The following is a 72,089-nucleotide window of genomic DNA, read 5'->3' on the forward strand; positions in this document are numbered from 1 at the left end:
AGCGCATGTGCGCAGTAGAGAGAGCCAGTTCATGCCACATGTCCAACTTGAATAGTCAATATTTATAAGGCACAGAGGAATGACAAAGGACATTGGTACGGTCAGCAAGGTACTCCCTCAGCACCTTCCAAAACATTGCATTCCTTGTGACAGTACCCTGCACCTCTGTGTCAAGGTGATGAGAGGGTCTGTTAAAACTCTACAATACTGCCTGGTGCCTGGTGGTCCAATTAGTTGTACTAGTAAAAACAATCAATAGTAATGCTGTCATCAACAGAAGCAGAATATGTTGCAGCATCACATGCAAATCAAGAAGTTCTATGGTTAAGACAATTGATAACAGACCTAGGACAACCACAGTTGGAACCAACAAAAATAAATGAGGACAATCAAGGATGTCTTGTTCTTGCTCAGATGGAAAGAGTTAACCCAAGAACCAAACACATAGATGTGAAGTATCATTTCTTTAGGGATCATCAGGAACAAGGAATTCTGAAATTAAAATATTGTCCAACTGAAGATATGACAGTAGACATTTTCACAAAGGCATTGAATGCTGAAACACATTAGAGACTAATGAAGAAATTAGGTTTGACTGAATAAGTCCTTACTGTTGAGAAAGGGTGTTGGCTTAGGCAACAGCTGTGGAGTTCATCGTTTGTGTAAAGGAGGACTTTATGCTGATCTGACAGTAGATGGCGATGTTGTGTAAAGTTTCCTTCCTTAATGTATTGTAAGAGAAAAGGTCTCTCTTGTTTAGGTTCAGCTTTGATTTCCTACTTCCAGATGATGCAGCTTTGTATGACTGTGCATTTTTCCTTTACCTCATGCTCTGAGAAGTAAAAGCTTGTTATCCCATGCAATCTTCTCTGTGAAGTTTTCTATTGCAACTGTGGGTATTCAAGGAGCTGTTGAACAAGCTGTGCTACACCATTGCACAGAATGAGGGACTGTGTTTAGACAGGGAACAAACCCAGAGGCTGAGGGAAAAAAAAGAGAAGAAATAGTGAGTCCCCAGCTGTGACCATGTGAGCAGCAAGGGGGACAGTGCAATATGCACCCGAAGCGCCGACGCTGCATCAAAATGCAGCAGACAGACCTGGTGACCTAGAGGCAGGGGGCCAGCTTACGAGAAAGCAGGAAAGACAGCAATGATTTTTGGCATGGACAAGCAGCGCTTAGGAGGCTGAGTAGCGTGCTCCATCCTTAGAGCAGTGGCACTGCAAAGGACTGTTCCCGTAGTCTCCCGCCATTAAAGGCGGTACTGCCATTTAGCAAGGCACCATTTGCCCAGTAACTGCCAGAGAGCGAGGCGCCGTGCGCTCAATGACCATGAGTACAGCGCATGTGCGCAGTAAAGAGAGCCAGTTCATGCCACATGTCCAACTTGAATAGTCAATATTTATAAGGCACAGAGGAATGAAAAAGGACATTGGTACGGTCAGCAAGATACTCCCTCAGCACCTTCCAAAACATTGCATTCCTTGTGACAGTACCCTGCACCTCTGTGTCAGGGTGATGAGAGGGTCTGTTAAAACTCTACAATACTGCCTCTGCTGTATTGGAGTTGTGTCTCTATCACCTGTACTCCTTGGTTGGCCAACAAACTGTGTCCTCAGCCGCCAGTGTTTGAGATAGTAATTTTATTAATAATTCTGCTATAAGGGCCCTCTGGTACTGCAATATTTTATTACACCTCTCTGCCTCAGGACTCAGAAATATAAAGTTCTCCAATTACCGTGGGTCTAGAAATGTCCCAAATCAGTATTGCCTGTCTCTCATCCAAAATTTTGAGAGCGCAAGGGTCACGGGAAAGGCAGTGTAACATAAAGTCAGCCCAATGCATCCCAGACTGCTAACAGGCAACACTTCTGTGTCATCATCAAGGGGATGACTGACCATGCTGTCCTCCTCCTCCTTGTCCTTAGGGATACAACACTTACAACGAACCTCAGTAAGATAATGTAGTACAAACATCATTGTAAATACCTTCTTGTAAATACACCCCTGTATTTTTAAGATCTCCCACCTCATTTTAGATTGTAAGTTGTCACGAGCAGGATTGTTTCGTTTGGGTTAAATTATTGTTATCATTGTTATTTCGTGTAGATTGTAAGCTGTCATGAGCAGGGTAGTTTTATTTTGGTTTAATAATTGGATTATTGTCATCGTTGTTACTCAGGACTGTTGTGTCTGAAACTGTTAAACTGTAAATATGTTTTCGCTCTATAATAATTCTCAATCTTCAAATTAGAACACAGATAAGCAGGATGGAGACATTAATTATGGTGTCATTGACGCTGACCATCTTGATTTGTCAAAGTTTTGGAGGATGTTACATATGTCAGACATCCATGTCTACTCCTCAGATGTTATGTGTGAAGACAGAACTGAACACTGACAAACTTATTGATGATGGTAGACTATTCACCAACTGCCCTACTCTGCTCACAAATCCTTTCCAACATCTGCAGTGTAGAGTTCCAATGGCTGGGGGCATCACACACCAGTCGGTGAGCCATAAGCTGTAAGCACTGCTGAATCATGGCAAGGGCAGATGAAGCTGTAGCTGACTTTCTGAAATGGGTATTTAGAGTGTTGCACTTTTCCAAGCAGATCTGCCAGCTGTGTTGTTTTTCCAAAAATGTTGACCAATTTGGTTAAGCGCATGAGCCAGACATGACACGTGTGTAATCACGCTTCACCATAGAGCAGCCACCAGGTTCCAGCCATTGTCACACACAAACATGCCTGGCTGTGGATTCAGGCATCTCAGCCACTGATCTGCCTGGTCTTTCAGAGCTGTCCAAAAGTCTTCAGCATTTTGGGGTTTGTCACAGAAGCATATTAGCTTCAGCACAGCCTGTTCCCACTTTCATTTGGCAGTGCTGGAATGCTTCCAGGTTGTGACTGATGTTCTACCTTATGTAGCTGGAGGCTAAAGAGGAGGCGAAGGAGGAGGAGGAGGTGAAGGAGCTGAAGACTGTGGGGACAACCCAGATTGACATAGGGCCTGCAATACTCAGAGTTTGTGAGGACATGCCCCATGCCAAGGTTGGAGTGGGTCCCGGCTTCCACTATGTTAACCCACTGTGCCCTCAGTGAGATGTACCATCCCTGACCACAAGCACTTGTCCATGAGTTTGTGGTTAGGTGGACTTTCCAAGTAACAGCATTGTGGAGGGCATGGGTAATGTTGTGGGACATGTGCCTTTGTAATGCCGAGATGGCACGCCGGGACAAATATTTCCGCATGTTCGTGCCCTCACGGTGATACTTGACTCTGCCCTCTCTTTCAAGCTAAGATCCTAGCCCTTGCCTCCTCCTGCTCATTACAACTCAAAAACATTTCCTGGATCCGTACACTCCAAGAAAATTCAAAAATGTTTGTGCACTCCCTCATGATCTACCTCCTCGACTATTGCAACCTTATACACTCTAGCCTCCCCTCTAGCACAAAACTCTGCTGCCAGTGTAATCCAACTGTCCCTCCATTATTCCCCAGCCTTTCCTCTCTACCATGCCCTTCACTGCCTTCCTATTGCCCATATGCTACAGTTCAAAACCCTAAATATGACATACAAAGCCTTCCACAACCTGTCTCCTCCATACATCTTTGACATGATCTCCCAATGTACGACTGGCTCATGACTCCTTCTATGCAAACCCAGTGTGCCGTCAGCAAGAAGTACCATCCCTGCCCACAAGGTGCACTTTCCCTGTCCCAGCATTGCTGATGGCCCAGGTAATGTTGTGGGACACGTGCCTGCTTGTCTAATGTCTTGTTGGCAGACAGTGAGAAATAGTGTCGGCTGGGGAATGAGTACCTTGTTACGGTCACCGCCATCAGGTTGCGGAATGCATCTGTTTCCCACGAGCCTAAAATGTAACATTTCGAGCACAAGCAGACAAGAAATTTGTTAATTTAGTACTGTGACCTATGGGGCGCTGGCTGCATCTTTCCGCTTATGGTCCAATGACTTGGGGTATGGACACTGAAGGCTATGTTGGGACAAGGATGTGGACGTGCTTGATGATGGCGCTATTTGACTGTGGTCAATGGCAGGTGCAGGTAAGGAGGGATCTTCGCATGCACTGTGGACAGGGGATTGGCTTGCATGCACAACAGTGGAAGAAGCAGTGGTATCACCCACAGACACTGTTCATGGAGCCTGGTGTTCAAACAACAAAGTCTGTTGCTTTGCTGCCATGTGCCTGATCATGCTGGTGGTTGTAAGGCTGGTAGTTTTACTACCCATGCTGATGTGGCCATGGCCGGTAGTGCAAATGTCCTTTTTGAGGTTATCGGCAGAGTCTTTAAAAAGCAAGAAGACTGGTAGGGGGACATTCATTATCTCCCTCTACCACACCACCTCCTCACCTCGACACCTGTCTTTCGGTGTTCTCCAAGGCTCTGTTCTAGGACCCCGACTCTTCTCCATCTACACCTTCAGCCTGGGCCAGATGATGTAATGGCATGGTTTGCAATATCATCACTACGCCGATGACACGAAGATCTACCTATCTGTACCTGACATCACCTCCATACTGACCAAAATCACACATCTTCCCGCCTAATCATCCTTCTTTTCTGTTTGCTTTCTAAAAAGTGAACATGGACAAATCAGAATACATCATCTTTCAAGCATCTCACACTGAGTACACCTGAGAGCTGTGTATACCTCATTCGGTACCACTTTAGTAGCAGGTAAACTTTGACCTAGAGAAAATGATTTTCCAGACATTCACTGCCTTTTTTGAACATTTTTTGCAGCAGTGACCTTCATCTTCTTGATGTGGATGTGTAAATTTTCTAAGTTGTCATCAATACCATCACTGACCATAATGTCAGGATCCTGTCAGCATCGGCAAACTGCCACGGCTGAGCAGGGTGACTTACCCACACTACGGGAGGGCCCGGGGTCCGATACTGCAGTGAAAGTTCAAGCAGACAGGACCTGCGACACTGAAAGTAGTAAGGAGTACAAGGACCTATGATCATGTAACTGCAGGGGGCGGGGCTTAGCGTCCTACTGCTGCAGATGATGAAATATACTTACTGCAGGGATACTGTAGTAGAGGAGAGGAAAACGCAGGTCAGACAAGCAGAGGTCATACACGGAGAGGGTAGCGCGGTACCAGAGGAACGAGCAGAGAATAGTCATGTCACAGGCAGAGAGTCATACACAGAGAGGGTAGCGCAGTACAAGAGGGACAGGCAGAACTCGTAACAGGGACAGAACCGGATCAAAACCAAACAAGCAACAAGTTATTAGGCACAAGGCACACGTACGCAAGAGGTCAACTAACTCAGCCGAGGGCAGGAGTATAACTGACACCGGACCTAGGTCGAGTGGCCACTAAATAGCCACCCTCTGCCAGAGAAAGGCAGAAACAATTAACCCCTGTCTGACCAGGACGGGCCATAGACAAAACCCCATCCTGGGTCATGAAAGCACCCCCCTCTCAACGGGGGGCCACCGGACCCCGAGTCTCTCAGGATACTTGGCATGAAAGGCCCGGACCAACTGATCCGCATGAACCGATCAGGCAGGAACCCACGACCAGTCCTCAGGACCGTAGCCTTTCCAAGGCACAAGATATTGAAGAGCACGACGGACCAACCTTGAGTCAACAATTCGTTCCATCTCGTACTCAGACTGCCCATCTACCAAAACTGGTGGTGGGGAAGACAATGGTCCCTCCCCAAATGACCCCACAGGTTTCAAAAGGGCCCTATGGAACACATTGGGGATCCGTAGGAGACGGCGGGAGACGCAACCGAAAAGCCACCGGGCTAACCACTTTAGTAATTTCATAGGGACCAATACATTTAGATCCAAGCTTCGCAGAGGCGACCTTGAGCCTTATATTCTTGGTAGACAACCATACCTTATCCCCAACCTGGAACACCGGCTCCATGGACATTTTTTGTCTGCAAAAAACTTATATTTAGCCTGAGCCTTCGTAATGTTACTCTGGACCTCCCGCCATACCTCCCCTAACCGCTGGATAGTCTCATCCGCCCCAGGACACCCAGAGTCCAAACGGGAGAACTCTCCAAAATGTGGATGAAACCCATAGTTGCAGAAAAAGGGAGATGTACCCGTAGACTGGTTAATGCGGTTGCTAATGCAAACTCGGCCAAAGGTAACGCAATACACCAATCATCCTGTCGGGCTGAGGTCAGGCAATGCAGAATTTTCTCCAGAGACTGATTGGTCCGCTCAGTCTGCCCATTAGTCTCTGAATGATAAGCAGATGAAAAAGACAGACTAATACCCACCCTCTTACAAAATGCCCTCCAAAATCTGGAAACAAATTGTACCCCCCTATCAGACACCACATTCAAGGGTACCCCATGCAACCACACCACATGCTTAACAAACAATCTGGACAACGTTTCCGCATTAGGTAGAGCCGCCAAGGGTACAAAATGTGCCTGCTTACTAAACCTGTCCACCACTACCCAAATGATGGTATTACCCTTGGAAGGGGGAAGATTGGTGATGAAATCCATGGACAAATGGGTCCATGGTCTATCAGGAATTGGCAGTGGCACCAATTCCCCGGCTGGCCGGTTATGGGGTGTTTTCGCACGGGCACATACACCACAAGCAGACACAAATTCCCCAATATCAGAGGCTAAAGAAGACCACCAGAATATCCTAGCGATGGCCTTCTGGGTAGCCGAGATCCCTGGATGTCCACCCAGAACTGAATCGTGGATCTCCCGAAGGACATTGAGACGAAATTGAGCTGGTACAAAAAGTTTATCCACCGGCTTAGCCGGAGGGGCAACAGACTGAGCTTCCTGCCAAATACCTGCCACCACCACCCCAGGCTGAAGAATGGAGGTTCGGGGGGGACACCAGATCCAGACTGCTTGACAAGGCATCAGCTCTGACATTTTTGGATCCTGGCTGAAAAGTGATGGAGAACTGGAATCGGGAAAAAAAAGGGACCATCTAGCCTGTCTAGGAGTCAACCTTTTAGCTGACTCAATGTAAGCTAGGTTCTTGTGGTCTGTGATTACGGTTATAAGGTGGACAGCCCCCTCCAAAAAATCCCTCCATTCTTCAAAGGCCAACTTCACGGCCAGAAGTTCTCGATTCCCAACATCATAGTTTCTCTCCGCAGGGGAGAATTTCTTAGAGAAAAAGGCACAGGGTCTCAAATTAGTAAAAGTGGTGGGTCCTTGGGACAACACCGCCCCCACCCCCACCTCTGAGGTGTCCACCTCCACAATTAATGGTTCAGACGGGTCCGGTTGAATAAGAACCGGAGCAGACATAAAACATTTTTTTTAAAACTGAAACGCCGCTAACGCTGCGGCTGACCAATTCTTGATATCGGCCCCCTTTTGAGTCATATCTGTGAGAGGTTTAACTACCTGTGAGAACCCCCTTATAAATTTGCGATAATAATTAGCGAATCCTAGGAAACGCTGCAGAGCCTTCAAATCACAAGGTTGAACCCAATCGACAATGGCATGCACCTTATTAGGATCCATGCGATACCCCTCAGCAGACACAATGAATCCCAGAAAAGACAGTTCCTGAACAAAAGATAAACATTTCTCTAGCTTAGCAAAGAGATAGTTCTCCCGGAGCCTTTGGAGAACTGCCTGAATATGACCAATGTGAGCCTGTTTATCAGGTGAGTAGATAAGTATGTCATGCAAATACACAACCATAAAACGTCCAATAAAATCAGAGAACACATGATTGATGAAATTTTGGAAGACTGCTGGAGCATTGGTCAGACCGAAAGGCATGACCAAATTCTCAAACAACCCTTCAGTAGTGAGAAAAGCAGTCTTCCACTCATCTCCCTCCCGGACCCGGATAAGGTTATATGCTCCCCGAAGATCTAATTTCAAAAACCACTTAGCCCCAGACAACTGGTTGTACAAATCAGGAATAAGTGGGAGGGGGTAAGTATTTCTCACAGTTATCTTGTTTAACTCTCGAAAATCGAGGCATGGGCGCAAACCACCGTCTTTTTTCTTTACGAAAAAAACCCCGCCACCACGGGAGAGACAGAAGGACAAATGTGTCCCTTATGAAGACTCTCGGAAATGTATTCTTTCATAGCAGCCCGCTCGGGACCCGAAAGGTTATACAAGCGGGCCTTGGGCAATTTAGCACCTGGATCCAGGTCAATGGCACAATCAAATGGGCGGTGTGGTGGTAAAACTTCAGCCTCTATTTCAGAGAAAATGTCAGTATAGTCCTTCAGGTACTCCGGAATACCTTCCAGACCAACGGACAACACAGACACAGTAGCAAGACATCTTTCAGAACAATTAGGTCCCCATTTAACAATATCCCGGGAACCCCAGTCAATAATTGGGTTATGCTGTTGCAACCAGGGAAACCCTAACACCAGGCCAGCAGAGAGGTTAACCAAAACAAAACATGGCAAACGCTCCAGGCGAAGGGCACCCACCCTGAGGGTGAATTCCTCAGAAACAAAATGGAGACTGTCCTTGGTGAGAGGTGTAGAATCAATGGCCATTATTTTTATAGGAGTCTCCAACCTAACTGTCCCTAATCTACAGCTGGCCACCAGCTTGGAGTCAATCAGGTTCAAGGATGACCCACAGTCCACAAAAGCAAAAGTAGGGAAAAAGCAGTTCTTAACACCAAGTTTCACCTTTAACAGTATCTTAGAAAATGAAGAAAGGGGTACCTGAGAGTCTGAGTGACCTCCGAGATGATCAGAAGGGGCAGTCCTTTTCCCAATGTCCAGAATCACCGCAGTAAAAACACAGTTTTCCAAAGCGCCATCATCTCCTTTCTTTCTCTTTGAGGTCGATGATTCCCATCTCCATGGTCTCCAATATAGGACTGGCTCCCCTTCCTTGGGAGAATAACGGGGTCTCAATCTGCATCACTCCTCTCACCCGTAGCCTGCGATCCATTCGGACGGCCTGTGTCATAGCATCCTCCAGAGAATCAGGCGGAGGGTGGAGTGCCAAGGCACCTTTTAGATGTTCAGATAGGCCTCTACGGAACAAGCCCCGGAGGGCGGCATCATCCCAGAAGAGCTCAGCAGCCCAGCGTCTGAACACTGAGCGAAACCACTCAGCTGAGTGTTTCCCCTGACATACACTCATCACCATGTCCTGAGCCATACGCACCCGATCAAGCTCATCACAAATATGCCCCAGGGCCTCAAAAGATGCATCCACAGTCATAGGCTCAGGGGCAGTGGTCGGAAGGGAGAAAGCCCAAGCCTGGGGGGTTCCCCTTAACAGAGACATAATGATCCTCAATCTCTTACTTTCATCCCCAGAAGAGTGCGGTCTTAATGAGAAAAAAAGCTTACAGCCCTCCTTGAAAACTTTAAATTCCTTTTTATCTCCAGAAAAGGTATCCGGTAATTTAACCAGGGACTCAGGGGAAACCAATGTAACATCTTGAGCCCTCAATGATAAAACCCCCTGCACACTGTCAGCGATCAGCTGCTGAGACTGAGCCAGGACTTGTTCCCCAATGAGTTTCTGAGACATCTGAGTCAGGTGCTTTACCTGCTCAGAAAGAGCGTGCATAGGATCCATCACACACACAGGAGAAGGAAAAAAAAAATTTAACGGTCAGTTATAATGTCAGGATCCCGTCAGCGTCGGCAAACTGCCAGAAACAATTAACTCCTGTCTGACCAGGACAGGACAAAGACAAAACCCCGTCCTGGATCATGACACATATGTTGTAAAGAGGAAATCAGGTTTTTCAAAGGGTCAGGTATATGTAGGTTTTGTGGCTTTCCTTTAACAATATTGGTTACACTCGGACAATTAATTTTAGACTGTGACTTTTGTATATTATTGGTAATATGTATGGGTGAAGATGAAGATGCTTGTGCCACGGGTGCGTTTATAGTTATGGATGGTGCACTCCTCTTTTTTATTATTATTATTATTATTATGTATTTATATAGCACCATTAATTCCATGGTACTGTACATGAGAAGGGGGGGTTACATACAAAGTTATAGATATCGTTAACAGTAAACAAGTTTCCACAACAAATTTACAATGAAAGACTGGTACAGAGGGGAGAGGACCCTGTACTTGCGAACTTACATTCTACGGGATAGCAGGGAAAAACAGAAGGTCGGGGGTGCAGCAGCTCTGTTGGTGATGAGGCGGCAGCTCAGGCGGTGGTGAGGCGGCAGAATGGTTATTGCAGTCTGTAATCTTTCCTGAAAAGATGGGTTTTCAGGTTCCGTTTGAAGGATCCGAGGGTGGTGGATAATCGGTCGTGTTGAGACATGGCATTACAGAGGATAAGGGATATTTGGGAGAAATCTTGGAGGCGGTTGTGTGAGGAACGAATAAGTGTGGAGGAGAGTAGGAGGTCTTGGGAGGATCGAAGAGTACGTGAGGGAAGATATTGGGAGATTAGTTCAGAGATATAGGGAGGGGAAAGGTTGTGGATGGCTTTGTAGGTCAGTGTTAGTAATTTGAACTGGATTCCTTGGGGAATTGGGAGCCAACGGAGGGATTTGCAGAGGGGAGAGACAGGGGAGTAGCGAGGAGAGAGGTGGATTAGTCGGGCAGCAGAATTGAGGACAGACTGGAGTGGTGCAAGAGAGTTAGCAGGGAGGCCACAGAGGAGGGTGTTGCAGTAGTCAAGGTGGGAGATGATGAGGGCATGTACAAGAGTTTTAGTAGATTGAGGACTGAGGAAATATTTTTGAATTGGAGGAAACAGGAGGTGGTAAGAGATTGGACGTGTGGTTTGAAGGACAGGCAGAGTCGAGAGTTACTCCAAGGCAGCGGATTTCAGGTGCGGGAGAGAGCGTGATACCGTTTTCATAATAGATAGTTCGGGTAGGGAAGATACGTGAGATGGAGGAAAGATAATGAGTTCAGTTTTGTCTACGTTGAGTTTTAGGAAGTGAAAGGTGAAGGAGGATATAGCTGATAGACACTCTGGGATTCTGGACAGCAGAGAGGTGACATCTGGGCCAGAGAGGTAGATCTGAGTGTCATCTGCATACAGGTGGTACTGGAAGCCATGGGACTTTATGAGTTGTCCTAGGCCAAGAGTATAGATGGAAAAAAGTAGGGGCCCCAGGACAGAGCCTTGGGGGACTCCAATAGAGAGGGGGCGGGATGAGGAGGTAGTGTGGGAGTGGGAAACGCTGAATGTGCGGTCAGAAAAGTTTGAGGAAATCCAGGACAGGGCGACGTCTTTTATGCCAAGGGAAGAAAGAATCTGTAGCAGTAGGCAGTGGTCAACTTTGTCAAACTCAGAGGACAGGTCAAGAAGGAGGAGGATGGAGAACTGTCTGTTAGCTTTGGCTGTGAGTAAGTCATTAGTAATTTTGGTCAGGGCAGTTTCAGTGGAGTGGTGGGGGCAGAAGCCAGATTTCAGGATGTCAAGGAGGAAGTTAGATGAGAGGTAAGAGGAAAGTTGAGCATGGACATGTTGTTCAAGGAGTTTGGAAGCAAAAGGGAGCTGTGATATGGGGCGATAGCTGGGCAGAGCAGTTGGGTCAAGGTTTGATTTTTTGAGGATGGGTGTTATGGTGGCATGTTTGAAGGCAGAGGGGAAGGTACCAGAAGTTAGGGATAGGTTGAAAAGATGGGTTATGGCTGGAATGATCATGTTAGTGAGGTTGGGGAGCAGGTGCGAAGGGATGGGGTCAAGTGCACAGGTGGTGAGACGTGATTTGGAAAGGAGATGAGTAAGCTCTCCTTCAGTGATGTCGGAGAGGGAGGTTATTAGGGAAGGGTAGAGGTCTGGTATGTAGAGCGGTTGGGGTGGTGGAACTGTAAAGGTTTGCCTTGTTTGGTCAATCTTGTTTTTGAAGTAGGTGGCAAAGTCCTCAGCAGAGATGAGGGGAGTTGGAGGTGGCAGTGGTGGGCGGAGGAGAGAGTTGAATGTGCTGAACAGTTGTTTTGGGCTGTGGGATAGTGAAGATACAAGGTTTGTGAAATAGGTCTGTTTAGCAGAGGTGAGGGCTGATTTAAGGCAAGTGTAGCTTGTTTGAAAGCAGTGATTTTGTCTGGCAGGTGTGTTTTCTTCCAACGCCACTCTGCGACCCTGGATGCTTGTCGAAGTTTTTTGGTGAGGTTGTTGTGCCTGGGTTGTCTATTGGTATGTCGCACTTTGCCATGCATGAGAGGGGCAATTGAGTCTATGGCTGATGTGAGGGTGGCGTTGTAAAAAGCGGGGGCACTGTCTGTGTTGTGGAGTGAAGATATGGAGGACAGAGGTAGAAGAGAGTTTGAGAGTCTGTGAATGTCTAGGTGTGCGAGGTTTCTGCGAGGATGTGCTGGACATGGGGGGCAGGTGAGAAGGAGAAGGATGAGAAGGTGAGTAGATGGTGGTCAGATGGGGGAAGGGAGAGGTTGTGAGATTAGATAGGGAACAGAGGTGGGTGAAGATGAGGTCTAATGTATGTCCATCTGTGTGGGTGGCTGTGGAGGACCACTGAGTAAGTCCAAAGGATGAGGTAAGTGACAGGAGTTTGGAGGCTGCTGGCTGGTGGGTGTCAATGGGGATGTTGAAGTCCCCCATGATGATGGTGGGGATGTCAGCAGAGAGAAAGTGGAGGAGCCAGGTGGAAAATTGGTCGATGAAGGTAGTGGCTGAGCCCGGTGGTCGGTATATGACAGCCATTTGGAGATTAGAGGGAGAGTAGATACGGACAGAGTGAACCTCAAAAGAAGGGAGGATAAGGGAGGGTGGGAGTTGGATAGGGTTGAAGGAACAGTTTTTAGAAAGGAGGAAACCCACTCCTCCACCATGTCTGTTGCCAGGGCGAGGAGTGTTGGCAATGTGGAGGCCGCCATAACTCAGTGCGGCCGGGGAGGCCGTGTCAGGGGGTGTCAGCCAGGTCTCAGTGAGGGCCAAGAAGGAAAGGTTGCGGGAGGTAAAGAGGTTGTGGATCACGTGGAGCTTGTTGCAGATGGAGTGAGCATTCCAAAGTGCTACAGAAAGAGGGTGCGGGAGGGAGGGGGTCAGTGGAACGGATTTTAAGTGTGAGGGATTGCGGTAGTTTCTCTTAGTGTGAGAAAGATAGGGGTGAGGATTAGTGGGATGTATGAGGCAGGGGGGGTCAGGATTGGGGGATATGTCACCAGCAGTGAGAAGAAGCAGAGAAAGGGAAAGCAGGTGGGTGAAGGAGAGTGATCGTCTTGTATTGTATGTTAGTAAAAAAAAGTCTGAGGTTAAGGAGTATGTCTGCAGATAAAGCGAAGTGGGGGGTAAGAGAGAGGGGGAGATAGTTATTTAGTTTGAGGGTGCAGGGGTTTGGGGATAGCGAAGGAGAGTGAAGATTAGTGGAGCAAAAACAGTGATGGCAAATGTGAGCATGGTTAAAGAGGAGGGTAAAAAAAAAAAAAAAAAAGAAAAGCAAGTACAGGAAGAAAGTAGTGTTTAGTCTTACCGTCTGACCGATTTCTTTAAACTTAATTTTTCACGAGCATCCATCAATTTGTTTGGTTTTCCTCCGACACAGATCTGCTTTATATAATTCAGCATCTCACGAATATGTTGCACTTTGCCCTTTATACAGACACGTGCGTGTTTGGCAACGTATTTGGGACGGGCATTTCTTAGGGCAAGTCTCACACGTGCATCTGGTACACCGATTTTCTGATGGGCATGAAACGGATTCTGGTAATTGATGGTGGCTAAACGACGAATCATTGTTGGCTGTATCCTGGATGTCATACCTCTCATAGCCACTGCTGTTATTAATCATGTACTTTCACATTCCTGTCATCACCATGCCCCTTTTCCAGATCACTTCATCCAACAATTCATCTGCCATATTTTTACTAAAAACCTGCACCTTCCCAGCAGCAACTGTGTATGAAACCACATTACAGTTTTGCAAGGTGTTTATGATGCCCCCCAAAAAAAGGTCACACTATGTTGATATCTACCCCCAGGGGGAAATGTTTGCCAGCCCATACAATTAGTGTATGGGCATTCCAAGTATAGGAGACCAGCTCCTTTAAATTGGGCATAGTTTTAAATCAGGCCTTCTTCCACATCTCATCATCCACCCCCACTAGATCAGCAGGGTTAAAGTGTCCCGTGCTGCTACAGCCAATGTCGAATTCCGAACTGTTATGTCACTCTCACCGCCTACCTCCGCAGCTGGTGGACGCCGCCTGACGTCTTCAATTCTGCTCTCGCGTCCGGCGCTGAGGCCTCATAGGGTGCGTGCACGTCCTGTGCGCTATTGACTCTGCAGCTGCACGCCCGGTATCAGGTCCCATCAGGCGTTCTTGCACACAACCCGCAGCTCTGACTGCGCCTGTACTAACTCTGACGTCTCTATGGTCCTGGAAGACCTAACCGGAAGTCCCGGCACGCATTCCCTATGTCAGGCCGCCTCTTCCTGTATGCGGCACCTGATTATCGCTTTTGCTTCCTTGCTAGGCCTTCTTGGTGCCTGCATGGTGGCTCTCTGTAAACGACCTCCAAAAAACTAAATATACAGGATTATATACTCTATACAGAACCAGAAAAAGAATAATCCCTAAAAATTAACTTTTAATTCAATCACTAAAAAATTATGATATGATAAAATTACCTCAATACATGGCGGGGAAGAAAAATGAGCAAAGGGTCTGGTATCCAAATAATTCAATAATTCACAGACATGAGGGGCCAAAAGCTACTTTGCCCTGATGTGCCCTACCAAGACCCTTCCTGACCGCGGAGGTTGGCACCCTATTTGTTGACGATGTGGCGCCACCGCTCAACGTCGGCATCCCTAGTAACACCCTACACCTCCCTACGTATACAAAAATAGAGGACACAAAAAATATCCACACTCACACCCACAATACCGAGAATAGAAAGAGTGAGGAGACAATTATTGTCTCGTGCAAAAAAAGTGCTAAGGGCTGTAAACTTACCTCATAATGGAAAACTGTAAACTTATCTCGTAGTCTAAAAAGTCTTTTGAAATGCTTAGTTCATAATATGGGTTTCAGCAGGTAGAATAAGACTTATCTCGTAATCAAAAATACTCGCCTGCTGCAATAGATCAATCCCATAAAAAAATCTTATAAAAACCATCTACAGAGAGATCAATATTGCTAGTCCACAGTGTACAAAAATACATATGTTTGTCCAATTTTAAAGACCAGCAAAAAAACACTGTAAGCACTGCACACTTAGATGACAGAAAAAATACATCCATCAAACAGCTGTTGCACATGCAGCTAAATTTAATCAGATGATATATCCTGAGGCTCAATCAACCTCAGCAGACGTGCATATAATATAAATATAAGCAAAATTTCAGCAACCGCGTTAATATAGGGCAATATTTCATGAACTTTAGAATTGCATCACCCCCATAAGCCTCAATTTCCCTGAAGTGCACTAGAAATCTCCGTCTTGAGGGGTTAACACTGTTCATTAGAAAAAATGCCACATGGAATCTGTCACAAAACATAATGTGCAGTGTATACTTATCAGCCATAGATGCAGACAAAAACCCGACGCGTTTCCCCCTCCATATTCATGAGGGTTCATCAGGGGTCAAATGATGAGGGCTCAATCTCCCTGGCCAATGTGACCATGCAGTGTGTGGCTTGCATGGTCACGTTGGCCAGGGAGATTGAGCCCTCATCATTTGACCCCTGATGAACCCTCATGAATATGGAGGGAGAAACGCATCGGGTTTTTGTCTGCATCTATGGCTGATAAGTATACACTGCACATTATGTTTTGTGACAGATTCCATGTGGCATTTTTTCTAATGAACAGTGTTAACCCCTCAAGATGGAGATTTCTCTGCTGAGGATTGCAAGGTTATGTTATATGTGAATCTTCACTGTCCCCCGCATTGTTATGGGGAGTATATCTAGCACAGTTCATCTAATTAATGTGCTTGCATATACGAAGGGTTACTGTATGGTGCTGTATTTTATTTTGCCACAGGGGAAATTGAGGCTTATGGGGGTGATGCAATTCTAAACCTCATGAAGTATTGCCCTATATTAACGCGGTTGCTGAAATTTTGCTTATACTGATATTATATGCACGTCTGCTGAGGTTGATTGAGCCTCAAGATATATCATCTGATTAAATTTAGCTGCATGTGCAACAGCTGTTTGATGGATGTATTTTTTCTGTCATCTAAGTGTGCAGTGTTTACAGTGCTTTTTGCTGGTCTTTAAATTTGGACAAACATATGTATTTTTGTACACTGTGGACTAGCGATATTGATCTCTCCGTAGACGTTTTTTTCAAGATTTTTTTATGGGATTGATCTATTGCAGCAGGCGAGTATTTTTGATTACGAGATAAGTCTTATTCTACCTGCTAAAACCCATATTATGAACTAAGCATTTCATATGACTTTTTAGACTACGAGATAAGTTTACAGTTTTCCATTACGAGATAAGTTTACAGCCCTTAGCACTTTTTTTGCACGAGACAATAATTGTCTCCTCACTTTTTCTATTCTCGGTATTGTGGGTGTGAGTGAGGATATTTTTTCTGTCCCCTATTTTTGTATACGTAGGGAGGTGTAGGGCGTTACTAGGGACGCCGACGTTGAGCGGGGGTGCCACATCGTCAACAACTAGGGTGCCAACCTCCACGGTCAGGAAGGGTCTTGGTAGGGCACTTCAGGGCAAAGCAGCTTTTGGCCCCTCATGTCTGTGAATTATTGAATTATTTGGATACCAGACCCTTTGCTCATTTTTCTTCCCCCTTATGTATTGAGGTAATTTTATCATATCATGCTTTTTAGTGTTTGAATTAAAAGTTAATTTTTAGGGATTATTCTTTTTCTGGTTCGGTATGGTGGCTCTCTGTACTCAGGTCCAATATCTTGTACTCTGGCGTGCTTCCCAGCACTCGCTTTGCTTTGTCTTGTACCCAGACGTGCTTCCCAGCATGCGCTCTTTCTTGTACCCAGGTGTGCTTCCCAGCACGCACTCTGTTCTGTCTTGTACCCAGGCGTGCTTCCCAGTACGCATCCTGCACCATCCTGTACCCTGCAAGCCCCCATGTGCACGCTGTACGCACTTCTGTACCCATCGTGCCCCGAGTACACGCTTTACATATTCCTGTACCCTGCGTGCCCCAGTCTTCACCCTGCTAAACAGGGTCTCTCATGCCTCCTTCGAGCCGGCCACCTGGTTCCAGCAGTCTTGGTAACTTATTCCCCTGGGCATGACCCTGATGCTCCCTGTATAGGGGGGTGGTCCTCACTAGGTCAGTTCGCCCGGGGTGGGTTGGTATCACGGCCCAGAGGGTCCATTCCAGGAGTTGTCACACGAGCAAGGGTGGGTGGCTTTGCTGGGCATAAAATACTTGTTATGGAAAAGGTTGAGGTTTATCCCACAGGGGAACATGTTTGCCATCCAACACACTTAGTGTATGGGCATTACAAGTCTAGGAGACCGGCTCCTTTTTAATGGGACATTTTTTGTTAAGAGGCCCTCCTCCATGTTTCTTCCAAAGGGGTATTGAGGTTATTGGGGTGCATATGACTTGGTAGCAGGGCAGGCCTTGCAGTCAATGCATAAGAAAACAGAATGGGAGTACAAAATGAATAATGTGAAGTGGATTTTCCTGTGCCCATCCAGTACCTGGGTTCAAAGGCTTATTGGGGTGCATATGACTTGGCAGAAGGGCAGGCCTTGCTGTCAATGCATAAGAAAAGAGTATGGGAGTACAAAATTAATTATGTGAATTGAATTTTCCGGTGCCCATCCAGTATGTGGGTTCAAAGGCTTATTGGGGTGCATATGACTTGGTAGCAGGGCAGGCTTTGCAGTAAATCCATAAGAGAACAGAATGGGAGTAAAAAATGAATAATGTGAAGTGAATTTTCCTGTACCCATCCAGTATGTGGGTTCAAAGGCTTATTGGGGTGCATATGACTTGGTAGCAGGGGGCAGACTTGCTTTCAATGCAACATTTTTTCTGGAAGCAATCCTGGACATCTTGTGAAAGGGGTATTGGGGTGTGTCATAATTCTTGGCAGCCCATCCACTCACTGCATAGGTTATAACAGTTTAGGAGACCCACTGTTTAATAATGGCTCTTTAAGCAGATTAATGCTGCCTGATGCCCCTGTAAAAATAGGCTCTGTGACGTTAAGAGTCCCTCCTTCATAAATGAAGCAAGATGTGTCTGCTTATGTGTCGCACACCACATGGCCAGCTAGGATTGGTAAATGTTACAATGACATTTCCCAGTGAATGCATTTGGTTTGGTTGATAGCAATCTTAAAGTTGAAAAACTCTTCAAATACGCCGCATCTAAACATAGCCAAAGTGGAGGATTAACATTTTGGTCTGGGGTTAATTATTTTGCCTTATATACAAGTCATTAATCTGGAAAGGATTTTCAGACATTTTTAGACCTTAAAAGGACACCCGGGGGTAATCGCGGTAAAAATGCTCGGGTCTCCCATAGACTTACTTTGGGCTCTCTGGTGATTCTCCTGTCTACGCCCCTGGTACTTCTGCTGTCCGTATGGTTGTGACCCTTAGCCTGTCCCTGACATCTCTCCTGTCTACCACTCAACGCGCTTCTGTTTGTGCTATACCTGCCATGGTAGGATCTTTATTTCTGGTCGGCATCTCTCTCTGCTCCTGCTATCTCTGGGAGACCTGCGTCCGGCTCCGCCTCTTGGCAGTCACGTGCTTCAGGTCCTGTTTGCTTGAAGCACACATTTCCACCGCTGCCTCCCCACTCCACAGGTATCTTTGAGTATAGTTTGTCCTACTCAGGACACGCGCACTGGCTCAGTGAGCAAGTGCAGTGCGGTGTTCCTGACATTTTAGCTGACCTGAACATTTAAATGAGGTTTTGCACTTTTTTTTTACTTTGGTCATGGATCTGCTGCATGCTGTCTCTGAGCACGTGAATAACCTCACTCAAATGATGCAAAAACTGTCTGTGGAGCAGCGAACCCTGGCTCGGTTGCAACAACAGGTTCAGAGGGAGGTTGCTGACGCCATGCAGGATTCTTTTCCTTCTGGGGCCCGGGGTGAGGGTACCACAGATGTTTCCTTAATCTCCCCCGAACCACCTGTTAAATTGCCCGACTTTTTCTCTGGGGATTAAAAACATTTAACGTTTTTAAGGAGGGATGAAAACTCTTATTTTTGTTAAGATCACGTTACTCTGGGATGAGAGTCAGAGGGTTGGGGTCATTATGTCTTTGTTAAGCAGCTCCTCTCAGGCTTGGGAGTTTTCCCTTCCCCATACCACCCCAGAGAGAATGTCAGTGAATGTATTCTTCGAGGCCCTCAGGGATACAGTATCTATGATAAACCCGACCATGCGAGTCAGTCCGAGGATATGCTGAGTGTGTGCCAGGGGAAATACTCGGCCGAGTGGTTCTACTCTGAGTTCAGACACTGGGAAACAGAGGTCTCCTGGGATGATGCCGTCTTCCGGTGTTTGTTCTGTAGAGGCCTGTCTGAGTGTTTGAAAGATGCCCTGGGCCTTCACCCTCTACTGGACTCTTTGGAGGACGCTATGATCCAGGCTGTCCACATGGACCGTAGGCTACAGGCAAGGGGGTCATGCTGCAGGAAACCCTTTATTCTCCAACCTGGGTGACTCTGCATCTAGTCCTGAGCCCATGGAGGTTAGTGCCACCTCATTGAAGGAAAAAGAGAGAAGACGCCGTAGAAACAACCAACTGTGCTTTTATTGTGGAGCCTCTGGACATTAGAGAAGGGACTGTCCCTCTTGGCCTTCTTAAGTGGCGCCATCAGGAAAACGAATGAGTCTGGGTAACAGTCAAGGAGGTTGCCCAGACTGCCAGGTACTTTATTCCTCGCTTACTAAAATTCTGTTTCAGGTGGAACTGGAACTTGCAGGAGGTGCTGTTGTGACTACCGCCTTTGTTGACTGTGGTTCTTCTATTAATCTGATTGATGCCCAAGTTGTGACTCATAATTTATTAATATTATTATTATGCATTTATATAGCACCATTTATTCTATAGCGCTTTACATGTGAAAAAGGGGAAATATAGACAAGTATCATAAACATGTGTAAGACAAGGGACACACAAGTACATAAGGAGAGGGGACCCTGCCCGCGAGGGCTCACAGTCTACAGGGATGGGTGAGGATACAGTAGGAGAGGGTAGAGCAGGTCGTGCGGTGGTTCAGTAGACCGAGGATCATTGCAGGCTGTAGGCTTGTCGGGACAAGTGGGTCTTCAGGTTCTTCTTGAAGGTTTCCGCTGATGGTGAGAGTCTGATGTGTTGCGGCAGAGAGTTCCAGAGTATGGGGGAAGCACGGGAGAAGTCTTGTATGCGGTTGTGGGAAGAAGAGATAAGGGGGGAGTAGAGAAGGAGATCGTGAGATGATCAAATGTTGCGTGTGGGTAGGTACCTAGAGACCATGTCACAGATGTATGGAGGAGACAGGTTGTGGATGGCTTTGTATGTCATGGTTAGGGTTTTGAATTGGAGCCTCTGGGCAATGGGAAGCCAGTGAAGGGCCTGGAATAGGTGGGAGGCTGGGGAATAGCGGGGAGACAGGTGGATTAGTCAGGCAGCAGAGTGTAGGATGGACTGGAGCAGAGCCAGAGTGCTAGAGGGGAGGCCAGAGAGTAGGAAGTTGCAGTAGTTGAGGCGAGAGATGATAAGAGCATGCACTAGTGTTTTTGTGGTTTCGTGGTTGAGGAATGAGCGGATCTGGGAAATATTTTTGAGTTTGAGGCAGCAGGAGGAGGCAAGGGCTTGGATATGTAGTTTGAAAGAGAGCGCAGAGTCGAGGATCACCCCAAGGCACCGAGTGTGCGGGACTGGGGAAAGAGAGCAGTCATTGACATTGATGAATAGGTCTGGTGGAGGGGTAGATGGGGGAAAGATGATGAATTCTGTTTTGTCCATGTTCAGTTTGGGAAAGCGAGCAGAGAAGAAGGCTGAGATAGAAGACAGAAATTGTGGGATTTTGGTCAGTAAGTAGGCTTGGCTGGATCCAGATAGGTAGATCTGCGTGTCATCAGCGTAGAGGTGATACTGCAAACTGTGGGATTCTATGAGCTGTCCCAAGCCAAAGGAGTAGAGGGAGAATAGTAGGGGTCCTAGGATAGAGCCTTGAGGAACACCAACAGACAGGGGGCGAGGTGAGGAGGTGGTGTGTGAGAGGGAAACACTAAATGTTCGGTCTGTTAGGTATGATGGGATCCAGGATAGGGCCAAGTCTGTGATGCCAAGAGATGAGAGAGTCTGTAGCAGGAGGGAATGGTCTACAGTGTCGAAGGCAGAGGACAGGTCCAGGAGAAGGAGGACAGAGTAGTGTCGCTTGCTCTTGGCGGTTAGTAAGTTGTTTGTGACTTTAGTTAGGGCAGTTTCAGTTGAGTGAAGTGGTCGGAAGCCAGATTGTAACCGGTCAAAGAGGGAACAGGAGGAGAGGTGGGAGGACAGTTCAAGATATACATGCTGTTCCAGTAGTTTTGAGGCGTAAGGGAGAAGAGATATCGGGCGATAGTTAGACACAGAGGATGGATCAAGGAAGGGCTTTTTGAGGATGGGTGTAATTGAGGCATGTTTGAAGGATGAGGGAAAGGCACCATTTGTAAGTGAAAGGTTGAAGAGGTGTGTTAGAGATGGGATGATGTTATGAATGAGTCACCGGAGGAGGAAAAAACAAAAAGGCAAGCTAAGTCCAGAAAACCGGAGAGGTTGGTAACTAGCGGATTGCAGACCCCTGATCCGATTCACAACAACTAGCAGTAGCCGTGGAGCAATCCTACGATGATCCTAGATGCCTCATCACAGCTGGAGAGCTAAATAAGCCTAAAGAAAGTAAGGGGAAGTCTAAACTGCCCCAGAGCAGACCCCAAAGCAATAGACAGCCCCCAACATGTATTGTCGGTGAAAAAAGATGAAAACACAAACACAGACAGAAAGTCAGGCAGAGCAAACAATGGGGCCCAACTAACTAGATAGGACAGGACAGAAAAGATGCTGGCTGCAATCCGCAAAAACTCTACCAAAAATGTCCCAACACGTCTGATAGGAAAATCGGCCCTGAAGTCACTAGACTTCAAAATCCCTATATCAGCACACCGATATATTCTGAGGACAGAGCAAAAGAGATTAAACCGATCAGGGCCAAAAATGGAAATTCAGCACAGCCCCAGCCGGGGCTGGCTGAACACAAAACTAAGTAAATCAGACAAAATCTCATGGAACAATAGCAGAGCAAAACTTAGCTTTAGAAGACAGGAACTGAACTGGAGGCCAGACCTCAGAGCAGGAGAAAATAACCAGCAACCCTACAGAGCGTTGGCTGCCTTATATCCACTCAGAGATTCCTGATGTCCAATCGCAATCCACCTGTTCAGGTGGCAGGTCTCTCCCATCCAAATCAGCTTCACCACCTCCTTTCACCAGCAGAGGGAGTTCATCGGACACCAAAAGAGAACCAGAAAATGAGCTCACAACAGTATGAAGACTGTGGCCAAGTTAGGGATGAGGTGAGACAGGAGTGGGTTGAGGGCACAAGTGGTGAGGTGTGATCTTGACAGAGGGTGGAGAGCTGATCTTCTGTCATGGTGGAGAAGCTGGCTTTTGCAGAACAGGGCTGAGCGGCTAAGAGGGGCATTGGGGGCTGCGGACTAAAGTTTTTTCTGTTCGTGTCGATCTTCTGCTTAAAGAAGGAGGCAAAGTCTTCAGCAGAAATGAGAGGAGGGGGAGGAGGTGTTGTGGGACAGAGTAGAGAATTGAAGGTGTTGAAGAGCTGTTTAGGGTTAATAAAATAAGGACAGTCAGGTTAAAAGATCCTGTTAAAATTGTGGCAATTGATTCCTCTCCTCTAACCCGGGAGGGAATTTTTTTCTTCACTGATACCTTTTCTCTGAAAGTGGGTTCCACTCACGTGGAAAAATTAAGATGTTTTGTTCTGAATAATCTGTCGGCCATGAAGGAATACATCATCGAGAGTCTCCGCAAAGGGCATATTTGGCCTTCTGTTTCACCTGTTGCAGCAGGCTTCTTAGGGAACCTGTCACCCCCTCAGGTGTTTTTAAGTAAAAGAGCCACCTTGTACAGCAATAATGCTGCATTCTGTCAATGTGGCTCTTTAAGGCTAGTTTCACACTAGCGTTTATGAGCGCAGCGACGGCCTGCGCACGGCCGCCGCTTAGCCCCGCCCCCTGCCGCGCCCCCGCCGGTAGCTCCGCCCACCGGCGCATGACGCTGCATGCGCCCTGCGTCCCCTATCTTTATCACAGGGGGCGCAGGCCGTGCGCAGTATGCGTTTGGCGGCGCATGCGTTCTTTTGACGGTGCGCCGACCTGCGCCAAACGCAACCTGCTGCAGTTTGGTTGCATCGGCGCACCGTCAAAAAGGCGCATGCACCGCCAAACGCATACTGCGCACGGCCTGCGCCCCCTGTGATAAAGATAGGGGACGCAGGGCGCATGCAGCGTCATGCGCCGGTGGGCGGAGCTACCGGTGGGGGTGCGGCAGGGGCGGGGCTTAGTGGCGGCCGTGCGCAGGCCGTCGCTGCGCTCATAAACGCTAGTGTGAAACTAGCCTTACTTAGCATCTCTTCCATCTCAGAAATAATTGTTTTTAAAATTTGTCAAAAATACTTGAATTTTGACAGGGGGGCAGGTCTTTCCCCCTCTGACAGACGCCTCGTATCCATCAGTCATTTTTTTCTTCAGTATTTGACGCCGCCTCCTCGGCTTCTTTTTAAATCCTGGCGCCTGCGCTGTAGTATATATTCTTGGGCATGCGCAGTTAGCGCTGCCCATTCTGTCTCATCACATCCTGGCCTTGCTATCACGCCTGAGTGGATGCACTGCCAGAGATCCCGCCCCGCAGTCGCTTCTGATTTATTCACACTGTGGGGCTGGGAATCTTGGGCATGAGAGACGCAGAGAACTACTGCGCATGCCCAAGATTCCCAGCCTCGCAGTGCGAATAAATCATAAGCGACTGCAGGGCGGGATCTCTGGCCATGCGATAGGAAGGCCGGGATGTGATGTGAGAGCACGGGCAGCGCTAACTGTGCATGCCCAAGAAGATATAGTACAGTGCAGGTGCCCAGATTTCAAAAGAAGCTGAGGAGGCGGCACCAAATACTGAAGAAAGAAATGACTGATGGATGCGAGGCTTCTGTCAGAGGGGGAAAGACTTGCCCCCCTGTCAAAATTCAGGTATTTTTGACCAATTTTAAAAACAATTATTTCTGAGGTGGAAGGGATGCTAAGTAAAAGAGCCACATTGACAGAATGCAGCATTAGTGCTGCACAAGGTGGCTCTTTTACTTAAAAACCCCTGGGGGGGGACATGTTCCCATTAAGAAAAAAGATGGTGGTTTGCGGCCGTGCCATGACTTTTGGGAATTGAACAAAATTACTGTGAAAAATACATACCCTCGTCCCCTAATTCCCGATCTATGTAACCAACTCACCAGGGCCAAATGGTTCTCTAAACTGGATTTACGTGGGACATATAACCTTATAAGAGTCCAGGAAGGGGACAAATGGAAAACAGCATTCCTGATGACTGAAGGGCTGTTCGAAAACTTGGTTATGCCCCTTGGTCTCACCAATGCTCCTGCTGTTTTTCAAAATTTTGTTAAAGTAATTTTCTCTGATTTAATTGGGCGTTTTGTGGTTAACTATTTGGATGACATTTTGGTGTACTCGGCGGATAGTCAATCTCACTTGCACCATTTGCGTATGGTTCTCATGAGACTGAGGGAGAATCATTTGTATGCCAAGTTGGAAAAATGCTCATTCTTTGTGCAAGAATTATCCTTTCTGGGTTTGATTGTGTCAGGGGAGGGGTTCCGTATGGATCCTAAGAAGGTCAAGGCTGTTACGAATTGGGTGCAGCCTTATGACTTAAAAGGGTTGCAGCGATTTTTGGGCTTTACTAACTTCTATAGCAAGTTTATTAACGGCTTCTCGCAGTTGGTAAAGCCTCTAACGGACCTCATTCTCAAGGGAGCTGACGTAAAATATTGGTCTGTAGCTGCAAAAAATTATTTCATGATGTTAAAAAAAATGCTTTTCTTCAGCCCCTGTACTGGTACAACCCGACCCGTCAAGACCTTTTGTCATGAAGGTCGATGCCTCAGAGGTAGGGGTGGGGGCAGTTTTGTCTCAGGGCCCTTCTACCCTTGCTAATCTGAAGCCTTGCGCCTTCTTCGCTAAAAAAATTTCCTCTGCCGAGAGAAATTACGATGTCGGCAATAGGGAGTTTTTGGCAGTAAAGTTGGCTTTTGAAGAATACAGGCATTTCCTGGAGGGGGCCGTTCATCCCATTACAGTCATCACTGATCATAAAAATTTAGACTATATCGAGTCTGCCAAGAGATTGACCCCCAGACAGGCTCAGTGGGTGATTTTTTCTCGATTTCAGTTTACCATCACATTCCGCCCAGGATCTTAAAGCATCAAGGCAGATGCCTTATCCTGAAGCTTTGATTGTGTCCCCTCCAGAATCTCCCTCCTCCATTCTTCAGCCAGGAGTATTAGTGGCTGAAATCTCAACTGAGTTGCAGAGAGGGATATTGGAGGCCCAGACATGGGCTCCTGGTGGTAAACCCCCTGGTAAATTGCTTGTACCGGAACGTTTCCGTCTCGGACTTATGCGGGAATTTCACAATTCTATGTCGAGTGCTCATCCTTGGATTGCAGCAACCCAGGGGGCAATTGCGAGAGGTTTCTGGTGGCCCTCTATGGTAACAGACATTAAAAAGTTTGTGACTGCATGAGGGGTGTGCACTCATTCTAAAAGTTCTCAGGTCCGGCCGGCCGGAGAGTTGGTTCCTTTGCCAATTCTGGATAGACCATGGACACATTTGTCCATGAATTTTATCACAAATCTTCCTCCTTCCAGGGGCAGCTCAGTGATATGAGTGGTGGTGGTTAGGTTTTCTAAATAAGCCCACTTTGTACCTCTCCCCGCGTTACCATCTGCTGAAACCCTGGCCTGCTTATTTATTCAGCATGTAGTTCAGTTGCATGGATTGCCTGTGAATGTGGTGTCAGACAGAGGCGTGCAGTTTGCGCCAGGTTCTGAAGGGTTTTTTGGAAAAAGCTGGTGATTTCTTTGTCCTTCTCCTCTGCCTATCACCCGGAGTCTAATGGACAGACTGAGCACACAAACCAATCGTTGGAGCAGATTCTGAGATGCTTTGCCTCTTCCAGACAGGAGGACTGGTGTGAGGTATTGCCCATGGCAGAGTTTGCGTTCAATGGCCGTGTGAGTCAGTCTACTGGGAAGTCATGCATGGGAAGTCATGCAAGGCAAGGCAGCATGGTGGCTCAGTGGTTAGCACTGCAGGCTTGCAGCACTGGAGTCCTGGGTTCGAATCCCACCAAGGACAACATCTGCAAGGAGTTTGTATGTTCTCCCTGTGTTTGCGTGGGGGTACTCCAGTTTCCTCCCACATTCCAAAGACATACTGCTAGGGAACTTAGATTGTTAGACTGCAGAATATGTTAGCGCTATATAAAAAAATAAAAAAAAAAATGTCTCCCTTTCAGATCAAATATGGGTTTAACCCACATTTTGGAGAGTTTTCCCGCATGGATTCAGGTTGTCCTGGAACTGAGGGTGCAATACAACATCTACAGGTGGTTTGCTGACAGGAGGAGGGGGCCAGGTCCAGCATTTGTAGTAGGGGAGAAGGTGTGGCTATCCATCAAACTTAAGATACCCTCTATCAAGCTGGCCCCAAGTTTATTGGCCCATACAAAGCTGTGGAGGTTGTTAACCCAGTAGCCTACCGACTGCAGCTGCCTGCCTCCTATAAAATTCCTAATGTCTTCCACAGGTCCCTGTTAAAGCCTGTGGGGATGGTGAGAGGATTTCTCATCCAATACTCCACCAGTGCTGGTAGAGGGGCAGCTAGATTATGAAGTAGGGCACATCATCGACTTCCGGTGGGTGCGTCGGAGACTCCAGTATCTGATACACTGGAAGGGGTACTCTCTGGAGGATCGGTCATGGGTTCCGGCCAGTTTGGTGCATGCCGATCATCTGGTGCGGGCTTTCCATGCCAAATACCTGGAAAAGCATGGGGGTCCAGTGGCCCTCCGTTAAGAGGAGGGTACCGTCATGGTTTGGACAGGGTTCTTGCCCTACACGCACATGGTTAAGTGTATGTGGCCTCTTTCTGGATCTGGGAGGGGTATTTATACTCACTCTTTATCAGGGTTCTCTGTCAGCAATATTTTTGCCCTTGGCTTAGTTTAAGTGACCCCTGTGTGTTTGTGCCTTGTGCAGTGTGCATGCATCTGTGTTTTATATCTTGGCTTCTGACCCGGTCTGTCCCCGTTGTGTGCTTGCCTGCTGATTCGGTACTGTGTGTCTATTTTCCTGTTTTCTGACTTTGGCTATGTCTCTGGTGATTCTCCTGTCTACGCCCCTGGTACTTCTGCTGTCCGTATGGTTGTGACCCTTAGCCTGCCCCTCACATCCCTCCTGTCTACCGCTCATCGGCGCTTCTGTTTGTGCTTTACCTGCTGTTAGAATCTTTATTTCTCTGGGAGACCGGCAGGCAGCTCTGCCCCTTGGCAGTCACGTGCTTCAGGTCCTGTTTGCCTGAAGCACACATCTCCACCACTGCTGGCCCGCTCTACAGGTATCTTGAAGCATAGTTTGTTCTACTCAGGACACGCGCACTGGCTCCCAGAAGATTCAGGATAGGAAAAATGTGGTCAGACAATCCGCGCTGCAAATCACTAAAAATTCTGATTATTAATACAGTGGTCTTTATTTTACACGTTTCAGAGTCTCACAGAACTCCTTCCTCAGGAAAAACCACATACACGTCTCATGAAAAAGATCTTAAATAGAAAGAACAGTATAACTGTCTTTCAGGTGTTCAGTGCCAGACTGTTTTTTCTATTTAAGATCTTTTTCATGACACTTGTATGTGGTTTTTCCTGAGGAAGGAGTTCTGTGAGACTCTGAAACGCGTAGATTCAAAAGATATAAATAAACTGGAGAAGTGGGCAGCAACTAACAGAATGGTTTTTAACAGGGAAAAATGCAAAGTACTACATCTGGGCAATAAAAATGAAAAGAGCATATACAGAATGGGAGGAATAGGCCTAAGCAACAGCACATGTGAAAAAGACTTGGGTATACTAATAAATCACAGACTGAATATGAGTTAGCAGTGTGATGCAGCAGCAAAAAAGGCAAATGCAATTCTAGGATGTATTAACAGAAGCATACAGTCTAGATCACGTGAAGTCATTATTTCCCTCTACTCCTCTCTGGTCAGACCTCATCTGGAATATTGTGTCCAGTTTTGGGCACCACATTTTAAAAAAGACATCAACAAACTGGAGCAAGTTCAGAAAAGGGCAACCAGAATGGTGACCAGTCTGCAAACCCTGTCTTATGAGGAAAGGTTGCAGGATTTGGGACTGTTTAGTTTGCAAAAGAGAAGACTGAGAGGAGACTTAATAGCTGTCTACAAATATCTAAAGGGCTGTCACATTGTAGAAGGATCAACTTTATTCTCATTTGCACAAGGAAAGACTAGAAGCAATGTCATGAAACTGAATGGGAGGAGACACAGATTAGGCTGGTTTCACATTTGCGTTTTTTAGCGCTGGAAAAAAACGCATACGTGCGCATGCGATTTTTCCCCTATATTTAACATGGGTGCGCATACCTGCGCACTTGTAAGCGCATGTATGCGATTTTCATGCGCTGCGTTTTTTTGGGGTGTGCGTTGGTATTTTCCAGACGCTGCATGTTGCATTTTTTGGCCCTTGAAAAAATCGCATGCGCACGTATGCGCACGTTTTGCGCTAAAAATGGCCATTATAGCCTATGGATGCGCATACGTGCGCACTGGCATGCGCAGGTATGCGCTTTTTTAGCGCAGCGTTTTTTGGGTGGTGTCCACTTTTTATCCTAGTTAGAATCTTCTTAAGTCCAAAAAAAAAAGGCTATATAAAGGAGGTGCCTGCCAAAACTCTGCCACTACTACACTAGACAGATTGAAGAGCAGACATTCAACCAAGAACCCATTATATCAGCGAAGAATGTGAGTATATTACATTATATGCCTGTCCTTTTAAATTATGTATGTACTAATGATTTTTATTATTTTTACATGCAGTATGTCTTCAGAATCGGAGTATTCCCCATCGCGGCAGGAATTGGCGCAAGCAGACCGTGAGGTGATTATTTTCGTGCATCTGGTAAGTATATCTGCTGCTTCTCCAAATCTCTTACGTTTTTTTCAACTTTCAGACATCGTCATCATCATCTGCGGACGGGAATAGTGAGGGCGAACAGCAGGAGCAGCGAAGCCAAGTCCCGGTGGTGATACGTAATGTAAGTATCAAATGATTTGTAATGTTTTTTTGTTTTTTTTATCTTCTATTTTTACTCTTTTTTTTTTTTCTTTTTTTGTAACTTTTTAGTCAATTTAAATTTGATTATTCTAATGAATGTGTTTTGTCTAGGTTCCACAACGGGATGAAGACGTCTACCTGGATAATGAGCAGCTCATCAGCCTGGTCCAGGAGCGTTCGCCGTTGTGGGACAGCCGTGACCGGCTGTACAAGGACAATGTGGTGACACGGCGGCTATGGAATGAGGTGGCCGCAGCGTTGATGGATGGCTGGGACAGCGCCACAGCATCCGCCAAAAAGGCGTTTAGTGAGTATTTCCCTGCTCTGTATTGTGCCGCAGTGACTGTTGTCCTTGACGGCACTGTTGGGTTTCGTGCTAGGCGTATTCTAGCAGGAAACCCAACAGTGTCATCGTGGTCTACAGTGACTGCTTTGAGTATTGTATTGCTACATTGTGCCGCAGTGACTGTTGTCCTTGACGGCACTGTTGGGTTTCGTGCTAGGCGTATTCTAGCAGGAAACCCAACAGTGTCATCGTGGTCTACAGTGACTGCTTTGAGTATTGTATTGCTACATTGTGCCGCAGTGACTGTTGTCCTTGACGGCACTGTTGGGTTTCGTGCTAGGCGTATTCTAGCAGGAAACCCAACAGTGTCATCGTGGTCTACAGTGACTGCTTTGAGTATTGTATTGCTACATTGTGCCGCAGTGACTGTTGTCCTTGACGGCACTGTTGGGTTTCGTGCTAGGCGTATTCTAGCAGGAAACCCAACAGTGTCATCGGGGTCTACAGTGACTGCTTTGAGTATTGTATTGCTACATTGTGCCGCAGTGACTGTTGTCCTTGACGGCACTGTTGGGTTTCGTGCTAGGCGTATTCTAGCAGGAAACCCAACAGTGTCATCGTGGTCTACAGTGACTGCTTTGAGTATTGTATTGCTACATTGTGCCGCAGTGACTGTTGTCCTTGACGGCACTGTTGGGTTTCGTGCTAGGCGTATTCTAGCAGGAAACCCAACAGTGTCATCGTGGTCTACAGTGACTGCTTTGAGTATTGTATTGCTACATTGTGCCGCAGTGACTGTTGTCCTTGACGGCACTGTTGGGTTTCGTGCTAGGCGTATTCTAGCAGGAAACCCAACAGTGTCATCGTGGTCTACAGTGACTGCTTTGAGTATTGTATTGCTACATTGTGCCGCAGTGACTGTTGTCCTTGACGGCACTGTTGGGTTTCGTGCTAGGCGTATTCTAGCAGGAAACCCAACAGTGTCATCGTGGTCTACAGTGACTGCTTTGAGTATTGTATTGCTACATTGTGCCGCAGTGACTGTTGTCCTTGACGGCACTGTTGGGTTTCGTGCTAGGCGTATTCTAGCAGGAAACCCAACAGTGTCATCGTGGTCTACAGTGACTGCTTTGAGTATTGTATTGCTACATTGTGCCGCAGTGACTGTTGTCCTTGACGGCACTGTTGGGTTTCGTGCTAGGCGTATTCTAGCAGGAAACCCAACAGTGTCATCGTGGTCTACAGTGACTGCTTTGAGTATTGTATTGCTACATTGTGCCGCAGTGACTGTTGTCCTTGACGGCACTGTTGGGTTTCGTGCTAGGTGTATTCTAGCAGGAAACCCAACAGTGTCATCGGGGTGTACAGTGACTGCTTTGAGTATTGTATTGCTAAATTGTGAAGCAGTGACTGTTGTACTTGACGGCACTGTTTTTTTTTATCAACAGTGGACAAAGTCCGAACACGTTGGCGTTCGATCAAGGACCGCTTCAACAGTGATGTTCGTGCTGAGGGCCAGGTTCGCAGTGGATCTGCGTCAAGGACCAGAACTAGATACCGTCACTATCACGCGTTGCAGTTCCTAAGACCGGTCCTTGCCACAAGATCGTAAGTATTATACATTTTGGGTTTTTATTTTTATTAATCTGTGTTTTTCTAATCCACAGCTGATGCTTCTTGTAAAGGCATGGTAGTAATGATTTTCCTTTCTTCCACAGCACCTGGAGCAGCACCCTGCAACCTGGCCCTGGAGCGGTCCTTCGTCGGACGTCCTCTGACCCGTCCCAGCCATCCGACAGCCAGGAAGCACCTTGCAGGTCCCACACACACACAGCTGGTGACCAGGAAGCTGGGCCATCAGGTGTTCCCCTGTCCCAGGTCTCTGCCACTGGTTATGCGGGCACTACCCGCCAGCGGCAGAGGGCCTTGGACAGGAATGTCTTGCCCGAGTTTATGCATTTGAGCGAGACATTTAATTCCAGCCTCAAGTCACTGTCCGACAGAGTTGAAAGCGGTTTTGCACTGATGGAACGTGGTTTTAACCACTTTGAACACCGCTTCAATTCTGTAGAACAGCGCCTTGACCGTCTGGAGGCCGACCTCAACAGACCAGCACACCATTTTTTTAGTAAGATTGAAAAGGGCATGGCGGAACACCTTAGTCCTGATCAACAGCTGAATGTGCTGCAGGCCTGCAACAATGCTTTCTTGCAGGCTATGCAGCATAATCGGTACGGTCAGCAGTCAGTGGTGTCCTTTCCACCTGTGCCACCATTGACTCGCTTCACCTCACTACCGACTTGTGCTGCATACCACTGCACGGACACCTCTCTTCAAAGGCTGGACACCCACCGTTACACCACCACAAGTCTGAGTGCAGCTGGTCACTTCACCGACACCACCATGGCAAGCGCTGCTCCTGTCTGGAGCACCACCGCCAATCCCATGCATGCGTGGAGCTCAGCCACCACTAGGCAAACATGGAACAGCCCTGCCGCTACAACAACATGTAGTAGCCCTGCCACCACCACTCTGCAAACCTGGGCCATCACTGCCGCCACCAGTCCTCCTGCAAGGACGAGCACTGACCAAGAAGAGCAGCATCAGCCACCTCAGCAGCAGCAGCCAACTCAGCAGACGCCACCTCAGCAGCAGCAGCCACCTCAGCAGCAGCCGCCACCTCAGCAGCAGCAGCAACCACCTCAGCAGCAGCCGCCACCTCAGCAGCAGCAGCAACCACCTCAGCAGCAGCAACCACCTCAGCAGCAGCTGCCACCTCAGCAGCAGCCGCCACCTCAGCAGCAGCCGCCACCTCAGCAGCAGCCGCAACCTCTGCAGCAGCAGCCGCCACCTCAGCAGCAGCAGCCATACCAGCAGACGGGGGACCTACATTCCATATTTGCCCCTACTTCAAGGCGAAATCAATCAAGGCGGGCATTGGGCCAAAGTCGGTCCAGGCACACAAGCCTACGGCGACATGCCATTACAACTAATGTAACTGAACAGATTTCCTCTCCTACAAGTGTTCCAAGTTTAATTCCCTTAACTGGACTACCTTCCCCCACAAGTTTTGTTGCCCCTTCCCCTCAAACACCGTCTTCAACTGCAAGTGTTGCATATTCCCTGCACACCCCCAAATTGAAACCATCTGCCCCCAAACGCCGTAAAAAATAATTTTTACATTTTTTTTTGTTAAAATAAAAAATAAATTTACATTTGTGGTTCACCATTAATAAGTTTCATTAATGTTGTTTGCGCCGCTCACACACACTGATGGGTAAATACATGTTAAAAACCAACCCAAGGGCTAGTATAGTCATATGTGAAATAACATGGACTAGTATAGTCATTCAAAGGCCTAGTGTAATAACTCTAGTTTTACCAAATAGAATCTGGTTTCATGAAAAACAAATTGTTGAAACTTGTCTAAAAAATAAAGTTTCTTTCTAGTTTCACCACTTTGTTTTTGGTGAAACAAGATGCTAGTTGTTTAAAATGCTAGTTGTTAAAAATCGAGTTATTACAGTAGGCCTTGGTATGACTATACTAGGCCGTGGTATTTCACATATACTACTAGCCCCAAGGCCTAGTATACTCATATTTGAAATACCACGGCCTAGTATAGTCATTCCAAGGCCTAGTGTAATAACTCTAGTTTTACAAAATAGAATCTGGTTTCATGAAAAACAAACTGTTGAAACTTGTCTAAAAAATAAGTTTCTTTCTAGTTTCACCAGTTTGTTTTTGGTGAAACAAGATGCTAGTTGTTAAAAATCGAGTTATTACAGTAGGCCTTGGTATGACTATACTAGGCCGTGGTATTTCACATATACTACTAGCCCCAAGGCCTAGTATACTCATATTTGAAATACCACGGCCTAGTATAGTCATTCCAAGGCCTAGTGTAATAACTCTAGTTTTACAAAATAGAATCTGGTTTCATGAAAAACAAACTGTTGAAACTTGTCTAAAAAATAAGTTTCTTTCTAGTTTCACCAGTTTGTTTTTGGTGAAACAAGATGCTAGTTGTTAAAAATCGAGTTATTACAGTAGGCCTTGGTATGACTATACTAGGCCGTGGTATTTCACATATTACTATACTACTAGCCCCAAGGCCTAGTATACTCATATTTGAAATACCACGGCCTAGTATAGTCATTCAAAGGCCTAGTGTAATAACTTTTAATGGAGCAGATTACATTCATCCACTCAATGCTGACTTGTATTCCCCATGGACTTTCATTGGGGTTGGGTTTTGAGTGTTGTGTTTTGAGAAAATCACATACTTTGTTTTAAACTATTTGCACAATTTTATCTTGAAAAAAAATGGTTTCCTGATTCATGGCCTGCAGCTTTGCTCATTCCAATATATTTAACGCAGACTAGCAATGCTGCATTTTAACTCGTATGTGTATTTACCTGCCCAGGTGTGTGAACATAACAAAATTCAGTTATACATGGGAAGTTTTTTAATTAATCGGAGTTTAAAAAATATAGTGCACTCAGTAATGGTATCAAATAAGGATTTTTATTACCATAAACAACAACATTACACCATTTCATCTTGCCAGTGCACCCGTCCTACATCAGAAATAAAGTAGGCCGCAAATTTGTCCCTCATTTGGCCAACTTCAACGGATGACCTGAGAGTGTGCTGAGTGAATTCAGGCAATGGGTTAGGAGCATCATCGTCCAGTTCAAAGGTCGGGTGCTCTTTAGCCATCACAAAGTTATGTAGAACCACACAGGCCTTCACCACCTCATCGACTGTTTCAAGTTTAAGATTAATGGCCGTGCCCAGAATTCGCCATCTGGAAACAAGAATCCCAAAAGCACACTCGACAGTTCTTCTGGCCCTGGTCAGCCTGTAATTAAAAATTTTTTTGGTGTGGTCCAAGTCCCGGCTGGAGTAGGGTTTCAGTAAGTTTCCGCACATTTGAAAAGCCTCATCGCCAACCATTACAAAGGGCAGTGGCGGAGCTTCGGTGTGAGGAAGAGGCCGTGGCATAGGGAAATTAAATTGGTTGCCATACAACCTCCGGCCCATGTCTGAGTTTTTAAAAGCCTGCGAGTCATTACCACGGCCAAATGCTCCAATGTCCACTGCTACAAACATACATCCGGCATCCGCAATTGCAATGAGTACTATTGAAAAGTACTTTTTGTAATTATAGTACTCAGATCCCGTTCTTTGGGGTTTGATGATCCGTATGTGTTTCCCATCAACAGCTCCCAAACAGTTGGGAAAATTGCATACTGTCCAGAATTTGTCAGCAATTTCCATCCACTTTTCAGCGGTGGGCAGGGGCATAAATTCTGGGCAAAGAACATTCCAGAGAGCCCGGCAGGTGTCAGCAACAATTCCAGACAAGGTAGAGATTCCAATACGGTACTGGAAGTGTAGTGAGGATAGGGTTTCTCCAGTCGCCAGGAATCTGTGAACAGACAAAGAAGTAAAATTAATATTTATGTATATTATTTTTAAAAACTATAAAAAAAATATTAGTACATTCACGAAAACTAATTACCCAAGGTTTTGAATACTAAATTTACAAAAAAAAACATCAGACCACACCCCTTTGTTTTTAAAACATACCGTAATGTCACCAGTAGCCGTTCCTCAGGAGGAATCGCACGACGGAGCTGTGTGTCCTGTCTCCGGATGGATTGTTGGACACGAGCAAGCAAATCCATGAAACTTTCGTGGGACATCCGGATATAATCAGTAAATTTCTCCGGGTTTGCACGTAGCTCGCTGTAGAGGGTGTGGTATGCCCCACGGCTCTCCCGGAGTTCAACAATCGGATGTATCCACAAACGCCGCCGTCTTCGCTGCCTCTCTCTCTTCCTTTGTTCATGGCAAGCAACTGCATACGCCTGAGCCATCGCGATGTCCAAATCCAAGTTGAAGTGAAAACTCTTCCAGCGCAGATCCATGGTCACGAGAAGAATCAAGCAAATGTGAAGAATACTGTAGACAGGGTGTATATATATTAACATACCACACCCACAATGAAGTCCCATTGGTCTTGTGTGTTGTTGAATGGTTGTTTTTTCTTTTTTGTGGGGTTTTTCCAAAATCTGTAAAAAAACGCAAACGCACAAAAAACGCATACAAACGCGCAAAAACGCTGCGTTTTTTTCCTGCATGCGCATTAAAATGCTGGAAAAAAACGCAGCGTTTGTATGCATTTGTATGCGTTTTTTTAATGCGTTTTTTTGCGGGAAAAACGCGCTGCAAAAAAAAGCAAGTGTGAAACTAGCCTTAGATATTAGAAAAAACTTTTTGACAGTTAGAGTGATCAATGAGTGGAACAAGCTGCCACGAGAAGTGGTGAGTTCTCCTTCAATGGAAGTCTTCAAACAGAGGCTGGACAGACATCTGACTGGGATGATTTAGCGAATCCTGCTTTGAGCAGGGGGTTGGACCAGATGGCCCAGGAGGTCCCTTTCAACTCTACAATTCTATGATTCTATGATTCTATGAATAAAGACCACTGTATTAATAATCCGAGTTTTTAGTGATTCGCAGCGTGGATGGCCTGACCACATTTTTCCTATCCTGAATCTTCTATGTTGGTCACTAATGGATCTGTGGTTCAGCAGCAGCGAATCCTCCATTACCTGTTACAAAACTCCATTTGGTGAGTGCATTACTTGCAATTGTTATCTACACACCAGATAATGCACTATTGTACTATTTCCCTTTCACAGCAATCTTAAGAAGTCAAGAAGGTGGACCCAGGGAACTATAAGCCAGTGAGTCTGACATCTATACCAGGAAAGATCTTTGAACAAATTATTAAACAACATTTATGTAAGTACCTGGATAAGAATGAAGTGATTAAATAGAGTCAGCATCGGTTTGTAACTAATAAGTAATGTCAGACCAACTTAATTTCCTTCTATGACAGAATCACTGACTGGGTGGATCAGGGAAATGCTGTAGATATAGAATATCTTGACATCAGCAAAGCATTTGACAAAGTATCTCACACAAACCTTATTGAAAAAATGACTAAATATGGAATGGACAAGGCAACTGTTAGGTGGATTCATAACTGGCTTAGTAATCGGACCAAAAGGGTGGTCATAAATGGCTGCACATCCAGTTGGAAGAATGTCTCAAATGGCTCTGTCCTGGGCCCTGTATTGTTCAACATTTTGACAATGATTTAGATGAAGGAATTGAGAGTAAACTGATTAAATTAGCTGATGACACAAAGCTAGGAGGGATAACTAATACTAGAGAAGAGAGAGAGAGGATTCAAAAAGAAATAAACTGGAGCAGTGGGCAGCAACTAACAGAATGTTTTTTAACAGGGAAAAATGTAAAGTACTACATCTGGGCAATAAAAATGAAAAAAGCATATACAGAATGGGAGGAATTGGGTATACTAATAGATCACAGACTGAACATGAGCCAACAGTGTGATGCAGCAGCAAAAAAGGCAAATACAATTCTAGGATGTATTAACAGAAGCATACAGTCTAGATTACTTGAAGTCATTATTGCCCTCTACTGCTCTTTGGTCAGACCTCATCTGGAATATCTGGAATACTGTGTCTAGTTTTGGGCACCACATTTTAAAAAAGACATCAACAAACAGGAGCAAGTTCAGAGAAGAGCGACCAGAATGGTGACCGGTCTGCAAACCATGTCCTATGAGGAACAGGTGCAGGATTTGGGAATGTTTAGCTTGCAAAAGAGAAGACCAAGAGGAGACTTAATAGCTGTCTACAAATATCTCAATATGTCACATTGTAGAATGATTATTATTCTCATTTGCACAAGAAAAGACTAGAAACAAAGGGATGAAACTGAATGGGAGGAGACACAGATTAGATATTAGAAAAAACTTCTTGATAGTTAGAGTGATCAATGAGTGGAACAGGCTACCCCGAGAGGTGGTTAGTTCTCCTTTAATAGAAGTCTTCAAACAGAGGCTGGACAGACATCTGTCTGGGATGATTTAGTGAATCCTGCTTTGAGCAGGGGGTTGGACCAGATGGCCCGGGAGGTCCCTTCAAACTCTACCATTCTATGATTCTATGACTCTACCCTGTCCTTAAGACCACACATTCAAGCTCTTGCAACTTCCTGTCACCTTCAAATCAAAAACATTTCTTGATTTCAATCTTTTCTACTTTTCTTATCAACAAAAATATTTGTGCACACAGCACTCTTTTTCTTACTCTTCTGCCTTTCCTTTCTGCCAATCCTTTCATTGGGTACATTTTAATAAGAATATTTTACAAGGCCATCCAAAATCTTTTTCCCTCCAGATATCACATGCCTGATCTTCCAGTATATCCAGTTACATAAGTTTTGTTCTTCACAAGAACTTCCTTTCACTCTTGTCTTTGTCGACTCTGATTTACACACATGCTTATTCAAGATTTCTCTTGTGCTTCCCCCATATTCTGGAATGAGCTACCTCAACCAGGTTCTCTCCAACCTTTGAAAAGTTTAAAAGCATCTCGAAAAACGCAGTTTTTCATAGCACCTTTTCCATATACAAAGCATTGAAAAAAGGACACTAAAAATAATCATAATATAATATTAAAATTATGTTGAGATGTTGCTCTTCTTTATGACCTATCTGCACACAGATCAGGTCCTGGCAAAGTAAATTTATGTAAGCAAATCACATAACAAACATCTCGTGTAAGATCCCTATTCTAATTGTCATCATTATGTATATACCAGCCACAGCATCTATCAGCAAAATCAACATGGCAAACTGCAGGTGTCCTCAATGACTTGACATTGGAGCCAGTGTGAAAATACAAAGGTGATCTAAAAGTGAGAAAATAATCTAATAAAGTCTTTTTAAACATAACTTGTTTTCTGTAAGTGATTATTACATGGATGATTTGGCTTTATATAATGCTAGAGAAATAGCTTTTAATTGCAATTAACAGACAGATGGAAAATATATTATATTTTTATCAAGACAAATAAAGGCTGAAGGTTAGTTCCTCCAGATATGGTGCATTTACAGCCTATCAATAAGATATAATTTACATGTCTAATCTGTGCTTTTTAAGATATAAGTAACGTTTTGGAAGCTCTTAGATTTTAATATTATTGGAAAAATAAATCTCATACTCTTAGCATTCAATAAGACCAAGGAAACTAATGAATTGTAAGGATTCTATAAGTAAAAGCAGAAAGATGGCAGCAATATAGGATATTTTTGCGTGGCAACTTTTTTTTCCTATCTTCATCTATGTTAAATGGTTGTTGTGCTTAATTAACCTTAAACTAATGCTCCATGGCATCACTGAGAAGTGGGCAATTCACATTAAAATTATGGCATCAGGGCTCATTCATACGACCGTAGATTGTCTCATCTAAGAGAATCGGGCCGATTATTCAAATCACACTCGAAAAAAAAAAATCCCATGTTTTCATTCTGTCAGGCCATGGAAATTGTACTGCACGTAAATATCACCAAAGTGCAGTCTGATAATTTACATGCACTCATTGACTTGAATGTGATCCGAATATTGGATCAAACACAGACATGCAGTGTTTGAAAGTACTGCAGTGCGCAAGTGCCCGAGCTCTTTGACCTTTCTCCAGTGCCAGCGCACTGTAGTACTTTACTCTGCCCTCAACAGGGCAGCAAAGTACGCCTGAGGAGGAGCGCAATGCCGGGGAGACTGTGTGGGTGATGTGGGGACACATCATCTACACGAAGCAAGGAGGAGGGCGGTGATCATAAGAAGATGGGACCAAGAAAATTGACATCTGTCAGACCGGACCACCCTGCAGGTGAGTATAATAAAAGCTCCTGAAAGATGGTGGCTGTATCTCATATTGGTCAAACCTGGTAACAGGCTCCCTTTAATTTATCAAGTTTTATCATGTAATAACTTTGCTGTGCTGATCAGCAGCATAGATGTATTTTTATCTAATCAGCTGATATTTGCAATGTCCACATATTGACATAATATATTAGGTAAGAAATCCTGCAGTGTATATTTGCATTTGCTTATGGGGCTAAAATGTCATGCTAAAGTATACCTGGAAATAGAAATGGTCAATTGCTGGTGTTTGTGGAAAAAGTACGTAAGTGAAATGTACAGAGTCAATGTTTTATCCCTTTTGTTGGTAGAGTATTTTTGAAAAGTCACACAGCTCACAATGTAAAATCTTTATACTTTTAGCATCTACTATGTGACAGGGTCACTGGTATCGTACATGAGGGGAGATATAGTATGTGTCACAAAGATTGCTTTCCTGTGTGATATGAAAGCCATAAGTGTTTTCTCCAGCATATTATGTGCTGAGGGCAATCCAGTTGCTATATGGGCATGGCAGCCAGTGTCCTCCACTCCAGCCCAGATGGTCGAGCGGGTCGTCATGGACAGATTTGTTCACTCGCTCCCCAGGCCGGTGCAGATCTGGGTCCCTGAGGACTACCGCAAGCTGAATGAAGTCTCTAGTTTTGGCGCTTACCCGATGCCTCATGTTGACGAACTCATTGAGAGACTTGGACTCGCAAGATACATTACAACCCTGGACCTGACGAAGGGCTATTAGCCGATCCCCATGTCCTAGAGTGCTAAGGAGAAGACAGCCTTCTCAACGCCTGATGGGTGTTTCCAATACACCAGGATGCCCTTTGGTTTGGATGGCGCCCCGGCCACCTTCCCGAGAGCGATGGATCAGATCCTGTCTCCACATAAGAAGTATGCCGCAGCATACCTTGATGACATAGTGGTCTTTAGCGCTGACTGAGCTAGTCATCTGTCAAAGGTACAGTTGGTTCTGGATGCTTTAAGAAGTGCGGAATTCATAATAAATCTGAAAAGTGTGCCATAGGGAAGGAAAAGACCAAGTACTTGGGCTATGGCATTGGAAGGGGTGAAATTAAACCTCAGGTTAATAAGATCAAGGCGATTCAGAAGTAGCCCCAACCGCTTACCAACAAGCAAGTGAGGGCGTTTCTTGAAATTGTGAGCTATTACCGGCGGTTCATCCCATGCTTTGCTATAATCACTGCACCATTGACAGATCTTCTTAAAGGCAACAAGTCAACTGTAGTTAAATGGACTACTTACACAGAGATGGCGTTCCAGGAGCTGAAACCGGCTCTGTGTAAACATCTGGTTCTGGTCGCACCAGACTTTAGCAAGGAGTTCATGATCCAGATAGCCGCCTCAGAAGTTGGGTTGGGAGCCGTGCTGTCTCAGGAGATAAATGGGGAAGAGCATCCCATCCTGTATCTGAGCCGGAAGTTCTCGTCATACAAGAAAAATTACGCCATTGTTGTAGAAGGAGTGTCTGGCCATAAAATGGGCAGTGGATGCATTGAAGTATTATCTACTAGGCCGGAGGTTCAAACTCGTGTCCGATCATGCCCCTCTGAGATGGTTAAGGGAAAAACAGGGTAAGAATGCCTGGGTGACCAGATGGTTCTTAGGCCTCCAGGATTTCATGCTCCACGTAGAACACGGGCCAGGGAAGCGACATGTGAATGCAAATGCCCTATCCCAAATTCTCTGTTTGGTGTCCGAAGGTGCCAAAGCCCCCGGTTTTTGGCAGAGGGTGGAATATGTGATAGGGTCACTGGTATCATACATGAGGGGAGATATGTGTCACAAAGATTGCTTTCCTGTGTGATGTGAAAGACATGTGTTTTCTCCATCATGATATGTACTGAGAGCAATCCAGTTACTATATGGGCATGGCTTTCATGGTGGGTAGGTCAGAGATGGGTGGGATGCCTACCCACCATATATCCACCTACAGGGTGTGGCTGGAGGGGAGTTAAATGTCCATATAGCTTTTTTTATCTGTCTATGTGCGTGGAGGAAAGCAAGGCTCTGGATTGCTAGCTCTTGCGAGAGCTGCCATTTGTGTTGCCCCAGAGGACCTGTGCAGGACGGTGTATGAACTGTTTATTTTCATTTGAGCTGGACAGGCTGTTTTTCTGTTACCAATTTTTTGGTGGGGTTTATGAGGCAATTAACCACCGAGGGACTTTAACGATCTGTGTGCCTGAGTCTACCTCGAGGAGCAGCTAAGCCTGTCAACCCCTCACAACTATTAAAATCCAAATATAAAAAAGCATATTGAACATATTAAACCCAATATGGACACTATGGGGCCAAGCCATCAAGGCTTTTATGAAAGAAAAGTATCAGAAAAGCTTTTCTGTGTAACGCAGAGTTGCGTAAACAACTGTTGCGATTTCCACACTAGTTTGAATCAGTTCCATCAAAAGGTGCAGAGCAGGGGAGAAACCAGAAGGGGGATGTTATTATGCTGCCTATCCAATCCATTAAAAGTAGCGGCATTGTGTGCACCAGAAATGTTACTGTCTGGAGCAATATTTCTGCCATGATGCAGGGAGCCTATAAGATTTACCAATTTCATAAATGTGGTTGTTCAGTTTTAGCATGAAAGTCTGTAGTTTCTCTGTGTGACTGCAAACTTGGGAATCTTCACATTCTACATGGCACTGTCAGGATAACCCAACTTTTGTCACAGTTCCAGGTAGGAATTTGCAGCTCTCTGGTGCCCCATTTACCCACAGGTCAGTCAGGGAACAGCACCTAGGATAACTAGTCACAGTAAAGGCTGCCTTGTCACATACTGGCTATCGGGCACTCTGCAGTGGTATGTGTATCACCAGTCCCAGGCAGGCTATACACACATAAACCTGCGATCTGTCACGGCCAGGGTTCCTAATAACACCAGGATGCTACACTGCCACCAGTCCCTGTTTTGATACCAAAACCTACTGTATATCGGGTCAGGAACCAACCCATTGTAGTGGGATTTTGTGTGGTGTATGTGTCGGTTCGATCATAGAGCAAAAAGAATGAAACTAGTAAATGTATAATTTACTCCAGAAAATATCGGCAGTGTTTACAAAAATACAAATGATATTACAAAAATGAGACAAAATACAATATGTACACAGTTAGAAATAAAAAGGATTACATATGAAACTTATTCTATCTCAGTCTCAGTTATCACGTGTCGATAAAGGGGAGGAGAGACTTCCCAAAGAAATGGATCAGCAGCACAACATGGTGATCTTAGCTGACTCTCCGGCATCTGACTGCCTCCCAAAATGTGCATTTTGGTTTTATGCTTTTGGCCACAAACATAGAAATGCCTCCCTTGCTGATCTCAATGGTGGGCTGTGTTCAAGGGGGTACACCAGTTTTGGAAGAATATTAAAATACTTCTACACTCCATATCTTTGGCTGGAAACCTCACAGGGTGACGATAGGGGCATTAGATTCTCCCGTGCGAATTTATCATTCTTTTTAAACATGGCATGTCTGCGTGTTACTGGGGGCAGAAACTCATTTCCCGGGTTTCTGATGGCCCTAAAGGCCACAAAATGTTGCCATGCGTAGCCCCAATCACCCTGATCCTGGAAATCTACTTATCCTGTCTCTAGGATTATTGTGTGCTGTGGAATTCGACCTGGAATATTATGCCTGATAGACGAAAGTAGTTTTGGAGGGAAAAATCCACACTTAACTCTGCCAGAGCAATAAACGTGACCATTTGGCTGAAGGGAGGAGGGAGTGGATAGAATTTCACAGAGGGAGACTGAGGGGGCTGGCAGTAATGTGAGGGGAATGTGGCAGGAACTGGGTTTTACACAAACCAATGGGGGGAAGAGTATCAGGCAGCGCTTTATGTGTACCTAGGACAATATTAAATTATTCATATTTCCCTGACAGGCGCATACTGTTGGGATTCTCCTGCACGGGCACTGGGAGCGAGTGGTCATATTACCTCAAATATGCGATATACCTACTTTCAGCCACATTTATCCTAGACTTGTAAGGCCTTGCTCAATTCTCTTGTATAAATTTTAGAGGCTAGACAACATAAAAAATGCAAAACGCTTCCATGAAAGGAGAAAAAAGAGCACTCCTAATCACAATACCCCAGCAGTTAAGGAAGGTAGGTGAATACTATTAACTCACCTTAGGCAGTTGTTCGAGGCACAGCACTGATATTTGTGTATGGATTAGCCTCCCAATGCTGCAGCTACCACCACGGATCCTGAAGACGCCAACAGGGATCAGTAAGTCAAGAAAAATACAAACATGGTCTCAGGAGCGCTGTCAATGATGAGAAAATCCAAATGTGAACAAAAATTAAGTTTCTTTATTCATGCAATGCATTTCAGAGTCTGATAAGGGAGTTTTATCAACACTGAAATGCATTACATGAATAAAGTAACTTAATTTTTGTACACGTTTGGATTTTCCCATCATTAGCAGGGCTTCTAAAAAACACATTTTTGTTTTTATTTTCCTTCCCCATGAATCTTTGGAATTCAAAGTAATTACATTACAAAAATTACATAAAAATACTTGTTTATGACTAAAAAGTGAAATGTTTCTTTGCTAAAGAACCTCCAAAAATTAAAGAGAACCTATCACTCAGTTCATGCAACTTAAAGCATGGGCAGTATGAGTCAGAGCCTGGCTTGTTGTGAACATTTTTGGTCTGGCTTCTGAGTTTGGGCTCCATCTGGTGGTTGCTGCTGGTAATGGAGCTGGTCTGGCTGACAGAAGTCAATCACCTGAGGAGGATGATTGGAGGTCAGGTGTTACAGACTGGAGAGATTTAAGAGAGCAACCTTCCCTCAGTTGTTGCCTGTGATTTGGTTTCCTTCCTGAGCATTTTGGAAGTCTGCTTGCCTCCTGATTTGTCCTGCATCTTTCAGAAAAGTTATTTATCTGCTTGAATCTTTTTCCATTTGATCCATTTTTTGCTTTTTTCTGATTTCTGCTTTGCTGGTGTGAATTCAGCCTTGTTCCCTGCTGGAACCTGTGCTGGACTCTGTTCCATATGCCACAGCTCATGTCAGTCTTTTCAGTATTTCTAATCTCCTATTATATCAGTATCTTTTGTTTTGCATTCAGTTCACACCAGAATTCTGATTTAGTGGGGGAGAGGTCGTGTGGCCTCACTATTTTTGCATATCAGACGTGTTGGATTTTTTCTTAGGGTTTATTGCGCGATTGCAGACAGTATTCTTTCCTGTCCTGTTCTATCAAAACAGTTTGGGCCCCATCATTTGCTTACTTTATTTTCTGCCTGTGTTTTGTGCCTCATCTTGTCTAACCGGCAATATATGTTCGGGGGCTATCTATTCCTTTGGGGGTCTACTCCGGGGCAGTTTAGCTTTCCCCTTTCTCTCTTTAGGCTTAGTTAATTCTTTGGCTGTGCCGAGATGTCTAGGGCATCGTAGATACGTCCCACGGCTAATTCTAGTTGTGTTGTTAGTTTAGGGGTCTGCAATCCGGTAAGATACCAACCTCTCTGGTTATCTGGTTGCCTAGCCTATTTCCCTGCTATACTCATCGGTTACCTAATCATAACACTGGCTGCACGGTAATAGCCAGTTATATTTTTCTCCCATAGCGAGAGACCTGTCCAACATCTTTAGCAACGCTGGGTAAAACCTGTAAAGGAAGAGTAGAAATAGTTTCATCTCAGCCTATGGTCCCTTGTTGGTTTTTCAAACTATATTTAGTCTGTAATGTTCCTTGCTGCAATCTGGTTTTGATTTATGATGCCTATGGTGGCAGCATGAAATTACTGATAGGTTTCCTTTATAGTTAAAGGTGTACAAAGTTCTTCAACCTCTACAGCAAAAATGTAAAAAATCTGCGGCACTCGGCAAGCTCATGCGTTGAGGAAACATTTACAGTATTAGCGTCCGCTCTGTATGAGTCATTACACTGGCTGCCCATACATTATAGGATCCAATTTAAACTGCTTGTTCACACCCACAAAGCTCTCCACAGGGCGGCGCTCCCCTACATCTCCTCCCTCATTTCTGTTTATCTGCCTACCCACTCGATATGCTCCGTACCTCCCACTCCTGGCCTCAAGTCTTCTCACAAGTTGCACCAATCCTCTGGAATGCTCTAACCCAAGAAATTAGATAACCATAACTTACACAGATTTAGGCATTTCTTAAAAACAAATCTGTTTAGGGCGGCCTATCATGTTCTCTAATCAAAATCCTTTGTTATATACTCCATTCTCTACTTCTCTGATCATAACCCTCCAGCAAACTCCATTGCTCCCAAAACCACGAACAAATATTGTCTGGCGACTAGCTCAAGTAGCCTTTACCTATCCCCATTTCCTCAAGATGGCTCGACCATCATTGTAAATAAGCACTTGTACTTTGCCACCAAACCTAATTGCAGATTGTAAGCTCTTACGGGCAGGGTCATCATTATCCTTGCATTAATTATTTTATAATCCTTAACTTTGTCATGACTGTTGTAATTTGTAAAGTGCTGCGGAATATGTTTGCGCTATATAAATATAGAATATTATTATTATTTTTAGACATCATATGTGTGAGAAAGATGCCACAACAAGTACTGATTTTCTTCTAAGGTGACTATAAGATCCAATACAAATAATAAGATATGAAAGGGAAAAAAAAATTGGTCTTTAAAGAGAACTGTATAATTGAAAGAACCGATTTCATGAAAATTGCATTTGTGTCTAATTTTTCGGAAATTAACTGTACTCGATGAATTTTAGCAATTTGTGATTCAGTTTGCACGAATCTCTGAAAATATGCCAGCTACCATTTTTCACATTGTAGAAGATTGCATCAGCCAAAGAAGGCTCACATGGACTTGTGCATGGCTATATGAGCCTCATCATGATGCCTTTCAGCTATCACACCATATGGTATACCAGTCAATCAACGGGAACTATCATAGGCAGAAAAATAGCAGATGAAAAGAAAGTAGCAGACTTTTAAAAGTGAATATTAATCATGAGAGGATGTTGTAGCTCACAGCTTGGCAACAGAGAGAGGAAGAGAAGGCTACACAATACTGAATAAACATTGCAGATAGTGTGTGACAGCACAGCAGCAAAGAACTGTTACCATCTTTTTAACTATAGTCATATGCAGTCAATGCATAAGAAAACAGAATAGGAGTACAAAATGAATAATGTGAAGTGGATTTTCCTGTGCCCATCCAGTATGTGGGTTCAAAGGCATATTGCTGCGGGGGGCTCCTTCCCTGCAGGTTCCCAGATCCAAGATGGCGACAGGGACCTTCGGGGGCCTGCAGGGAGCTGGCTTCCTCAGTGCCTGCAAAGCGCAGGCAAGGAGGAAGCCTGTGTAGTGCCTGTGACAGATCGCTGATCTGTCACAGTGATCTGTGATGTGACAGATCAGCGATCTGTCACATGACTTCTATGTCCCCCCTGGGACAATGTAATAAAGTTAAAAAAAAAAACGTGTAAAAATAATTTTTAAAAAATCGCTAAATAAATTAAAAAAAAATATTCCCTAATAAATTCATTTTTTGGAAATAGAAAAAACATCAATAAAAGTGCACATATTTGTTATCGCCACGTCCGTAACGACTCGCCCTATAAAACTGTCCCATTAGTTAACCGCTTTAGTGAACCCCTTAAAAAAATAAAAATAAAAAACGAAGCAAAAAATAATGATTTATTATCATACCGCCGAACAAAAAGTGCAATAACGCGCAATCAAAAAAACACATATAAATATTCATGGTACCGCTGAAAACGTCATCTTGTTCCGCAAAAAACGAGCTGCCATACAGCATTATCAGCAAAAAAATCAAAAAGTTATAGCTCACAGAATAAAGTGATGCAAAAATAATTATTTTTTATATAAAATTGTTTTCATTGCATAAAAGCGCCAAAACATAAAAAAAGACATAAATGAGGTATCGCTGTAACCGTACTGACCCGAAGAATAAAACTGCCTTATCAATTTTATTGCATGCGGAATGGTGTAAACACACCCCCCAAAAGAAATTGTTGAAATGCTGGTTTTTGTTCATTCTGCGTCCCAAAAATTGGAATAAAAAGCGATCAAAAAAGTCACACGCCCGAAAATGGTACCAATGAAAACGTCAACTCGTCCTGCAAAAAATAAGAACTCACATGACTCTGTGGGTCAAAATACGGAAAAATTATGGGTCTCAAAATGTGGTGAAGCAAAAACTATTTTTACAATAAAAAGCGTCTTTTAGCGTGCGACAGCTGCCAAAAATAAAAACCCGCCATAAATAGTAAATCAAACCCCTCGTTATCACCCCCTTAGTTAGGGAAAAATAATAAAATTTAAAAAAAATGCATTTATTTCCATTTTCCCATTAGGGTTAGGGTTAGGGCTAGGGTTAGGGCTAGGGCTAGGGTTAGGGTTAGGGCTAGGGTTAGGGCTAGGGGTGTGTTGGGGTTAGTGTTGGAGATAGAATTGGGGGGTTTCCACTGTTTGGGCACATCAGGTGCTCTCCAAACGCAACATGGCGTCTGATCTCAATTCCAGCCAATTCTGCGTTGAAAAAGTCAAATGGTGCACCTTCCCTTCTGAGCCCTGCCATGCGCCCAACCAATGGTTTACCTCCACATATGGGGTATCAGCCTACTCAGGACAAATTGCAAAACAACGTTTGGGGTCCAATTTCTCCTGTTACCCTTAGGAAAATAAAAAATTGGGGGCAAAAATATCATTTTTGCGGAAAAAAATATGATTTTTTTATTTTCACGCCCAGGCGTTATAAACTCCTGTGAAGCACTGAGGGTTTCAAAGTGCACACCACACATCTAGATAAGTTCCTTAGGTGGTCTAGTTTCCAAAATGGGGTCACTTGTGGGGGGTTTCCACTGTTTAGGTACATCAGGGGCTCTCCAAAGGCAGCATGACACCAGCAGACCATTCCATCAAAGTCTGCATTCCAAAACATCACTACTTCCCTTCCAAGCCCTGAGGTGTGCCCATACAGTAGTTTTCTCCCACATATGGGGTATCAGGGTACTCAGGACAAATTGGATAACAACTTTTGGGGTCTAGTTTCCAAAATGGTGTCATTTGTGGGGGATTTCCACTGTTTAGGCACATCAGGGGCTTTCCAAACGCGGCATGGCGTCCAATCCCTATTCCAGCCAAAAAAGTCAAATGGCGTTGCTTCGCTTCCGAGCTCTGCCATGCGCCCAAATAGTGGTTTACCCCCACATATGGGGTATCAGCGTACTCAGGACAAATTGCACAATAACTTTTGGGGTCCTGTTACCCTTGGAAAAATAAAAATTGAGGGTGAAAAGATCATTTTTGTGAAAAAAATGTGATTTTTTAATTGTACGCCTGTACGTTGTAAACTTCTGTGAAGCCCTTGGAGGTTCAAAGCTCTCACCACACATCTAGATAAGTTCCTTGGGGGGTCTTGTTTCCAAAATGGTGTCATTTGTTGGGGGTTTCCACTGTTTTGGTACATCAAGGGCTTTCCCAACGTGACATGGTGTCCGATCTCAATTCCAGCCAAAAAAGTCAAATGGCGGTGCTTCCCTTCCGAGCTCTGCCATGCACACAAATTGCCATTTACACCCACATATGGGGCATCAGCGTACTCAGTACAAATTGCACAATAACTTTTGGGGTCCTGTTACCCTTGGAAAAATAAAAATTGAGGGTGAAAAGATCATTTTTGTCGAAAAAATATGATTTTTTTAATTGTACGGCTGTACGTTATAAACGTCTGTGAAGCCCTTGGGGGTTCAAAGTTCTCACCACACATCTAAATAAGTTCCTTGGGGGGTCTACTTTCCAAAATGGTGTCATTTGTTGGGGGTTTTCACTGTTTTGGTACATCTCCAAACGTGACATGGCGTCCGATCTGAATTCCAGCCAATTTTGCAAAAGTCAAACGGCGCTCCTTCCCTTCTTAGCTCTGCCATGCGCCAAAGCAGTGGTTCCCCCCCACATATCAGGTATCAGCGTACTCAGGACAAATTGCACAATAACTTTTGCAGTCTAATTTCTCCTTTTACCCTTGGTAAAATAAAAAAAATTGGACCTGAAGTAATTTTTTTTGTGAAAAAAAGTTAAATGTTCATTTTTTTTAAACATTCAAAAAATTCCTGTGAAGCACCTAAAGGGTTAATAAACTTCTAGAATGTGGTTTTGAGCACTTTGAGGGGTGCAGTTTTTAGAATTGTGTCACTTTTGGGGATTTTCTATCATATAGACCCCTCAAAGTGACTTCAAATGTGATGTGGTCCTTAAACATAAAATGGTGTTGCAAAAATGAGAAATCGCTGGTCAACTTTTAACGCTTATAACTTAACAAAAAAAAATTTTGGTTCCAAAATTGTGCTGATGTAAAGCAAACATGTGGGAAATGTTACTTATTAAGTTTCTTATGTGCTATATATCTGTGATTTAAGGGCATAAAAATTGCAAAATTTTCAAAATTTTTGCCAAATTTCCACTTTTTCACAAATAAATACAAGTTATTTGAATGAAATTTTACCACGAACATGAAGTACAATATGTCATGAGAAAACAGTGTCAGAATCAGCAGGATCCATGGAAGCATTTCAGAGTTATTACCTCATAAAGGGACAGTGGTCAGAATTGTAAAAATTGGCCCGGTCATGAACGTGCAAACCACCCTTTGGGGTAAAGGGGTTAAAGCTGTGAACTAGGAATCAGAAATGCTTCCAGGGGCGATCCTCATGATGTTTCCATATCATTTGAGCAGTGTTTCTGTGGCGCCCCTGAGGGTTCAGTCGCCACAGAGGTACTGCACCTCCTCCTGAAGTGTGGTACCCCACCATCCAGGTAAGGTGGAGACACCTGACCACACTCCAACACCTGCACCCCACACCACAAAGTAGTGTAGCAATGCACCTTCAGTGGTTCCCTGCTTGGAGTGTAGCATAGCACCCCTTGGTGGCTCCCTGCTTGGAACACGAAACGTGCTGGGAGGTGGGTGGAGTTTACTTCACATAAAAGAGCGGGAAGAGTTGAGTCAGGCAGTCAGTCTTCATTCAGTCAGTGAGTGAGGATGTAGAAGGACAGAGAGTGAGAAAGAGAAGATCCCCGGGAGAGGGATGGAAGAAGGAAGTGCTGCAGCAGGCCACAGTGATCTGGGTCTGCTGGCACAGGAAAGAGCCAGAGAAAGGAAGCTTGATTCTCCATTGGAAAGAAGGATTAGTACGGAACGTAAGGAGAATAGGAGGACTAAGGATCAGGGTTGGAAGAGAGAACCCTTCCCAAGTTCTAAGCGCAAGGCCAGGGTCCGGTCCCTGAGGTTGTATGGATACTTATGATCCTGCAGCAGACACCGGAGGAATAGAAGTAGTGACCACTTTATTCTCACACAAGACTTGGGGGCACAACAGAAACGATAGTGAGCCGGGACTAGGTAGTAAGGAGTCCCCGAAGCAGGCTACAGCTGTCTGCCGTACAAGTAGAGTTCATAAGAACATCTGACAGAAGAAACTCCAGTATAACTCAGTACTGTGAGTACTTCACTCAAAGGCGCTATAAGAGGAGAAGTTCAGAAAAGGCACATATGTTGGCGGAGTGTTGGAAGGGAGTACTTCATCTTGCCTGGAAGTTGGCTGAGCTCCTGACCTGGAGGACATTGCACCGAGGCGGGCAACTGTATGCACACCAGACTGTGAGTAAAGTTTTGGAACTACATTCCCTGGTGTCCTCCACTTATTCCTGTGCCAACACGCCTGCATTGCTATATCACTTGCGCCCAATACTACATCATCTAAGTGTCACTTCACCTACTCTGCCCTGGGACTACAGCCCTGCCTGTGGAGGGCTATAACATCACTGCTGCACCACACCATCTGTCCCAGAGGATCTGTCTGCAGCGTCGGCTTACATCTACATTGCCGAACACCACAGGTGGCGTCACAAATCACATTTAAACTTTCCCCTTTTTTACAATGGGCACCCAGGGCCACGGGCCGGGTCCCAGCTGCCGTGACATCTCCCATTGAAGCTCATCGGGCCCGGTACCGAGTACCCCACAGCCCTGGGAGGGCGACCCAACTGGGCGTCACAAACAGGATGTCGAAGCCTGGTGCCACCGGGTTCTGTGTGCCTACGATTTATTGGACTTAAAAGGTTTGTGGAAATGTGCAGAATAACCAATTTGATAGACTGTAAAATGAATGCTAAAAATGGCTGCCAGCGCGGAGAAGAAGGGAGTGGCAACATGGGTGGTCCTAAGAAAACACCGCAAACTGTCCTGGGCCTCCCCTGTCTAAATTTCTATGCGACAGCAACATGGCCCACCCCCCGAGGGGTTCGTATACTGGCTTGGTATGGAGGAGTAGGAAGAAGACGCTGCCCCCAGAAGGAGGAGTGGGAGCCGGTGGCGGGAAAAGAGGCCAGACAGGAAGAGAAAGGAGAGAACTCCATGATGGAAGGAGTGAGGAGACCTGAAGAGAGAAGGGAGGTTAAGCTGACCCTCACCGGCACAATGGCTGAAGGCTCCGATCTGGCTTCCCATCTGGACCGTCAGCAGCAGGAGGATGAGATAGCCCAGCTGACCACCCGTCTGCGGCTGAGGCAAGAAGCGCTATGGACGCTGAACCTGCAGCGTGCCCAGGAGGGACCTACACCCGCGGTACCTTCACCACCGGTACCCGTCGCCGCTGCACAAGCTCTACCCCAGACAGCAACCCTAGAGCCAGAGGAGGCTGCAATATCACCGGCAGCACTCAACACCATCTCCGCGCAGCAACCACCGCTGAGCGTTGCCTGCCCAGAGGAGTCATCTGAGGGCCTGTGGCCTGAAGCGGAAAAAGCTGAGCCCCTGCCTGGACCTAGCGCGGCTGCGCAGGTCCCACCAGAGATCTCCGCGGATCCGGAGCCACATCTGCTCCACCGCCGTCTCCAGGACTTAACCGGGCATTTCCAACCGCCACTGCTGCCACCGGGATCCGCACCGTGCCATGCACCGGAGCCAAGACTGCACCGCCAGGAGGCCCCAGGTATGCCCGTCGTCCCTGAAGCTAGGGAAGCCACTGGGTGCCCACCGACTACAGCGGCTGGACAGGTAGTGCTGGACTTGGTCTGGGACCAGGATACTAGTCCACGGGGGGAGACACCAAACCCCTAACAGTGGTGCCGCGGTCCACGGTGGGCAGGGGCCGATTCCGGGAAGAGGAGGAGGAAGAACCTTACTGTCAACAGACCCTCCGCAAACTGGCAGCTGAGGAGAGGGCACGAGCGCAGAGGAGGCTGGCAGTGCTGGGTCCTGACCTGGGCCGTAAGGAGAAGGTCCGTGCTGGACATTGTGGCCCCCGGGATTCAGCGGGATGGGGTCAGGTCCTCAATGTCAATCACAAAAGGGGGTTTGGGTTCATAGCAGACCCCCAGAGGATCTCTGACCTATTTTTCAGCTGGAGGGATGTGGAGTCTCACCTCCGGAGGGGACACCCAGCGCGTGACCTACAGCCAGGGGAATATGTTACCTTTACCCGGCATGAGGGGCTACGCGGCTGGTACGCCCTAAACATATGCCGCATACCGGAGGACTTGTTGGCAACTTACCTGAGGAGAAAGCGTTTGTTCCCCTGGCAGAAAAACCTCCCACAGTAGTTACCAGAACTGTGTTTGTACCCACACCAGCGGGCCAGGTTACGTCGGTACCAATCCAGCATTCCTTGGTACACGTCACCACCCCTACGGTACCTCAGGCAGCAGCTGTGCCAGCTGAATACCGGCAATTCATCAACCCACCAGGAGGTGGACACCCAGAGCATCTCCCCTGGAAGCAGCCCAAGCAACCAGCTTCCAGAACCCCAGGAGGGGATTACTAGCCATAATGTTTACCTGAACTAACTGCTACCCAGGAGGGTATTTGCACCATTGTGCCTTAAAGTTATTTTTGTTTATGCATCATGTTTTTCCAGTTGTTGCCCAGTTTTATAGGCAGCATTTTCCTTGGCTGAACTGTGGAGATTATGGAAGCTGAATGATCCAGAACTTTATTGTAAATAGTTGCACCTCTTTAGGTGCCCTTTCTTGGTTTTACATAGCCCCTTTTATGGATAAGAACAACCTCATCGTGGAGCAGAGCTCCTACCTAAAGGACTCTGCAAGAGATCCTGGCTGGGAGCAGTGTCCAGCACTTACAAGAATTATTGAAGTTTTGATGTGAAGTATTTTATAATGTGCCTTATGAAAGTATTGATAGAGAATAGCTTTTATAAAGAATCTAGTTCATAGAATGTTTTAATAAAGAGATGTGAATAAAGATGAAGATTTGAAAAATGCAGGTGGCGAACCAGGCATCAACGGTTGTCACTTAAGGTTAATAAAAGAAAATAGTAAATGTGAAAGAAAAGAGAAAGTGAAGAAGTGTGTTAATGATGTTACTTGAAGTGATAGTGAGTTATTGCTAAAAGCACTTTTGAATTAGGTATTATAGTAAAGTATAGATATTTAGTAAAAATTGTTTTGCAACGTTCAAGAGACAGCGCCTCTCATATTGAAATATATAAAGAAAATTCTCCAAAGAAGCATTTTTAGTCCATTACTGTAAGTACAAGAATTATGCCTCATGTAGTCTCAATCAACAGAGACGACTCCCACTAAATTTTTTTTTCTCTCTGCCTGTATTGTACTGCACTCGCTACTGTGGGGACACTGGTTCGGTGGTGATGTTTTATTGCCCCCCTTATGATATGCTGCATTTTCAGATTATATTGTTCACAGCGAATTAGATATCAGTGGAGGTCATACTCATTGCCACAGCACTATAGATTCATACTGCCAGAGTCTAGTGCAATATACTTCTGTGGATTAACTCTTTTCAGTGCAGATTCCCCAGCACTTTTTACTTGCACTAATTCATTTACCTTACAAAGGGCCTGAGTGCTTTTCACATGATAACAAATTTATTTGTTGCTGATTTATCTGTTTCAGTGGGCTCCGGGCATTCATTTATTGCCTTTTTATTATGCTATCATGACTGTTCTGTTACTCTATATGTGCCTGTTTTTTGTCAATAAAATTTTGTACTGCTTTAGATAGATCTGGACTCCAGCATTCTATTGTTTCTTGCCTCTCATATTGAGAAGATTAGATAAGAACTGTTTATTAGCATTAAAAAAATATTTTGTATGTTCCTGTATTTGTCAACTTCTGTTTTCTTGCAGCCCGCGGACGTGCTGTGTTTAACGGGGGGTATGTGGCTCCCCTGAGGGTTCAGTCGCCATAGAGGTACTGCACCTCATCCTGAGGTGTGGTACCCCACCATCCAGGTAAGGTGGAGACACCTGACCACACTCCAACACCTGCACCCCACACCACAAAGTAGTGTAGCAAAGCACCTTCAGCGGCTCCCTGCTTGGAGTGTAGCATAGCACCCCTTGGTGGCTCCCTGCTTGGAACACGAAATGTGCTGGGAGGTGGGTGGAGTTTATGTCACATAAAAGAGCGGGAAGAGTTTAGTCAGGCAGTTAGTCTTCATTCAGTCAGTGAGTGAGGATGTAGAAGGACAGAGAGTGAGAAAGAGAAGATCCCCGGGAGAGGGATGGAAGAAGGAAGTGCTGCAGCAGGCCACAGTGATCTGGGTCTGCTGGCACAGGAAAGAGACAGAGAAAGGAAGTTTGATTCTCCATTGGAAAGAAGGATTAGTACGGAACGTAAGGAAAATAGGAGGACTAAGGATCAGGGTTGGAAGAGAGAACTCTTCCCAAGTTCTAAGCGCAAGGAGGCTGGGGTCTGGTCCCCGAGGTTGTATGGATACTAATGGTCCTGCAGCAGACACTGGAGGAATAGAAGTAGTGACCACTTTATTCCTACACAAGACTTGGAGGCACAACAGCAACGATAGTGATAGTAGGCAGTAAGGAGTCCCCGAAGCAGGCTACAGCTGTCTGCCGTACAAGTAGAATTCATAGGAACATCTGACAGGAGGAACTCCAGTGTAACTCAGTACTGTGAGTACTTCACTCAAAGGCGCTATAAGAGGAGATGTTCAGAAAAGGCACATATGTTGGCGGAGTGTTGGAAGGGAGTACTTCATCTTGCCTGGAAGTTGGCTGAGCTCCTGACCTGGAGGACACAGCACCGAGGCGGGCAACTGTATGCACAACAGACCTGTGAGTAAAGCTTTGGAAATACATGCCCTGGTGTCCTCCACTTATTCCTGTGCCAACACGCCAGCACGGCTACATCCCTTGCGCCCAATACTACATCATCTAAGTGTCACTTCACCTACTCTGCCCTGGGACTACAGCCCTGCCTGTGGAGGGCTATAACATCACTGCTGCACCATACCATCTGTCCCAGAGGATCTGTCTGCAGCGTCGGCTTACATCTACATTGCCGAACACCACAGGTGGCGTCACAAATCACATTTAAACTTTCCCCTTTTTTACAATGGGCGCCCAGGGCCACGGGCCGGGTCCCAGCTGCTGTGACATCTCCCATTGAAGCTCATCGGGCCCGGTACCGAGTACCCCACAGCCCTGGGACGGTGACCCATTTCCATAATTTTCAGATGTTTGTAGACCTTAAAAGGATGCCCAGGGAGGATTTCAGTAAAAATGCTTGGGTCTCCTATAGGCTTACATTGGGCTCGTTGTTCTGTTCTCGCCCATCACTAGTGATGATACCTATTAGCTTTTGGATAAGTAAAGAAAGTGTAGTCAGCTTACTCGTCTGCAAAGCAATCCCCAAGCCTGCCAACACCCAGCACGGACTGTGGTGAGCATCCACATGAATTAGGAGCAAGAGGAAAAAAAAAAAGTGATCCAGCTTGAGACGGAGGCGGCTGCAATTCACAAAGCTTTATTGGACAACTTAAAAATATGTTGGTTCTTTAAAAATTTCTTATAGCAAACACCAAGCACACCAGTGAGGAGGATCAACGCGTTTCAACTATAAAATAGTCTTAGTCATGATCTACCTGCTAATACATTGAGAAACTATATATAGAGTGCACATGACATTGATTGGACAGACAATTAAAAATGCAAAAAAGCATATACAAATTGAGAAAAGGAAAAAAAAAACGGAAAAAAAAAAAGCCAAATAATTCTTGGTCAAGAATGATCATGGATAACAGTGAATTAGGATAAAACATTTCCTTATAAGATATTGCATAAACAGTATTTAGTATAATTTTATTAAGTCTTGTCTGGCATTGAGACCGCGGGGAGTACGGGTGTGGAGCATAAACATCCAGTATGTTTCACGGTTAAATAATTTCTGTTGTAAATTACCTCCTCTAGGAGGTTTGTAACCCTTTTCAATTCCACAAAATCTAAAACTACTTAAATTGCCTTTGTGCACATTGTAAAAGTGTCTTGACACAGCTGAGGCGGACAGGGCTTGAGAATTTACAGCGTCTGATAAATGTCTCCTGATCCGCACCTTCAGCGGACAAGTAGTGCAGCCGACATACTGAACTTCGCATGAAGTACATTCTATAAGATAACCACATTCTCAGTATTGCAATTAATGTAATCATATATGTCAAATTGCTTTTGATTATATGAAGACAAAAATGTATTTGTTTTATAAACATAATTGCATGTTTTGCAACGGTTAGCTCCACATCTAAAGAATCCTGTGGCGTCCAGCCAAGTAGCTCTATAAGTGTCCCGAGGAGAGCTGAGAAATAAGCTTGGAGACAGGATCGAACCCAGGGTAGGAGCTCGTTTTGCTACAAACTTGATGTCACTATGTGTTAATATTTGTTTCAATCTGTCATCTTGTTTCAGCATTGGTAAATGTTTTTGATGATATCTACAATTTGTCCATATTGCAAGCTATAAGGAGTACTGAATACTACATTATTATTATTAGTATTCTTTTTATTTTTATGTGAATTATTCTGAATAAATCTACCTTTTTTTTGGATCCGAATCTCAGAGGTAATGTATCCAAACATACCGTTGAGATGACTCCCTATAGAAAGCCAACCTCAAGCAATTCTATTCTTAGGGCCAATTCTTGCCATCCAAAACATGTCCTAAAAAATATTCCATATGGTGAGCTTATTAGGATAAGACGTAATTGTTCTTAAAATGATGCATTTTTGGCAGAAACAGAGAAAACTTGTGAGCGACTTTCACAAAGAGGATATCCTAAATGGAATTTAGATAATGCACGTGAAAGAATTCTACAGACAGATCGTAAAAATTTATTAACAACCAAAAAAGGTAGATTTATTCAGAATAATTCTCATAAAAATAAAAAGAATAATAATAATAATAATGTAGTATTCAGTACTCCTTATAGCTTGCAATATGGACAAATTGTAGATATCATCAAAAAACATTTACCAATGCTGAAACAAGATGACAGATTGAAACAAATATTAACACATAGTGACATCAAGTTTGTAGCAAAACGAGCTCCTACCCTGGGTTCGATCCTGTCTCCAAGCTTATTTCTCAGCTCTCCTCGGGACACTAATAGAGCTACTTGGCTGGACGCCACAGGATTCTTTAGATGTGGAGCTAACCGTTGCAAAACATGCAATTATGTTTATAAAACAAATACATTTTTGTCTTCACATAATCAAAAGCAATTTGACATACATGATTACATTAATTGCAATACTGAGAATGTGGTTATCTTATAGAGTGTACCGCATGCGAAGTTCAGTATGTCGGCTGCACTACTTGTCCGCTGAAGGTGCGGATCAGGAGACATTTATCAGACACTGTAAATTCTCAAGCCCTGTCCGCCTCAGCTGTGTCAAGACACTTTTACAATGTGCACAAAGGCAATTTAAGTAGTTTTAGATTTTGTGGAATTGAAAAGGTTTACAAACCTCCTAGAGGAGGTAATTTACAACAGAAATTACTTAACCGTGAAACATACTGGATGTTTATGCTCCACACCCGTACTCCCCGCGGTCTCAATGCCAGACAAGACAATAAAATTATACTAAATACTGTTTATGCAATATCTTATAAGGAAATGTTTTATCCTAATTCACTGTTATCCATGATGATTCTTGACCAAGAATTATTTGGTTTTTTTTTTTTGTTTTTTTTTTTTCCTTTTCTCAATTTGTGTATGCTATTTTGCATTTTTAATTGTCTGTCCAATCAATGTCATGTGCACTCTATATATAGTTTCTCAATGTATTAGCAGGTAGATCATGACTAAGGGTACCGTTACACCTAGCGATCGACCGGCGATATGACGTGGTCAGGATCGCTGGTACATCGCTAAGTGGTCGCTAGTGAGCTGCCACACAGGCAGATCTCACCAGCGACATCACTGGGGACGGGGATCGCTACTTACCTGTCAGACGCGGCGATCCTGCGTCCTCCCGCCCGTGTCCACGTGTCGCTCGTCGTCATAGCAGGAAGCCCAGCAGGAAGCGGCCGACGAGAAATGATCCAGGAGCTTCTCGCGCGATCAGCGATAACCAGCGGGGGAGCCAGTCGGAGGTAAGTATCACATGCAGCGATATCGCTATAACGTCACAAATTCGGTGACTTTACAGCGATATTGCTAGCGATATCGCAGTGTGTAACGGGGGCTTAAGACTATTTTTTAGTTGAAACGCGTTGATCCTCCTCACTGGCGTGCTTGGTGTTTGCTATAAGAAATTTTTAAAGAACCAACATATTTTTAAGTTGTCCAATAAAGCTTTGTAAATTGCAGCCGCCTCCGTCTCAACCTGGATCACTTTTTTTTTTCCTCTTGCTCCTAATTCATGTCGATGCTCACCACAGTCCGTGCTAGGCTTTGGCAGGCTTGGGGATTACTTTGCAAACGGGTAAGCTGACTACACTTTCTTTACTTATCCAAAAGCTAATAGGTGTCATCACTAGTGATGGACGAGAACAGAACAACGAGCCCAATGTAAGCCTATAGGAGACCCAAGCATTTTTACTGAAATCCTCCCCAGGGATCCTTTTAAGGTCTACAAGCATCTGAAAATGATGGGTTTTCCTCTTGCTCCAATAGCTTTTGGGCTCAGTCATACCTACTGCTACTGTTATATTTTACTCTCTACACACCTGTGTCTTATTGCAGTCCACCAACGTAGATGCAGTTGTTTTATTTATACAGGTGACCTAACATCATCTAACAACGTTGATTGTACACATCTTATCTGTACCATATATAGGTGTTAGTGTGGTAGTATACACTGATATCTCGTAATACAAAGCAAATTTTAACCAAAATTGGCACAATATTACAACTACAATGCTTACAAGAGCTAACACCTTATCCAAAAAAAGCATTTTATATAAAAAAAAATTAGATATGAAGAGGTAATAACAATCTTTATATTTAGAGAATTTAAAACATTGTGCAAATTGTCACCAAAAAATGGATCTATGCACAGTATGTGAGAAAGTTTCCTACATGGAAACTTGAAGGACTTTCAAAATCCTATTCCAAACAAGCATTTACTCTTCATCTATTATTATAGTTCAACCAAGAAATCTATGTATTTACCAAGTATACTGTGTATTTATCAAGTATTTGGCAGGTTCTTCCATCCACTCTTCATCACTTCTAACAATTATTTAGCAAAATCTATTTTCATCCAACTGCCAGAACACAAACATCCTGGATCCACAGAAAAACAGCTTAGCATTTGACGTCAGTAGCCATCTTCATTTACTGGCTCTGCCCCTAGCACGTAATTAAAGGCAGGGTTTTTGTCCTATTAGTAGCCCAGTTGGGGCACGAGAAGAGTTCCAGATCTGTACAATTAGCTCAGCGCTTGAGCTGAGGAAACCATGGGGACCTTCAAGGGCCATTGGGCATCGATATCTGCCCCTCTCCTACTAAATGCCTGCCTTCAGGCACAAGGTAGGTAGCTAACTTCTTCTGGATTCCACTGAGACGGACACTGTGTCTTTACATCTCCTAACTTTTCTAACACGACTTAAAGCAGTCGGTACACTGAGCAAGGTCTTATTGACCGAGACATCTGTTGTAATTTGTACTATTGTGGACTACATTAAAATCTTCAAGGCATCCACTTGAGTGCCAGGTTTATTCTACTAGAACTTACAATTTGACCTTGATCTGAATATTTCTTCTCTTTGTCATTTCAATGTACATTGTTATATTTTCCCATATGATAACATGCAATCAGTATTCACATAGAAAAATAACGAACAAAAAATTAGCCATTTATTAACAATAAAACAGATTGAAATCATTTAACTTCGAAAACATTTTAAGAAATTCATCAATTGTCTTTTAAGAATGTCAGGAGCATTTTTCATTATCTAGGGTCACCTTTTCTTTACTAAATAATATGACTATGTTCCTAATCAACTTCTCATCAATGACTGAACTCAGATATGGCTGATTACTACCACTTCCAACAAGAGAGACCAGCAGATAATATTGCTCTATTAACAGCATTGATCAGGAATTATCTGAACTCTATACATGGCATCCTAAGAGTTCTGTTACCGGCACATGATTTTCCCATGGTTCAGTTTTCTAGGACCCATTGTAACCCACTGCCATTTGCTACCTATGTAAGACATTATATTTTCTTCTATAAGCTATGACGTTGCAGAAGAAGCTTCAACCGGGAATATTAAAATGATTGCTTTTTCCCAATGGCCTTAGACATTAAATTGTCAGCATGCATGGTAGAGTTATGGGTCCAAAGCCGTCTACTTGCCCCTTATTGCAGATCCATAAAAATCAGATTTGTGAGACAACTGAATGCAAGAAATGCATTGATCCTTTAGTAACTGGTATCATTCAAAAGTACAACTCGTCCCTAGAAAACATGCCGCTATATGGACGGGAAAACAGAAAAGTTATGGCTATATCAAGTGGTCAAGCAATAAGTAAAATTTGCAATGTCAACACTTTTTTTCCTCCACTTTGCGTACTGCTCACTCACCCTTTGGCTGGCAACAACCATGCAGTTTTGAGCTTAAAGTCAACATATACATAGCCTAGTTCTATGGTTCTCTGGAATATTTGCTTCAAACAATACTACTCAGAATTAGACAGGTTTGTTCACTCGGATTAACAAACAGGAAATTGTCCACCTAGCTCAGAATACAGGGTACACAAACCGAAGAGATGAACAGACAAAATACTCCATAAATATGGAAACATAGCAAAACCATGTAAAGTCAATAGCAAAACATTGTGAGTAGTGCACTGCTCCTCAAAGAAGTCACTCTCCCTGTAAGGGCTGGTGCACATGTATTTCGGTCTGCATACTAGCAATTAAAAGAACGGATTGCGCTCACACCAATGTTATTCAATGGGGAAGTGCAGATGAATTATTTTTTTCATGGGAAAAAGCAAAAAATACCAAACACATGAGTAGGTGTGCACGCCTGATTCAATATCCTGACAATAATAGTATAAAATACGTAACTTTATTGGAACACTAGGACATACAAAACCACACACACATAATACCTAGAGGTTCAAGCACCATATTGTAATGCGATTTCTTATTTTTTATTATTAGTATTCTACTTCTTCTTCTCCGCATTTTCTGCAGTTAATGCGGCCCGAACCGCTCGGTGGGGACTGGTGTGCGATGTATTTTTGGAGTCGATCCGATTTGTAGTTTTTAAAAAAAAAATCGCATTTTAAGCAAAAATGTTCCCATTGGAATTAATGGCGACCTTTCCATGACCCCCAACTGATATGGATTGAAGCCACAGCGCAGATGCAGTGACCTTACAAAGATGGCAGCTATGCAAATGCAGCTTCCACACATGACCCGTATTAGCTAATAGAAGCTGACAGATCGTTGATTCAAGGTCTTAAAGGAGCAGCACGCCAATGGCTTCTGAAAAGCCCCACCCAGTGATCGGTAACCTTGGCACTCCAGCTGTTGTAAAACTACAACTCCCAGCATGCCCTTGCAACCTGCAGCAGTTGAGGCAGCAGTTGAGGCATGCTGGGAGTTGTAGATCTCCAACAGCTGGAGTGCCAAGGTTCGCCATCACAGCAGTCGGACGCCAAAGTGGCTTTAGAAGCCCAGTGTGCCAAAGTGGTCCCTGAGGGGCCCGGAGCGCCAAAGTGGCCCCTGAGGCAAAGTGGCAGCATGTGTCAACATGGCTAAAGTGGCTACCAAGTGGCCAAAGTGACTACCGAGGTGCCGAATGTGCCAAAGTGGCTACCAAGTGGCCAAAGTGGCTACTGAGGTGCTGAATGTGGCAAAGTGGCTACAAAGTGGCCAAAGTGGCTACCGAGGGGCTGAATGTGCCAAAGTGGCTACCAAGGGGCCAAAGTGGCTACCAAGTGGCTCTGAATGTGCCAAAGTGGCTACCATGTGGCCAAAGTTGCTACCGAGGAGCCGAATGTGCCAAAGTGGCTACCAAGTGGCCAAAGTGGCTATCAAGTGGCTCTGAATGTGCCAAAGTGGCTTCCAAGTGGCCAAAGTGGCTACCAAGGTGCCGAATGTGCCAAAGTGGCTAACAAGTGGCCAAAGTGGCTACCGAGGTGCCAAATGTGTCAAAGTGGCTACCAAGTGGCCGAAGTGGCTACCGAGGTGTGGAATGTGCAAAAGTGGCTACCAAGTGGCCACAGTGGCTACCGAGGTGCTGAATGTGCCAAAGTGTCTACCAAGTGGCCAAAGTGGCTACCGAGGTGCCAAATGTGCTAAAGTGGCTGCCAAGTGGCCAAAGTGGCTGCCGAGGTGCCGAATGTGCGAAAGTGGCTACCAAGTGGCCAAAGTGGCTACCAAGGTGCCAAATGAGCTAAAGTGGCTACCAAGTGGCCAAAGTGGCTACCAAGTGGCTAAAGTGGCTACCGAGGTGCCAAATGTGCCAAAGTGGCTACTAAGTGGCCAAAGTGGCTACCATGGTGCCCAATGTGCCAAAGTGGCTACCAAGTGGCGAAAGTGGCTACAGAGGTGCCAAATGTGCCAAAGTGGCTACCAAGTGCCCAAAGTGGCTGCCGATGTGCCGAATGAGCGAAAGTGGCTACCAAGTGGCCAAAGTGGCTACCATGGTGTTGAATATGCCAAAGTGGCTACCAAGTGGCCAGAGTGGTACTGAGGTGCCGAATGTGCCAAAGTGGCTACCAAGTGGCCAAAGTGGCTACCGAGGGGCTGTGTGCAACAAAGTGACTACCAAGGATTCCTGCATGCCAAAATGGCTACCAAGGGGCCAAAGTGGCTAACAAGGGGCCCCGCACATCAAAGTGGCTACCAAGGGGCCAAAATGGCTTCCCACGGGCAGGGCCCTGCATGCCAGACTTGCTCTTGAGGTTCATTGGCACCAAAATGGTTTCTGAGGGGCCCTGGAAACCAGACTGGCTCCTGAGGGGGCCCGCACAACAAACTGGGTCTTGGGCTTCACATAATAAAGTGGCCCCAGAGAGGCCTCGCATGCCAGACTGGCTCCTGAAAGGCCCCGACATCATAATGGCTGTTGAGGGGCCACACCATGCCGAAGTGGCTTGTGAGGGGCTGTACTATGCCAGTTGCTTTGGCTTTTACCAACCTAAGATGATTCGCACCACAAGAATGTCCACAAAATATTTCCATGAAAACGCGATATGCGCTTTTGTCCATTTTTATTTTTCAGGGGTACAGCTGCAATTAAATGGTTGCTATCATTACTAAGGTCCCCATCACACTGAACGAGCATCCGATCCATGACGTTTCAGCAATACCCCGCTGTGACGGCGGCAATTGCTGCGTGTGACAGTGGGATACAACATCGCAGGGGGCATTCCTGAGCATGGCAGATCCCAGTCCCGGCCATTTTCATCGCTGGGGTGCCATGCATCATACACTCCCAGCGAAGAAAATTGTTGATTGTGACTGTTGCGCTTGCAACGCTGCGATGTCGGGTTTGCATCGTTGCAGCGTCGCAATAGTCAGCGGTATCATTCAGTGTGAAGGGACCTTAAGGACTTACTAGTCCACTAATTGTACAATTTTATTGAGTAAATAGGGAGCACTGCACTGCTATAACAAATGTATGTGACAAGCTTCCCTGATTTCTATAGCAAATGTTAGTGGCCTGATTAATGAAAATTGCCTCAGAGTAAAACCATTTTGGTTGTCCATAGCAACCAGAGGTCAGCTTTCATATTTGAAACTGCTGAGGTAAAATGAAAGCTGACCTCTGATTGGTTGTCAGGGCCACTAGAGCAGTCAGGCAGTTTCACTGTGTGAGGCCTGCTCTTCCTAATCTGCTAGTCACCTTCTAATTTCTGTGTTCGGTGAATAACATAAAGCAGAATTTCTGAAGGAATTTCCACTGAGGTAAATCTGCCCCATAATCTGCCCCTAAGGGTGTATTCACACGTGTGAGAGGAGCAGTTAACAAATCGCTGCCATTTTTTTCTCTTAGCAAATTTTGCCACACAGTATTATGTAAGGGCTGGGAGCCAAAAAATACAAGTCTCCGGGCCCGTTCATTTCATCATTGTGGGTCCCAGCGTCCCCTTGAAGCAAATGGTGGTGACATCACACGGGTCCTGTAGCCTGCACCCAATATTATATGATGGTGACACCACTACATCACCCCCATTGGCTTCATATACAACCCATCCCAGGTTGTGCCATCGCTATACATAACATTCATATTTTAACTTTCTAACAGTCGACACCTGATACACTGCTGTAAAGCTGGCAGGCTGTTCAAGCACCATGTATTTCCTTCAGGAAATGCCCATCTAGTTAACAAATAAAACTTGTATACAGCATGGTGATCAACCAACACCCCTGAAAATTGAGAGTCGGCAACCCTAACAGGTTTCACACATGTGAGTTTAAGCCAGCATTAACCCCTTAAGCCCCAAGGGTGGTTTGCAAGTTCATGACCGGGCCAATTTTTACAATTCTGACCACTGTCCCTTTATGAGGTTATAACTCTGAAATGCTTCCATGGATCCCGGTGATTCTGACATTGTTTTCTCGTGACATATTGTTCTTCATGTTAGCGGTAAAATTTCATTCAAATAACTTACATTTATTTGTGAAAAAAACAGAAATTTGGCAAAAATGTTGAAAATTTTGCAATTTTTCAAATTTGAATTTTTATGCCCTTAAATCACAGAGATGAGGCACACAAAAAAATTAATAAATAACATTTCCCACATGTTTACTTTACATCAGCACAATTTTGGAACCAAAATTTTTTTTTGTTAGGAAGTTATAAGGGTTAAAAATTGACCAGCGATTTCTCATTTTTGCAACACCATTTTATTTTTACGGACCACATCACATTTGAAGCCACTTTGAGGGGTCTATATGATAGAAAATACCCAAAAGTGACACCATTCTAAAAACTGCACCCCTTAAGGTGCTCAAAACCACATTCAAGAAGTTTATTAACCCTTTAGGCGCGTCACAGGAATTTTTTGAATATTTAAAAAAATGAACATTTAACTTTTTTTCACAAAAAAATACTTCAGGTTCAATTTTTTTTATTTTACCAAGGGTAACAAGAGAAATTGGACTGCAAAAGTTATTGTGCAATTTGTCCTGAGTACACTGATACCTGATATGTGGGGGGAACCACTGTTTCGGCTCATGGCAGAGCTCAGAATGGAAGGAGCGCCGTTTGACTTTTTCAATGCAAAATAGGCTGGAATTCAGATCGGATGCCATGTTGCATTTGGAGACCACCTGATGTGCCCAAACAGTGGAAACCCCCCAATTATAACTCCAACCCTAACCCCAACACACCCCTAACCCTAATCTGAGCCCTAACCCTAGCCCTAACCCTAGCCCTAACCCTAACCCTTTCCCTAACCCTAACCCTAGCCCTAACCCTAACCCTAATGGGAAAATGGAAATAAATAATTTTTTTTTATTTTATTATTTTTCCCTAACTAAGGGGGTGATAACGGGGGGTTTGATTTACTATTTCTGGTGGTTTTTATGTTTGGCAGCTGTCGCACGCTAAAAGACGCTTTTTATTGTAAAAATAGTTTTTGCATCACCACATATTGAGAGCTATAATTTTTCCGTATTTTGACCCACCAAGTCATGTGAGGTCTTATTTTTTGCGGGACGAGTTGACGTTTTTATTGCTACCATTTTCAGGCACGTGACTTTTTTTATCGCTTTTTATTCCGATTTTTGGGACACCGTTTCGCGTGCGGTAAAATTGTTAAAGTGCTTTTATTCTTCGGGTCAGTACGGTTACAGCGATACCTCATTTAGGTCGTTTTTTTATGTTTTGGCGGTTTTATGCAATGGAAAGAATTTTATATAAAAAATAATTATTTTTGCATTGCTTTATTCTGCGAGCTATAACTTTTTTATTTTTTTGCGGATGATGTTGTATGGCAGTTCGTTTTTTGCGGGACAAGCTGACGTTTTCAGCGGTACCATGGATATTTATATGAGTCTTTTTATCGCGCGTTATTGCACTTTTTGTTCGGTGGTATGATAATAAATCATTATTTTTGGCTTCATTTTTTATTTTTATTTTTTAAGGGGTTCGTTAAAGGGGTTAACTAATTGGACTGCTTTATAGGGCGGGTCGTTACGGACGCGGCGATACCAAATATGTGTACTTTTATTGTTTTTTTTTTCAAAAAAAGAATTTATAGGGGAATATTTTTTTTTTTTTTTACTAATTTATTTAGCGATTTTTTTAAAATTATTTTTACACTTTTTTTTTTTTTTTTAACTTTATTACATTGTCCCAGGTGGGACATCACTGTCCTGTGACAGACCGCTGATCTGTCATATCACAGATCACTGTGACAGATCAGCGATCTGTCACAGGCACTGCTGTAGACTTCCTCATGCCTGCGCTTTGCAGGCAGTGAGGAAGTCAGCTCCCTACAGGCCCCCGAAGGTCCCCGTCGCCATCTTGGATCCAGGGGCCTGTAGGGAAAGAGCCCCCCGCAGCAGCGCTGCACATTACGCTGTCATGGGGGGCTCAGGGAAGCAAGGAGGGAGCGCCCTCCCTGCCGATGCTTCCCTTTAACCCCCGGTACACCGCGATCGTGTTTGATCGCGGTGTACAAGTGGTTAACGTGTCCGTGACTGCCCCGGACACATTGTGCCGGGTGTCAGCTGTGATAATCAGCTGACACCCGGCCACGATCAGCGGCGCTCACCATGTGGGCGCCGCTGATCGCTATGACGTACTATCCCGTCCCTGGGAATTAAGTCCCAGGGCACATGGACGGGATAGTACGTCTGATGGCAGTAAGGAGTTAAACAACTGGCAATCAATAATAAATAATAAAAAGGTCAGAGAATGGTATACAGAGTCTATCCTGGAAAAATACAAAGAGCCCCCCTACAGAAATAGGCCCATACAATATCCTATCCAATGCAAATTATACACTATAGGCATAAAAGGTATTTAGGCAAATGGGTTCCTATAACAGTATAAAGCATATACATAAAATTGCATGGTATGGAGGTCACAAAAAAGTGCAGGCTAAAGATAATATTCAAAAAATTATGTGTATCAAAAAGGAGGTCAAAGACCTTGAGGGAAATGAGCCAATGAGCTGGAAAGAAGTGTCCACAGGCATATCTACCTGAGAGCATGCGGAGGACGCCGATACGCTGCTATAGTGGGCAGTCAGAGCAAGAGAGAGGGGTGCGGGGTCGCGTATCGCTGTACAAGACTGCTCCATCAGGGAGAGTATGTCTCCAGATCCAAACTATAGCACATACAAACCAAAAGTGCAATTTTTTGTTGTAGTTCCTCACCTCTAACAACTTACTACAGAAAAAAGCCCTTTCAAAAATGTAACTTTTATTAAGTTTGATAATAAAAAGAAGCAAGAAGTCTAGATACGCCCTGAGTGAAAGTGCAACAGTGCATGAAAAAAACAATAAAAAAAGAGTACAAAGGGGCTAAGGAAGCCCTAGGGGTAAAAACAACAATGTGTATGACAATTTATCCCTTTAGGCTAACAGTATTGCCAGTATAATATTTATCTGGCTGATATACATCTCTGCTTGAAAAACAAAATAAACACGCAGAGATAAGCCCACAACGCCTCAAGCATAGCCCTATCAAACCAGGGTAGCTAATGAGTCACTTATTACCTAAAAAATATATCATACATCATAACCGTGATATTAATGGTTGTGCTCAAAAAATCATCAGTCTCAGTCAGCCAATGTGCAGAAATGAGTGATCTCACCCTAAATGCATAGCTGTCTGAGAACCTACCTAGATGCGGAGGTTGGCAGACCCTAGATTACGAGGATTGGCGCCCCCGCTCGTGCGTCGGATGTCCCTCCGCCACTACCTCACCCTATAAGACATATAGTCAGAAATAGAGGGCCAGATGGCCTGTATCCACTGTTTTATGTATAATATTAAATAATCATGGGTGAAAACAAATATTGAGAATACATATTGTGTATAATCAATAAAGATATGAATATCTATTTATATAATTGCCTTGTAATGTTTTCATTTCCTGTTCTGTCCAGGTGTCACCGTATCCCAGAATTCCAAGCAGAGGAAATTCACTGACCGCCATATTGGGACACCCAAGTGATGGGTGTCTCAATATGGAAACTGCTGCTGGTACCAACCTATTGCGTGGTACTATCAGCGGAACACTGTCGTACACACACACACTCACTCTATACGTCGTACGCAACACATACACACACTTATGCACTCTCACACTCACACACTCACATTCACACACTCACACTCTCACACACTCACACTAACAAACACACACTCAGACCAACACACACTCACATTCACACACACACATCGTCACACTCACACAATCACACTCACACCCACACACTCACACACTCACATTCACACACTCACACCCACATACTCACACTCTCACACTTACACTAACACATTCACACTCTCACACTTACACTAACACACTCACACATTCACACTCTCACAGTGACACTCACACTTACACACTCACACATTTACACTTACACCCACTCACATTAACACTCACACCCTCACATTCACACACTCACACTCTCACACACTCACATTCACACTCACAGACACACTCATACTCATATACTCACACACTCACAATCACACTCATACATTTACACACTCACACTCCCACTCACTCACTCACTCTCAAACTCTCACACTCACACACTCAGTCTCACACACTCATGCTCTCACACTCACACACACTCACTCTCACACTCACACACACACACACTCACACTCTCACACACTCACACTCAGACACTCACACTCTCAAACTCACACACTCACACTAACTCTCACACTAACTCTCACACTCACTCACACTCACTCGCACTCACTCGCACTAACACACTCACACTCACACTCATGCAGCCTCTTGTGCAGTACCACCAGTGGAACACAATTGCACTGTGCCTGCGTGACTTCCGCGCAAGCACAGCGAATCATTCGGCTGATCCCTGCAGCAGATGCGCGATGTGTCTACAGGCAGAGGAAGCCGGTCACATTAAAGGGGTTTTCCCATGAACGAAAGTTCATTTTAAAAATTGTCTGTGTCTGACCGTGTACGGAGCATACCACATCTCCTGGGTAAGGGAGGAAGCAAAACATAACCTCTGCGATCTCCTGCTGTAATGTCAGTATTGTCTTTTGCTTCCTCCCCTGCCCAGGAGCTGTGGTATGTTCTGTACATGGTCAGGCACAGGAGTGAGAGAGACAGAGCATGGGGGAAAATGCTCAAATGGGACAGCACATGAGGGAAGAACACAGCAGAGGAAGGAGAGAGACAGCAGACAAGGGGGATAGCACATGGGGTAGACAGGTCAAAGAACAGAGCACAGATGGGAGAAGTCAGCACATGGGGAAAGAGAGAGTGGATAGGTGGGTGAGCACATGGGGGGGAGAGATTCTCAACGCTGCAAAGACTGCCCCCATTGTGACATTACCACCCTTTTTACCCTTAAGCCTTCCTTAGCCCCTTTGTACTCTTTTTTATTGCTTTTTCATGCACTGTTGCACTTTCACTCAGGGGGTATCTAGACTTCTTGTTGTTTATTATAAAACTTAATAAAAGTTACATTTTAGAAAGGATTTTTTCTGTTGTAAGTTGTTTTTGCTTTCACCCTTCGGTATATCAAATTGTGTAAGATAGTTCCTCTCCTCTCCATTCTTTCGAATGTGTGTTCTACATTCCCATATTTTATTGGGTGTCCAGCTTCTGTATTGGGTGTAATGGAAGACCTGTTAGTCCCTATTATACTATTTCTACTCTCGTGAAATTGATACCACTTCTGTGGTGTAAGGCCCTCATTTGTTTAAATGTGAACACACCTGCTTGGGTGTCCATCTGATAGATTGGGCATAGTGCAAGCCCTTTCGGTCCTTATTATACTATTTCTACTGTGGTAAAATTTATGAAACTTTGGTGGCGTCTGTCAATAATTTTTGGAAATGTGAACACTACTGGTTGGGTGTCCATCTGCTGGATTGGGCATAATGGAAGTCCTGTCGGTCCCTATTATACTATTTCTACTGTCGTGAAATTGATGCCACTTTGGTATTATTTGCCAATAATTTTTGGAAATGTGAACACTCTTGGTTGGGTGTCCATCTGCTGGATTGATTGTAGTGGAAGACCTGTCAGTCCATATTATACTATTTCTCCTCTCATGAAATTTATGCTATTTCTGTGGTGAAAGACCCTCATTTGTTTAAATGTGAACACTCCTGATTAGGTGTCCATCTGTGGGATTGGGCATAGTGCATGAACTTTCAGTCCCTGTTATACTATTTCTACTGTTGTGAAATTACTGCCACTTCTGTGGTGTAAGGCCTTCATTTGTTTAAATGTGAGCACTCCTGATTGATTGTCCATCTGGTGGATTGGGTGTAGTGGAAGAACTGTCGGTACCTATTATACTATTTCTACTGTTGTGAAATTGATGCCAGTTCTGTGGTGTAAGGTTCTCATTTGTTTAATTGTTAACACTCCTGGTTGGGTGTCCATCTGCTGGATAGGACGTAGTGGAAGAACAGTCGGTCCCCAATATACTATCTATACTGTGGAGAAATTGATGCCACTTTGGTATTGTCTGACAATAATTTTTGGAAATGTGAACAATCCTGGCTAGGCATCCATCTTATGGATTTGGTGTAGTGGAAGAACTGTCAGTCCCCATTAAACTATTTCTACTCTCATGAAATTTATGCCACTTCTGTGGTGTAAGGCCCTCATTTGTCTAAATGTGAACATTCCAGTTTGGGTGTCCATCTGCTGGACTGGGTGTAGTTGAAGTCCTGTCGGTCCATATTATACTATTTTTTACTGTGGTAAAATTGATGCTACTTTGGTGGTGTCTGCCAATAATTTTGGGAAATGTGAACATTCCTGGTTGGGTTCTTGCGTGTTGCTTCTGGCAGTATGCCTCTGAGACCGTCAGGTCTCCACTTCCTTGGACTCAACTACCCGTGTTACTATCTTTAAATTTTTCTGAAAATGGTAGTCTACAAAACTGATATTTGTGCCTCCTGAGTGTGGCTCAGCATGAAAGCAGGTAGAAATTTTGCATGTAGGATCAGGGCTCCCAGCAAAAGAGTCCTACACCAATCCTTCATCCACCTCGTCTTAGGGTCCTGTTACATTTAGCGATGTACCAGCGATCCCGACAATGATACAACCTGGTCAAGATCGCTGGTGCATCGCTATCGCTAAATGGTAGCTAGTGAGCTGCCAATCAGGTAGATCTCACCAGCGACGCAGCAGCGATAAGCGATCCGTCAGCGGTCGCTCTTACCTGTCACACTG

This window comes from Dendrobates tinctorius, unplaced genomic scaffold, assembly GCF_039654945.1.
Source record: "Dendrobates tinctorius isolate UK_male_01 unplaced genomic scaffold, ASM3965494v1 ptg000211l, whole genome shotgun sequence".
Lineage (NCBI taxonomy): Eukaryota > Metazoa > Chordata > Amphibia > Anura > Dendrobatidae > Dendrobates > Dendrobates tinctorius.